This window comes from Hordeum vulgare, chromosome 6H (genome assembly GCF_904849725.1).
Source record: "Hordeum vulgare subsp. vulgare chromosome 6H, MorexV3_pseudomolecules_assembly, whole genome shotgun sequence".
NCBI lineage: Eukaryota > Viridiplantae > Streptophyta > Magnoliopsida > Poales > Poaceae > Hordeum > Hordeum vulgare.
In genome coordinates this window covers 32,563,945-32,636,033 of record NC_058523.1, presented here as the reverse complement: position 1 = coordinate 32,636,033, position 72,089 = coordinate 32,563,945, and the positions used below count along the sequence as shown (strand labels likewise).

At 43.7% G+C, this 72,089-nt stretch overlaps 1 protein-coding gene across 1 annotated transcript; it reads right to left on the bottom strand.

Moving 5' to 3' along the window:
* Window positions 1–54,953: 54,953 nt before the first annotated feature.
* Window positions 54,954–57,200, bottom strand: LOC123401278 (polyubiquitin). Its single transcript, XM_045095051.1, has 2 exons — window positions 57,057–57,200; window positions 54,954–56,306 (listed from the first exon to the last, which is right to left on the bottom strand). Exon 2 carries the CDS (start codon window positions 56,304–56,306, stop codon window positions 55,161–55,163), a length of 1,146 nt encoding a protein of 381 aa, XP_044950986.1. The 5' UTR covers window positions 57,057–57,200; the 3' UTR covers window positions 54,954–55,160.
* Between the last annotated feature and the right edge of the window lie 14,889 nt (window positions 57,201–72,089).

Sequence of the window (72,089 nt, the reverse complement as noted above, 5' to 3'; positions counted from 1 at the left end):
TTTCGGAGTTACCGGGAATGTACCGGGAATGACGAATGGGTTCCGGGTGTTCACCGGGGGGGCAACCCACCCCGGGGAAGCCCATAGGCCTTGGGGGTAGCGCACCAGCCCTTAATGGGCTGGTGGGACAGCCCAAGAAGGACCTATGCGCCATAGGAAGAAAATCAAAGAGAAAAGAAAAAAAGAGGAGGTGGGAAAAGGGGGAAGGACTCATCCTTCCAAACCTAGTTGGACTCGGTTTGGAAGGGGAGGGTTGCCCCCCTTGGCTCGGCCGACACCCTTGGGAGTCCTTGGACCCCAAGGCAAGGCTCCCCCTCCTCCCCCTATATATACGGAGGTTTTAGGGCTGATTTGAGACAACTTTGCCACGGCAGCCCGACCACATATCTCCACGGTTTCACCTCTAGACCGCGTTTTTGCGGAGCTCGGGCGGAGCCCTGCTGAGATAAGATCACCACCAACCTCCGGAGAGCCGTCACGCTGCCGGAGAACTCATCTACCTCTCCGTCTCTCTTGCTGGATCAAGAAGGCCGAGATCATCGTCGAGCTGTACGTGTGCTGAACGCGAAGGTGTCGTCCGTTCGGCACTAGATCGTGAGACTGATCGCGGGACGGTTCGCGGGGCGGATCCAGGGACGTGAGGACGTTCCACTACATCAACCGTGTTCACTGACGTTCTGCTGTGCGGTCTACAAGGGTACGTAGATCAAACATCCCCTCTCGTAGATGGACATCACCATGATAGGTCTTCGTGCGCGTAGGAAAATTTTTGTTTCCCATGCAACGTTCTCCAACAGTGGCATCATGAGCTAGGTTCATGCGTAGATGTCTTCTCGAGTAGAACACAAAAGTTTTGATGGGCGGTGATGTGCGTTTTGCTGCCCTCCTTAGTCTTTTCTTGATTCCGCGGTATTGTTGGATCGAAGTGGCTCGGACCGACATTACTCGTACGCTTACGAGAGACTGGTTTCATCGCTACGAGTAACTCCGTTGCTCAAAGATGACTGGCGGGTGTCAGTTTCTCCAACTTTAGTTGAATCGGAATTGACCGAGGAGGTCCTTGGATGAGGTTAAATATCAATTCATATATATCCGTTGTGGTGTTTACGTAAGTAAGATGCGATCCAACTAGATACCCATGGTCACCACGTAAAACATGCAACAACAAAATTAGAGGACGTCTAACTTGTTTTTGCAGGGTATGCTTGTGATGTGATATGACCAACGATGTGATGTGATATATTGGATGTATGAGATGATCATGTTGTAATAGTTAATATCTACTTGCACGTCGATGGTACGGCAACCGGCAGGAGCCATAGGGTTGTCTTTAAACTAACGTTTGTGCTTGCAGATGCATTTACTATATTGCTAGGACGTAGCTTTAGTAGTAATAGCATGAGTAGCACGACAACCCCGATGGCGACACGTTGATGGAGATCATGGTGTGACGCCGGTGACAAGAAGATCGTGCCGGTGCTTTGGTGATGGAGATCAAGAAGCGCATGATGATGGCCATATCATGTCACTTATGAATTGCATGTGATGTTAATCCTTTTTGCACCTTATCTTGCTTAGAACGACGGTAGCATTATGAGGTGATCTCTCACTAAAATTTCAAGACGAAATTGTGTTCTCCCCGACTGTGCACCGTTGCGACGGTTCTTCGTTTCGAGACACCACGTGATGATCGGGTGTGATAGACTCAACGTTCACATACAACGGGTGCAAAACAATTGCACACGCAGAACACTCGGGTTAAGCTTGACGAGCCTAGCATGTGCAGACATGGCCTCGGAACACATGAGACCGAAAGGTCGAGCATGAATCGTATAGTTGATATGATTAGCATAGAGATGCTTACCACTGAAACTATTCTCGACTCACGTGATGATCGGACTTGAGATAGTGGATTTGGATCATGTACCACTCAAATGACTAGAGAGATGTACTTTTTGAGTGGGAGTTCTTAAGTAATATGATTAATTGAACTAATTGTCATGAACATAGTCTAATGGTCTTTGCGAATTACGATGTAGCTTGCGCTATAGCTCTACTGTTTTTATATGTTCCTAGAGAAAATTTAATTGAAAGTTGATAGTAGCAAACTTTGAAGAGGATTGTCCTCGTTGCTGCGCAGAAGGCTTATGTCCTTAATGCACCACTCGGTGTGCTGCACCTTGAGCGTCGTCTGTGGATGCTGTGAACATCCGACATACACGTTTCTGATGACTACACGATAGTTCAGTGCAAAATACTTAATGACTTAGAAGCAAGGCACCGAAGACGTTTTCAAACGTCACGGAACATAAGTGATGTTCTAAAGAGATGAAATTGTGATTTCATGCTCGTGCCCTTGTTGAGAGGTACGAGACCTCCGACAAGATTCTTTGTCCACAAAGTAAAGGAGAAAAGCTCAACCGTTGAGCGTGTGCTCAGATTGTCTGAGTACGACAATCACTTGAATCAAGTGGGAGTTAATCTTCCAGATGAGATAGTGATGGTTCTCCAAAGTCACTGCCACCAAGCTGTGAGAGCTTCGTGATGAACTATAACATATCAAGGATAGATACAATGATCCTTGAGCGATTCGCGATGTTTGACACTGCGAATGTAGAAATCAAGAAGGAGCATCAATAGTTGATGGTTTGTAAAACCACTAAGTTTCAAGAAAGGCAAGGGCTAGAAGGGATACTTCGTGAAACGGCAAAACAGTTGCTGCACTAATGAAGAGACCCAAGATTAAACCCAAACCCGAGACTAAGTGCTTCTGTAATGAGGGGAATAGTCACTGAGGCGGAGCAACTCTAGATACTTGGTAGATAAGAAGGCTCGCAAAAGTCGAAAGAAGTATATTTGATATACATGATGTTGATGTATACTTTACTAGTACTCCTAGTAGCATGAGGGTATTGGATACCGGTTCGGTTGCTAAGTGATTACCAACATGACTCAAGCGGCAGTGCCACAAGTAAGTGGTACTATCATCATTACCTCGTATCTTTTGGCACCAATATCATGAACATGTGTAACACTACGATCAAGATTCAATAAACCATTGAAGGTGATTATTCAAGAAAATAGAGTAACCATTATTCTCTTTAAATGAATAATCGTATTGCAATAAACACGATCCAATCACGTTCATGCTTAACGCAAGCACCAAATAACAATTATTTAGGTTTAACACCAATCCCGATGGTAGAGGGAGCATGCGACGTTTGATCATATCAACCTTGGAAACACTTCCAACACGTAGCTTTCATTTCGTGTTACTAATCACTTAGCAACCGAACCGGTATCCAATACCCTCATGCTACTAGGAGTACTAGTAAAGATAAATCAACATCATGTCAAATATACTTCTTTCGACTTTTGCCAGCCTTCTTATCTACCAAGTATCTAGAGTTGCTCCGCCTCAGTGACTGTTCCCCTCATTACAGAAGCACTTAGTCTCAGGTTTGGGTTTAATCTTGGGTCTCTTCATTAGTGCAGCAACTGTTTTGCCGTTTCACGAAGTATCCCTTCTAGCCCTTGCCTTTCTTGAAACTTAGTGGTTTTACAAACCATCAACTATTGATGCTCCTTCTTGATTTCTACTTTCGCAGTGTCAAACATCGCGAATCGCTCAAGGATCATTGTATCATCCTTGATATGTTATAGTTCATCAGGAAGCTCTCACAGCTTGGTGGCAGTGACTTTGGAGAACCATCACTATCTCATCTGGAAGATTAACTCCCACTTGATTCAAGTGATTGTCGTACTCAGACAATCTAAGCACACGCTCAACGATTGAGCTTTTCTCCTTTACTTTGTGGACAAAGAATCTTGTCGGAGGTCTCGTACCTCTCAACAAGGGTACGAGCATGAAATCACAATTTCATCTCTTTAGAACATCACATATGTTTCGTGACATTTCAAAATGTCTTCGGTGCCTTGCTTCTAAGCCATTAAGTATTTTGCACTGAACTATCATGTAGTCATCAGAAACGTGTATGTCGGATGTTCACAACATCCACAGACGACGCTCGAGGTGCAGCACACCGAGTGGTGAATTAAGGACATAAGCCTTTTGCGCAGCAACGAGGACAATCCTCTTCAAAGTTTGCTACTATCAAAATTCAACTAAATTTTCTCTAGGAACATATAAAAACAGTAGAGCTATAACGCAAGCTACATCGTAATTCGCAAAGACCATTAGACTATGTTCATGACAATTAGTTCAATTAATCATATTACTTAAGAACTCCCACTCAAAAAGTACATCTCTCTAGTCATTTGAGTGGTACATGATCCAAATCCACTATCTCAAGTCCGATCATCATGTGAGCCGAGAATTGTTTCAGTGGTAAGCATCTCTATGCTAATCATATCAACTATACGATTCATGCTCGACCTTTCGGTCTCATGTGTTTTGAGGCCATGTCTGCACATGCTAGGCTCGTCAAGCTTAACCCGAGTGTTCTGCGTGTGCAACTCTTTTGCACCCGTTGTATGTGAACATTGAGTCTATCACACCCGATCATCACGTGGTGTCTCGAAACGAAGAACTGTCGCAACGGTGCACTGTCGGGGAGAACACAATTTCGTCTTGAAATTTTAGTGAGAGATCACCTCATAATGCTACCGTCGTTCTAAGCAAGATAAGGTGCAAAAAGGATTAACATCACATGCAATTCATAAGTGACATGATATGGCCATCATCATGTGCTTCTTGATCTCCATCACCAAAGCACCGGCACGATCTTCTTGTCACCGGCGTCACACCATGATCTCCATCATCATGATCTCCATCAACGTGTCGCCATCGGGGTTGTCGTGCTACTCATGCTATTACTACTAAAGCTACGTCCTAGCAATATAGTAAACGCATTTGCAAGCACAAACGTTAGTTTAAAGACAACCCTATGGCTCCTGCCGGTTGCCGTACCATCGACGTGCAAGTCGATATAAACTATTACAACATGATCATCTCATACATCCAATATATCACATCACATCGTTGGCCATATCACATCACAAGCATACCCTGCAAAAACAAGTTAGACGTCCTCTAATTTTGTTGTTGCATGTTTTACGTGGTGACCATGGGTATCTAGTAGGATCTCATCTTACTTACGTAAACACCACAACGGAAATATATGAATTGCTATTTAACCTCATCCAAGGACCTCCTCGGTCAATTTCGATTCAACTAAAGTTGGAGAAACTGACACCCGCCAGTCATCTTTGAGCAACGGAGTTACTCGTAGCGATGAAACCAGTCTCTCGTAAGCGTACGAGTAATGTCGGTCCGAGCCGCTTCGATCCAACAATAGCGCGGAATCAAGAAAAGACTAAGGAGGGCAGCAAAACGCACATCACCGCCCACAAAAACTTTTGTGTTCTACTCGAGAAGACATCTACGCATGAACCTAGCTCATGATGCCACTGTTGGGGAATGTCGCATGGGAAACAAAAAATTTCCTACGCGCACGAAGACCTATCATGGTGATGTCCATCTACGAGAGGGGATGTACGATTTACGTACCCTTGTAGACCGCACAGCAGAAGCGTTAGTGAACGCAGTTGATGTAGTGTAACGTCCTCACGTCCCTCGATCCGCCCCGCGAACCGTCCCGCGATCAGTCTCACGATCTAGTGCCGAACGGACGGCACCTCCGCGTTCAGCACACGTACAGCTCGACGATGATCTCGGCCTTCTTGATCCAGCAAGAGAGACGGAGAGGTAGATGAGTTCTCCGGCAGCGTGACGGCGCTCCGGAGGTTGGTGGTGATCTTATCTCAGCAGGGCTCCGCCCGAGCTCCGCAGAAATGCGATCTAGAGGTGAAACCGTGGAGATATGTGGTCGGGCTGCCGTGGCAAAGTTGTCTCAAATCAGCCCTAAAACCTCCGTATATATAGGGGGAGGAGGGGGAGCCTTGCCTTGGGGTCCAAGGACTCCCAAGGGGGTCCGCCGAGCCAAGGGGGGCAACCCTCCCCTTCCAAACCGAGTCCAACTAGGTTTGGAAGGAGGAGTCCTTCCCCCTTTTCCCACCTCCTCTTTTTTTCTTTTCTCTTTGATTTTCTTCCTATGGCGCATAGGGCCTTCTTGGGCTGTCCCACCAGCCCACTAAGGGCTGGTGCGCCACCCCCAAGGCCTATGGGCTTCCCCGGGGTGGGTTGCCCCCCCCCCCCCCCCCCCCCCCCCCCCGGTGAACACCCGGAACCCATTCGTCATTCCCGGTACATTCCAGGTAACTCCGAAAACCTTCCGGTAATCAAATGAGGTCATCCTATATATCAATCTTCATTTCTGGACCATTCCGGAAACCCTCGTGACGTCCGTGATCTCATATGGGACTCCGAACAACATTCGGTAACCAACCATATAACTCAAATACGCATAAAACAACGTCGAACCTTAAGTGTGCAGACCCTACGGGTTCGAGAACTATGTAGACATGACCCGAGAGACTCCTCGGTCAATATCCAATAGCGGGACCTGGATGCCCATATTGGATCCTACATATTCTACGAAGATCTTATCGTTTGAACCTCAGTGCCAAGGATTCATATAATCTCGTATGTCATTCCCTTTGTCCTTCGGTATGTTACTTGCCCGAGATCCGATCGTCAGTATCCGCATACCTATTTCAATCTCGTTTACCGGCAAGTCTCTTTACTCGTTCCATAATACAAGATCCCGCAACTTACACTAAGTTACATTGCTTGCAAGGCTTGTGTGTGATGTTGTATTACCAAGTGGGCCCCGAGATACCTCTCCGTCACACGGAGTGACAAATCCCAGTCTCGATCCATACTAACTCAACTAACACCTTCGGAGATACCTGTAGAGCATCTTTATAGTCACCCAGTTACGTTGCGACGTTTGATACACACAAAGCATTCCTCCGGTGTCAGTGAGTTATATGATCTCATGGTCATAGGAACAAATACTTGACACGCAGAAAACAGTAGCAACAAAATGACACGATCAACATGCTACGTCTATTAGTTTGGGTCTAGTCCATCACATGATTCTCCTAATGATGTGATCCCGTTATCAAGTAACAACACTTTCCTATGGCCAAGAAACCTTGTCCATCTTTGATCAACGAGCTAGTCAACTAGAGGCTTACTAGGGACAGTGTTTTGTCTATGTATCCACACAAGTATTGTGTTTCCAATCAATACAATTATAGCATGGATAATAAACGATTATCATGAACAAACAAATATAATAATAACTAATTTATTATTGCCTCTAGGGCATATTTCCAACAGTTGACACCCACACAAGGATTAGAGTGATGGATCTGGTAGTTGAGACATTCAGGAGGACATTTGCTAATCATAATAGATCATGTCGATATGCTCTGTATATTCAGATGCTCATCAATGCCAAGATTGGGAAGCATGCGTATCATATTGATCATCCAGACCTGTCACTTCAGCCAGAGTTCGAAGATAACGAGTTAGTGATAGACCGCAGCCATCCCATCTCGGCTACAACTCGTCAATAAGCAGAGGCAACAGCAGAGGAAGAGGCAGCCAGAGCAGCTCCAGCACCATAGCTTGGAACTAGAGAGGAGCATATGTCATTTCTAGTCAGCACCATCCAGGGGATAAAGAAGAATATCTATGAAATTTTGCTGAACCATAAGATCCTTGAGAGGATCGTGGAGACTAAATTCCATGACCTGTATATTAAAGTAACGGAGTTGACTACCACTATTGAGTAGCTAAAGCATGAAGCTGATGCAGTGCACACACCTTGTACCAGCAGTGATGATGATGATTCGTCTCTTCCTACAACTACACAGATCACGACTCACACTAGGTCTGCAGGTATGCCAATTTTGGAAGCTAGACCATCTTCATCAGCTCAAGCACCAGCACCTTCAGCTCCAACAGCTCCACCAGCTCCTGCACCTCCAACAACACATCCACCTGAGAGGACATCCACTAAAACCTTTGCCGACACTCTCCTGTCAACTCCATCAACTCCTACCAAAGGAGATCGAGCCCAGAGTGATGCTTAGCTCTAGACCTTTGAACTTTTTGGTAACTTGTTGCCAAAGGGGGGAAGTGTATAGATCACTAGGGCTTTGAAAGAGAGAGAGTTTTTCCTTTTTATTGCTCTCTTTTAGGTTTTGAAAACATTTCGTCTTTTGGATATCTTAAACTTCATTGTGTTTGATCATACCCTTTGATTGTTGATGCTACTACTTTATATATTTCAGCTATCTACATGATGATCATTCACTCATTTGTTTGGTGTTATGTGCATTACTATTCATTCATATCATTTATGTGCACCACCAAGATGTATGTGACATGGAAGAGTGACCCATGATCCTAATCGATTGTGCATCAACATTCAAACACAAATTTAAAATAATGCACAAATTTAGGGGGAGCTCTTGCTTTTCACATACTTCTCAAAGCGATAATCCAAATCATTGATTATATCTTTTGTTGAAGCTTTGATCCATATATATGTTGTCATCAATTACCAAAAAAGGGGAGATTGAAAGCACAGTTGATCCCTAAGGTGGTTTTGGTAATTAATAATAACATATGTGTCATTGAACTAACGATTCTATCCAAGTATATTTCAGAAAAGTTCAAAGATGCATTGGCTAAAGGATTGTGAGGAGAAACCCCTTAATGCAAGGAAAGGAATAGGATTGGCCAAGCTTCAAATTACAAAACTCTGCATTTTATATTTGTGGAAAATTGCATTTGAGTCCATAGGAAAGACAATACTATTAAAAGGGGTGAGGTGTCAATGATGAATTGGTTGCTCAAATGATTAGAGATAGCCACCAAAAATACTCAGCCTTCTCCCACAAAATTCTCTGTCCAAAAGCCTAAACATCAAAATTGGTGCCACCAATATTTTCCACTCGGACCTACCGATTTTCTAGAGACAGAACCTATGCCAAATCCTAGAATCTCGGAACCACCAACTTCCACTTCAGTGCCATCAAAAATCAGTGACCAACTTTCTGGTCTACCATTTTCAAGAATCGGAATTTCCATGTCTTGGAATCGGTCTCACAGAAATTTGGAAACTGCCCTATGTCGCCATATCGGTAACACCGAGATTTCTATATCAGTCTCACCGAGAATTCAAAAGTTTCCACATTCTATGCAAATTAGTGCCACCGAAATTCACTCTGGTTTCACAGAGTTGGGAAATAATGTTGTAACGGTTGGATTTTTTTGAGGTGCCTATATATACCCATCCACTACCTCTCACTCGCAGAGGAAGCACTCAAAACACACACACAAACTTGCCATATCCATTTTTCTAAGAGAGAGCCACCTACTCATGTGTTGAGATCAAGATATTCCAATCCATCCATTTGAAACTTGATCTCTAGCCTCCCCAGGTTGCTTTCCACCCACTCAATCTCTTCTATCCATGCAAAATATGTGAGAGAGTGATCGAGTGTTGAGGAGACTATCTTTTGAAGCACAAGATCAAGGAGTTCATTGTTCTACCGCATCTATTACCTTTTGGAGGGTGGTGCCTCCTAGATTGGTTAGGTGTCGCTTGGGAGCCTCCTACTTCATGTTGTGGAGTTGAACCAAGAACTCTGTAAGGGCAAGGAGATCGCCTACTGCGTGAACATATACCCCGAGTGAGGCTAGTGCTTTGTGGACGTAAGCCATGGTGGAATAGACAAGGTTGCTTCTCCATGGAACCTCCGTGGGTTGAGCTCTCCCTTGACTCGCGTGACCATTACCCTCCATGGGTTGAAGTCTCCACTAATGTGGACGTATGATAGCACCACCTATCAGAACCACGCCAAAAATCACTGCATCAACCTTTGCATTTGATATTTCTATTCCTACCCCCTACTTACATTTGTATGTCATTAATTTCCGCTGCAATACTCTTAGATATGTATGTGTAGGGTGTGCTTGACTAGTTACAACTGCTAAAACTGGCCAACAACTAAAATTGGGAAAAATGCTAAGTTTTTATTTGGTCAAGTAGTCTAATCACCCCGCCCCCTGTGGACACACTTCAGATCCTACCAAAGGCAGTAGCTTCATTGGCGAGATCAACCTAATGGAAGCGACCACATGACTCCGACAACAAACAGGTATCCTCCTCTAGTCTTCTCGTATCCTTCCATTTACATGTTAGTTGGAATTGGAAACTTGAAATGTTGAATAATAAATTGGTGCCATTTGATATATCAGCAGTAACATGACACTCATTTTTGGTGCCATTTGATTTTGTAGGGCATTCCCCCGTCATTTAATTTAGCCGATGTGGATTCTAATCCTGGCACGGATAAGCAAATTGAAGAGTATTTGACTCGAGAAATTATAGATGAAATGAGAAGGCTATATTTGTTAAAAAGTGTGGGGCGTTTGTATGATCATGATTTTCCTCATACTCGTTTTTAGAAAGATTGGCGGAACTTCAAAGAAGCATGGTATAAAGATTATGACTGGCTAGAGTACAGTAAAGAGAAAAAATCTGCCTATTGTTTCCAATGTTTTCTTCTCAAGCCTCAAACCATTGGTAACAAATTTGGCCATGATATCTTCACAAAGAAAGGGTTCAAAAATTGGAAGAAGGCAGTGGAATTTCAATGCTCATGTAGGTGGACCAAACAATGCTCACAACAATCCTAGAACACGGTGTAAAGATTTGAAAAAAGAAAAACAAAGTGTGTCGTATGCAATCCCTTGTCATGTTGAGAAATCACATATTGAACATGAAAAGTGTTTGAGGGCTATTGTAGGTTTGGTAAGGTTTCTTGTGTGTCAAGGTCTAGATTTTCGTGGGCACGATGAGAGTACCACTTCATTGAAGAGGGGTAATTTCCTTGAGATGTTGGATTGGTATGCGGAAAGATGCAAAAATGTAGCCGATGTGGTCCATAAAAATGCTCCTGGGAATCATCAATTGACTTCTCATAAAATCCAAAAAAAGTAGTACAAGAATGTGTTGAAACTACTACAAAAGTGATCATGAATGAGCTTGGTGATAGTAATTTTTCTCTACTTTTTGATGAGTCTCGTGATGTATCGATTAAAGAGCAAATGGATGTGATTATAAGGTTAGTTATTTGTCCTGATTGTTCTAATTATGAACGTAACACTCTACTCTCACATGCTTGATATAATTTTATATTTTGTTGCTTGCAAGTTCATGGAACCAAAATTAGGACTCTTTGGAAAGATTGTCTGGTGTTGAACATGTTCCTGATACTACATCTGCTTCTTTGAAAAATTCTTTGGATGGAATGTTTGTTAAACATAATTTGTCCATGTCTAGATTGACAGGACAAAGATATGATGGGGCCTCAAATATAAGTGGATAACTTAATGGTTTGAAGAAATTGGTGCTAGATGCCAACCCGTATGCTTTTTATGTGCATTGTTTTGCCCACCAACTTCAATTGGTGGTTGTTGTTGTTGTCAAGAGAGTTCTAGCTGTTAGTGATTTCTTTGGCCATACAAATAAGATTGTCAACATGGTTACTATTTCTTAGTTCTTATAGCTTATGCAAATTTGTAAAGCCAAATATTATTTATCTAGCCATTATAAAATTCTAACCACACTTACTCTTTTCTTGTAGGTAAGTGCCTCGTGTAAAAGGAAAGATGCATTGTTGCAGAAGCATCATGACAACCTGGTTGTACAGTTAGAGCAAGGGGGATTTAGTCATGAAATGGCCAACAACAAGAGACAAGTTTAGCAAGGCCCGGTGATACACGATGAGGGTCACACCACAAGACTCTAATCCGGATCTATCAAATGTGGGATTTGGGGGTTGAAGTGCTACATGGTATTTCTTTTGACGGAGCAGATGCACATGATAGAGGTTTGTCTTCTAGCTTTATGATAAACATGGAATCTTTTTAATTTGTTCTTATCTTGCATTTGATGCTTTGAGTGCTTGGTTTAACCAATGATTTACCACAATCTTTGGAACAAAAATATCATAATATAGTCTGTGCTATGAATATGATTGTGTGAGTGAAAAGTCTATTACACAAGTTAAGAGCTGATGGATGGGAGCCTCTCTTGATATCTACTACTAACTTTTTTCTTCAAAGAATATAATAGTGCCTAATATGGATGATAACATATCAGCAAGGGCTTACCCAGGAAGGTCATGCAAAATGGTTACTTGTCTCCATCATTACAAGGTAACTATATTCAATGAGGTGTTGGATAGAAACATAGTTGAGATGAATAATTGTTTTAGTGAAACTTCTACACGCTTGTTGAAGTGCATTGCATGCCTTGATCCTAGAGACTCATTTAGCAACTTTGATACTGATAAGCTAGTTGAGCTTGCGAATATTTACTTTATTGATTTCTCTTCACAAGAGCAATATTTGTTGACTGATCAACTCAACATATATATTGATGTGATGAAAAGAAGTGATGGTTTCTTGGCTTGCGATAGTTTGAGTTCTCTTGCTCTCAAGTTGGTTCAAAGTAGACAACAACTGGTATTTCCTTTGGTTTATCGGCTCATCGGACCTGCTTGACATTACCGATGGCAACTGCATTAGTTGAGAGCGTTTTCTCAGCCATGAATATTATAAAAGACGGATCTTCGAAACAAGATTGGTGATGATTGGCTTAATGATTTGATGGTTTTCTTTGTTGAGCGTGAGATATTTGCTAAAATTAGTGATAAACAAATTATGGTTCATTTTCATGCCTTGAAGAGCGGACAAGGTCATCTACCACCACAAGCACGTGTTCATTATGCAATTACATCTTAAAGGTATTACTAACACCAATTTATTACCATCATCTGGCCATATCAAGATATACAACTCCCATCACACTTGTGCTAGTGCATTCATAATTTTCTAGGTCTCGTTTAGAAATTGGTATTATGGGATCATATTTTTTCATAAGTGAGCATTTCAAGCGACAAGAGTCCATGTTGGTAGTTTACTAGTTTTTAATAGCTTTTTAATTCTTTTCTTGTTGAATGCTATGAGTTTTGTTTGAATAGAGTTGCATTTGTACCGAAAAAAATTAGACATTAAATGTTCGCCCCAGCTAACTTCAATTCATGGGTCCGCCACTTCTTGTGTTTAACCGTATTTGGGAGGGGAGTGATGGTGTATGATGATTAGTTTGTATGCAAGGAGGATTCTCTTGGAATGGTTGGCTTCTCCTCTTATTAGAAATGCACTACTTCTATTCGGATGCTTGCATACGGAATTCTCGGCGGTCTTGTTGATGAGTATGTCCGCATGAGTTAGTCTACATACCTTGCATCAAAGTACAAGCTCTGCAAGGTTGTGGTAGATGTGTTAATCCCATAGTACCAGAGAGAGCTAAATGATGTGGATACAACCCGTTTGTAGCATATAGGGGCTTTCTGGGGATGTCTGGTAGCATGGATTGTATGCACTGAAAGTGGAAGAACTATCTAGCAGGGCAATATAGGGGGCATATCAATGGTTGCACCGTTATACTTGAAGTTGTGGCCTGCTACGTCAGCAAAAGTTCTTCCCCAGCAGTGGTGCCAGAAATCCTTCTGTCGTCTCTTGGGCTTGCGTTGGTTTTTCCCTTGAAGAGGAAAGGGCGATGCAGCACAGGAGCAGTAAGAATTTCCCTCAGTTTGAGAACCAAGGTATCAATCCACTAGGAGAATCTCGTTAAGTCCAGAGTACCTGCGCAAACACAAAAGAGCTTGCACCCAACGCTATAAAGGGGTTGTCAATCCCTTCAAGATTGATTGCAAGGTGAGATCTGAAGGCGGAAAGTGCAACGAAGAAAAAGTGTAAGGCTGAAAATATGGTGTGGAGTAGACCTGGGGGCCATAGTGTTCACTAGAGGCTTCTCTCAAAACAGAAAATAACATGGTGGGTAAACAAATTACTGTCGAGCAATAGATAGAACCGCGCAAAGTCATGACGATATCTAAGGCAATGATCATACATATGGCATCACGTCCGAGACAAGTAGACCGATACTTTCTGCATCTACTACTATTACTCCACACATCGACCGCTATCCAGCATGCATCTAGTGTATTGAGTTCATGACGAACAGAGCAACGCCTTAAGCAAGATGACATGATGTAGAGGGATAATCTCAAACCAATGATGAAAACCCCATCTTTTTACCCTTGATGGCAACAACACGATGCGTGCCTCGCTACCCCTTCTGTCACTGGGTGAGGTCACCGCACGGTATGAACCCAAAACCAAGAACTTCTCCCATTGCAAGAATCATATATCTAGTTGGCCTAACAAAACCCACATCTCGAAGAGAATTACAAGGATATGAAATCATGCATAAGAGAGATCAGAAGAAACTCAAATAAGATTTATAGATAATCTGATCATAAATCCACAATTCATCGGATCTCGACAAATTCACCGCAAAGAAGATTACATCGGATAGATCTCCATGAAGATCATGGAGAACATTGTATTGAAGATCCAAGAGAGAGAAGAAGCCATCTAGCTACTAGCTATGGACCCGTAGGTCTATGGTGAACTACTCACGCATCATCGGAGAGGTCATGGTGTTGATGAAGAAGCCCTCCGTATCTGAATCCCCCCTCCGGCAGGGAACCAAAATTTTGCCCCAGATGGGATCTTGCGGAGACACAAGCTTGCGGCGGCAGAAAAGTAGTTTCGATGATCTCTTGATTTTTTCTGGGATTTTAGGGAATATATAGGCACAAAACCTAGGGCAAAGGAGGTCCAGGGGACCCACAAGCCTGGGAAGCCCGACCTCCCCCCCCCCTGTCGGGGCTAGAGGGCTTGTGGGGTCCCTGGGGACCCCCTGCCTTGGTTCTCACGTCTCCCGGTCTTCTTTTGTTTTGGAAAAAATCTTTTCGGGGATTTTATTCCGTTTGGACTCCGTTTCAAATCTTCCTGTGAAAAGGGTCAAAAACACGGAAAAAACAGGAACTGGCACTTGGCAGTAAGTTAATAAGTTAGTCCCAAAAAAGATATATAAGGCATACAAAACATCCAAAGTTTGACAAGATAATAGCATGAAACCATCAAAAATTATAGATACGTTAGAGACGTATCAAGCATCCCCAAGCTTAACTCCTGCTCGTTCTCGAGTAGGGAAGTGATAAATACTGAATTTTTGATGTGGAATGCTACCTAGCATAGTTTTCCTTTGCAACTTCTTTCATGTGACATGAATGTTCAGATCCGTAAGATTCAAAACAATAGTTTGCTATTGACATGAAAACAATAATACTTCAAGCAAACTAGCAAGGTAATCATGAACTTTCAAAATAACAAGGCCAAAGAAAGTTATCCCTACAAAATCATATAGTCTGGCTATGCTCCATCATCCTCACACAACTAATGTAAATCATGCACAACCCCGGTATTGGCCAAGTAATTGTTTTTGCACTCTTACTTTCTCAAACTTTTTATAACTATCACGCAATACATGAGTGTGAGCCATGCATATAGCACTATAGGTGGAATAGAGTGTGGTGGTGGTTGTGAGACAAAAAGGAGGAGATGGTCACATTGACTCGGCGTATCAAAGGGCTATGGAGATGCCCATTAATAGATATCAATGTGAATGAGTAGGGATTGCCATACAAGGGATGCACTAGAACTATAAGTATGTGAAAGCTCAAAAGGAGAACTAGTGGGTGTGCATCCACCTTGCTTGCTCACGAAGACCTAGGGCAATTTTGAGGAAGAACATCATTGGAATATACAAGCCAAGTTATATAATAAAGATTCCCACTAGCATATGGTAGTGACAAAGCAAGAAGCTCTCAATCCTGAAGAACATGGTGCTTTTATGAAGCACAAGTATGGAAAAAGATAGTATCATTGTCCCTTCTCTCTTTTTCTCTCTTCTTTTTTTTATTTGGGCTCTTGGCCTCTTCTTTTTTTGTGCTCTTTGGCCTCTTTTTTTATTTCCTCACATGGGACAATGCTCTAATAATGATTATCATCACACTCTTATTTACTCACAACTCAAAGCTCAAAATGATGATGACTCTATAGGAAATGCCTCCGGCAGTGTACCGGGATGTGCAACGATCTAGCTTGGCGTATGTAACATCCCAAAATTATAAATTTTGGAATGTTAATATAATTATTAGATTGATTGTTTGTTTGTTTAAGTGATTAAAACATGAGTGAAATTTATAACTTTTTAAAACTTTTGAATGAGAGGGAATAAAATAACTTTCCCATTTTTCTTTTGAATTCAAATTCATCCATTTAAAATCAGTGAGAGAAGATAACATGACTTCTTCAACTATAAAGAATTTGGATGAATGTGGCACTTGAATTTTCCTTTGGTTTTTGATTTGAATTTTTATTTTATTTTTGGCACAAGATTTCAACCACAAAATATTTCCTCACAATATACTTGCCAAGCAAGAAAGAGAGGAGGTAACATGACACCCCAAAAAAATAAAAGTCAGAAGCAAAATAGTGTGAAAAATTTTAAAGACAAAATTTGGATTTTATTGGATTTTAAAAAAATAAATTTTTATAAAGTTTTTATTTTGTGAAAAATAAAATGTTCATGTTGTAGGAAATTTTATTATGAAAATGTTGATATATAATATGTCTATATAAAATATTTTATTGTTTCTTATTTTTTTTCAAAAAAACAAATTTAAAAAAAAGGCTCACGATGCCAAATAGCCCAGCCAGCACGTGTGCATGCGCTGTGTGCGCGGCCGGCCGATTCATTTGACCCATGCGGCATCTTTTTATTTTTTTTTCTAGTTTCCCTACATTGCGTATATGTTTAGTCCCACATCGCCTACCTATAAATATAGACCCATAGGAGCATCCAAAAATCATATATTTCGGGTTAAATCAATCTTTTGATTTGACTAGGTTTATTAAATAAAAATATTCTTTTCTCTTCGGCGTGATTTCTCGAAGTCGTCTCCTCATTGGAATTAATTCTTACTCTGCATTTTAAAGATATTTCTCTTCGTATTTTTTTACTCCCGTAGTTTATTATTTCTAGACTAGTATTCCTACACTAGTATACGGTAGAATAATTACATATATTAATTAGTCTTCGTATTTACACATTAGTACTAGAATTCTTTTAGACATAGCACTTTTCTTTCGTAAAACAGCTTGGCCCTCATTTTTCAAATAGCCATAACTTTTTACTCGTTTATCCAAATTAGATGAAACCAACGCCTAGAGTTCCTTCTTGATCCCACCTATCCGGTGAACCTATCATATCAACTTTTTGAAATTTTCAAATTTCGAAATTTGTTCAGACTGATATTCAAACTTCTTTTGATCATATCTTTTTATCCGTAGCTCCGTTTTAGATGAATCCAATTGCGTCGGATTCGTATCAAAGTAACCTTCCTATTTGTATCATTAGTTTTAACTTTTCAACTTATAATTTTGATCAAATCAGATTTATCATTAGTGCCCAAAAGCGTTCACATCGTTCTAAGCCGATTCAATGTTATATTGAAGTATTTGTATCTTTTGATCCGCTATTTCAAATCTAGTAATTCTTTTTTCTACATGTTCATGTTGACCTCCTATATCCAGTAGCATCATTAGTTTCGAGCTTTGAACCTTACAAATTTGAGCGATTCAAATTTGTATTCAAACATTCATTTGATCTTACCTTGCAAACAGTAGCACCGTTTTCATTGATTTCTTTTGCCCCTAAACACTTGTGTTATGTACTTTCTATTCATAACAACCATTCTCCAATTCAAATACTTTTGAATTTTATGGAATTCAAATTATATTCATACTTCAATTCGCTATTACTTGCATTGTAGTGCTCCGTTTCAATAAATTCTTTCTACAAATAAATTCTTATGTCTTATACTATTTGTCAAACAACATTCATGTTGTTCTCCCAATATTTTTGATCATCTCCCATAGTGTATGCAAGTCGAGCTTATATAGCGATAGTTGATCATCTTTTGACTCTTTTGAGTTGACCCCTTTCACCGTTCCTTTTACAACACCATAAGGCCCTATCTTTTTTTATTAAACCTTAGTACGTTGTTATTTTGCACCAAGACATGCTTTGTTCTTATGTTCTCTTGGTTCTTCCTTTTTGGCATGAATGTTTATTGAATGCTATTCGTTTACGATAGATTTCTCGGATTGTGGCGAGTAGAATTATCAGGATTTTGAGAGCGGCTATCTTCATCAAGTAATACCAGGCAAGTCATTTGATCATGTATCACCTATGTTTTATGCATCGTAGTTCTACCATCCTATACCCATTTGCATGCTGACTAGGTACTTGGAAATTATGGTTACATATTGTAGTATCATGTGGTAGGCACCCAACAACCCTGTTACTTGGCCCGGGACGACAAATTTCATATTGCTATGCTTGAGTAGACGGGATTCTGGTTGAGTGCATAACACGAGTGATGCGAGAATAATTTAATAACCAAGACCGGTTAAGTCAAGACTTTTCAAGACCTCATGATGCAATGCAACTCTGGGTGCAGGACGGTTGATCGGCTCCCTGGAGAAACCAGTGGATGACCCGGGATGCTGGAGAAGTGCCATGACATCTTGCGGAAAGCTTCACCCAGGCTCAAAGAGACGGACGGATATTTTCAAGACCCAAGGCTTACCTGCACAGCCACAAGTCATTATGGGCTCTGGCTTGGTTGGACAACGCGGCGACTCTGGACAGGCGGTGCCAGCAGATGTAGAAGAACGGTAGGATTGGATGAGCACCGACAGGGATTCAGAGGGACCCGTTGAAAGACCATGTTTTGATCATCCGGTCTTCAAACACCCTGAAGTGCGAGGACATACACAGAGGCGATCAAATCTGTTGGGGAACGTTGCATGGGAAACAAAAAATTTCCTACGCGCACGAAGACCTATCATGGTGATGTCCATCTACGAGAGGGGATGAGTGATCTACGTACCCTTGTAGACCGTACAGCAGAAGCGTTAGAGAACGCGGTTGATGTAGTGGAACGTCCTCACGTCCCTCGATCCGCCCCGCGAACAATCCCGCGATCAGTTCCACGATCTAGTACCGAACGGACGGCACCTCCGCGTTCAGCACACGTACAGCTCGACGATGATCTCGGCCTTCTTGATCCAGCAAGAGAGACGGAGAGGTAGAAGAGTTCTCCGGTAGCGTGACGGCGCTCCGGAGGTTGGTGATGACCTTGTCTCAGCAGGGCTCCGCCCGAGCTCCGCAGAAACGCAATCTAGAGGAAAAACCGTGGAGGTATGTGGTCGGGCTGCCGTGGAAAAGTCGTCTCAAATCAGCCCTAAAACCTCCGTATATATAGGTGGGAGGGAGTCCCCCTCCCTTCCCACCTCCTCTTTTTTTTTCTTTTCCTCTTGATTTTTCTTCTCTTGGCGCATAGAGCACTTGTGGGCTGTCCCACCAGCCCACTAAGGGCTGGTGTGTCTCCCCCAATGCCTATGGGCTTCCCCGGGGTGGGTTGCCCCCCCCCCCCCCCCGGTGAACTCCCGGAACCCATTCGTCATTCCCGGTACATTCCCGGTAACTCCGAAAAACCTTCCGGTAATCAAATGAGGTCATCCTATATATCGATCTTCGTTTCCGGACCATTCCGGAAACCCTCGAGACGTCCGTGATCTTATCCGGGACTCCGAACAACATTCGGTAACCAACCATATAACTCATATACGCATAAAACAACATCGAACCTTAAGTATGCAGACCCTGCGGGTTCGAGAACTATGTAGACATGACCCGAGAGACTCCTCAGTCAATATCCAATAGCGGGAACTGGATGCCCATATTGGATCCTACATATTCTACGATGATCTTATCGTTTGAACCTCAGTGCCAAGGATTCGTATAATCCCGTATGCCATTCCCTTTGTCCTTCGGTATGTTACTTGCCCGAGATTCGATCGTCAGTATCCGCATACCTATTTCAATATCGTTTACCGGCAAGTCTCTTTACTCGTTCCGTAATACAAGATCCCGCAACTTACACTAAGTTACATTGCTTGCAAGGCTTGTGTGTGATGTTGTATTACTGAGTGGGCCCCCAGATACCTCTCCGTCACACGGAGTGAAAAATCCCAGTCTTGATCCATACTAACTCAACTAACACCTTCGGAGATACCTGTAGAGCATCTTTATAGTCACCCAGTTACGTTGCGACGTTTGATACACACAAAGCATTCCTCCGGTGTCAGTGAGTTATATGATCTCATGGTCATAGGAATAAATACTTGACACGCAGAAAACAGTAGCAATAAAATGACACGATCAACATGCTACGTCTATTAGTTTGGGTCTAGTCCATCACGTGATTCTCCCAATGACGTGATCCAGTTATCAAGCAACAACACCTTGTTCATAGTCAGAAGACACTGACTATCATCGATCAACTGGCTAGCCAACTAGAGGCATGCTAGGGACGGTGTTTTGTCTATGTATCCACACATGTAAATGAGTCTTCATTCAATACAATTATAGCATGGATAATAAACTATTATCTTGATACAGGAATTATAATAATAACTATATATTTATTATTGCCTCTAGGGCATAATTCCAACAGTCTCCCACTTGCACTAGAGTCAATAATCTAGCCCTCACATCACCATGTGAATTACATTGTAATAAATCTAACACCCATACAGTTCTGGTGTCGATCATGTTTTGGCCGTGGAAGAGGTTTAGTCAGCGGGTCTACTACATTCAGATCCGTGTGCACTTTGCATATATTTACGTCCTCATCCTCGACGTAGTCGCGGATGAGGTTGAAGCGTCGTTTGATGTGTCTGGTCTTCTTGTGAAACCGTGGTTCCTTTGCTAAGGCAATGGCACCAGTGTTGTCACAGAACAAGGTTATTGGATTCAGTGCGCTTGGCACCACTCCAAGATCCGTCATGAACTGCTTCATCCAGACACCCTCCTTAGCCGCCTCCGAGGCAGCCATGTACTCCGCTTCACATGTAGAATCTGCTACGACGCTTTGCTTGGAACTGCACCAGCTTACTGCACCCCCATTAAGAATAAATACGTATCCGGTTTGCGACTTAGAGTCGTCCGGATCTGTGTCAAAGCTTGCATCGACGTAACCTTTTACGGCGAGCTCTTCATCACCTCCATACACGAGAAACATCTCCTTAGTCCTTTTCAGGTACTTCAGGATATTCTTAACCGCTGTCCAGTGATCCGCTCCTGGATTACTCTGGAACCTACCTGCCATACTTATGGCCAGGCTAACATCCGGTCTAGTGCACAGCATTGCATACATGATAGAACCTATGGCCGAAGCATAGGGGACGGAGTGCATATGCTCTCAATCTTCATCAGTTGCTGGGCACTGAGTCTTACTCAATCTCGTACCTTGTAAAACTGGCAAGAACCCTTTCAGGGACTGTTCCATTTTGAACCTCTTCAAAACTTTATCAAGGTATGTGCTTTGTGAAAGTCCTATCAGGCGTTTTGATCTATCCCTATAGATCTTAATGCCTAGAATGTAAGCAGCTTCTCCTAGGTCCTTCATAGAGAAACTTTTATTCAAAGTAACCTTTTATTCTCTCCAAAAGCTCTACGTTGTTTCCAATCAGTAATATGTCATCCACATATAATATTAGAAATGCCACAGAGCTCCCACTCACTTTCTTGTAAATACAAGATTCTCCAACCACTTGTATAAACCCAAATGCTTTGATCACCTCATCAAAGCGTTTGTTCCAACTCCGAGATGCTTGCACCAGTCCATAAATGGATCGCTGGAGCTTGCACACTTTATTAGCATTCTTAGGATCGACAAAACCTTCGGGTTGCATCATATACAACTCTTCCTTAAGGAAACCGTTAAGGAACGCCGTTTTGACATCCATCTGCCAGATTTCATAATCGAAAAATGCAGCTATTGCTAACATTATTCTGACGGACTTAAGCATCGCTACGGGTGAGAAAGTCTCATCGTAGTCAACTCCTGGAACTTGTGAAAAACCCTTTGCCACAAGTCGAGCTTTATAAACGGTCACATTACCGTCAGCGTCCGTCTTCTTCTTAAAGATCCATTTATTCTGAATAGCCTTGCGGCCCTCAGGTAGTATCTCCAAAGTCCACACTTTGTTCTCATACATGGATCCTATCTCGGATTTCATGGCTTCTAGCCATTTGTTGGAATCTGGGCCCACCATTGCTTCTTCATAACTTGCAGGTTCATTGTTGTCTAACAACATGATTGATAAGACGGGATTACCGTACCACTCTGGAGCAGCACGTGATCTCGTCGACCTGCGTGGTTCAACAGAAACTTGAACTGGAGTTTCATGATCATCATCATTAACTTCCTCCTCAACCGGTGTCGCAATGACAGAGGTTTCCCCTTGCCCTGCGCCAACATCCAGAGGGATGAGAGGTTCGACAACCTCGTCAAGTTCTATCTTCCTCCCACTTAATTCTCTCGAGAGAAACTCCTTCTCGAGAAAAGCTCCGTTCTTAGCAACAAACACTTTGCCCTCGGATTTGAGATAGAAGGTGTACCCAACTGTCTCTTTTGGGTAACCTATGAAGACGCATTTTTCCGCTTTGGGTTCCAGCTTTTCAGGCTGAAGCTTTTGACATAAGCATCACATCCCCAAACTTTAAGAAACGACAATTTTGGCCTCTTGCCATACCACAGTTCGTATGGTGTCGTCTCAACGGATTTTGATGGTGCCCTATTTAAAGTGAATGCAGCTGTTTCTAATGCATAACCCCAAAAAGATAACGGCAAATCAGTAAGAGACATCATAGATCGCACCATCTCTAACAAAGTACGATTACGACGTTCGGACACACCATTACGCTGTGGTGTTCCAGGCGGTGTTAACTGCGAAACAATTCCACATTGTCTTAAGTGAGCACCAAACTCGAAACTCAGATATTCACCCCCACGATCAGACCGTAGGAACTTGATCTTCTTGTTACGATGATTTTCCACTTCACTCTGAAATTGTTTGAACTTTTCAAATGTTTCAGACTTGTGCTTCATCAAGTAGACATAACCATATCTACTTAAATCGTCAGTGAAGGTGAGAAAATAACGATATACGCCGCGTGCCTCTACGCTCATTGGACCACACACATCGGTATGTATGATTTCCAACAAGTCACTTGCACGCTCCATTGTTCCGGAGAACGGAGTCTTAGTCATCTTGCCCATGAGGCATGGTTCGCACGTGTCAAGTGAATCAAAGTCAAGTGACTCCAAAAGTCCATCAGCATGGAGTTACTTCATGCGCTTTACACCAATATGACCCAAGCGGCAGTGCCACAAAAATATGGCGCTATCATTGTTTACTCTAACTCTTTTGGTCTCAATGTTATGTATATGCGTATCGCTATCAAGATTCAATATGAACAATCCTCTCACATTCGGTGCATGACCATAAAAGATGTTACTCATAGAAATAGAACAACCATTATTCTCAGACTTAAAAGAATAACCGTCTCGCAATAAACAAGATCTAGATATAATGTTCATGCTCAACGCAGGCACTAAATAACAATGATTTAAGTTCATCACTAATCCCGATGGTAGCTGAAGTGACACTGTGCCGACGGCGATTGCATCAACCTTGGAACCATTTCCTACGCGCATCGTCACTTCGTCTTTCGCCAGCCTTCGTCTATTCCGCAGTTCCTGCTTCGAGTTGCAAATGTGAGCAACAGAACCGGTATCGAATACCCAGGCACTACTACGAGAGCCGGTTAAGTACACATCAATAACATGTATATCAAATATACCTGATTTTTCTTTGCCCGCCTTCTTATCTGCCAGATACTTGGGGCAATTGCGCTTCCAGTGACCCATACCCTTGCAATAGTAACACTCCGTTTCCGGCTTAGGTCCAGCTTTGGGTTTCTTCTTTGGATTGGCAACAGGCTTTCCGCTCTTCTTCGAATTGCCCTTCTTGCCTTTGCCGTTTCTCTTGAAACTAGTGGTCTTATTCACCATCAACACTTGATGCTCTTTACGGAGTTCAGACTCTACGACTTTCAGCATCGCAAACAACTCGCCGGGAGACTTGTTCATCCCTTGCATGTTGTAGTTCAACACAAAGCCTTTATAGCTTGGCGGCAGTGATTGAAGGATTCTGTCAGTGATAGCTTCTTGCGGGAGTTCAATCCCCAGCTCAGCTAGACGGTTTGAGTACCCAGACATTTTGAGTACATGTTCACTGACAGATGAGTTTTCCTCCATCTTGCAGGCATAGAATTTATTGGAGGTCTCATACCTCTCGATCCGGGCGTTCTTCTGAAAGATAAACTCCAACTCCTGGAACATCTCAGATGCTCCATGACGCTCAAAGAGATGTTCAAGTCCCGGTTCTAAGCCATACAAGACTGCACATTGAACTATTGAGTGGTCCTCCTTACGTGCTAACCAAGCGTTCTTAACATCCTGATCAGCCGCAGCGGGTGGTTCATCTCCTAGCGCAGCATTAAGGACATAATCCTTCTTCCCAGCTTGTAAGATTAGCTTAAGATTACGAGCCCAGTCTACAAAGTTGCTTCCATCATCTTTCAACTTAGCTTTCTCTAGGAACGTATTAAAATTCAGGATGACTGTCGCGTGAGCCATGATCTACAACACAAATATATTCAAAGTAGACTTAGACTATGTTCAAGATAATTAGAGTTCAACTTAATCAAATTATATACTAAACTCCCACTCAAAAAGTACATCTCTCTAGTCATTTGAGTGGTTCATGATCCACTTACACTATCCCAAGTCCGATCATCACGTGAGTTGGGTATAGTTTCAGTGGTAAGCATCCCTATGCTAATCATATCAACTATATGATTCCCGATCGACCTTTCGGTCTCATGTGTTCCGAGGCCATGTCTGCACATGCTAGGCTCGTCAAGCTTAACCCGAGTGTTCCGCATGCGCAACTGTTTTGCACCCGTTGTATGTGAACGTTGAGTCTATCACACCCGATCATCACGTGGTGTCTCGAAACGACGAACTGTAGCAACGGTGCACAGTCGGGGAGAACACAATTTCGTCTTGAAATTTTAGTGAGAGATCACCTCATAATGCTACCGTCGTTCTAAGCAAAATAAGGTGCATAAAAGGATTAAAATCACATGCAATTCATAAGTGACATGATATGGCCATCATCACGTGCTTCTTGATCTTCATCACCAAAGCACCGGCACGATCTTCTTGTCACCTGCGCCACACCATGATCATCCATCAACGTGTTGCCATCGGGGTTGTCGTGCTACTTATGCTATTACTACTAAAGCTACATCCTAGCAAAATAGTAAACGCATCTGCAAGCACAAACGTTAGTATAAAGACAACCCTATGGCTCCTGCCGGTTGCCGTACCATCGACGTGCAAGTCGATATTATCTATTACAACATGATCATCTCATACATCCAATATATCACATCACATCGTTGGCCATATCACATCACAAGCATACCCTGCAAAAACAAGTTAGACGTCCTCTAATTTTGTTGTTGCATGTTTTACGTGGTGACCATGGGTATCTAGTAGGATCCCATCTTACTTACGCAAGCACCACAACGGAAATATATGAGTTGCTATTTAACCTCATCCAAGGACCTCCTCGGTCAAATCCGATTCAACTAAAGTTGGAGAAACTGACACCCGCCAGTCATCTTTGAGCAACGGAGTTACTCGTAGCGATGAAACCAGTCTCTCGTAAGCGTACGAGTAATGTCGGTCCGAGCCGCTTCGATCCAACAATACCGCAGAATCAAGAAAAGACTAAGGAGTGCAGCAAAACGCACATCACCTCCCACAAAAACTTTTGTGTTCTACTCAAGAAGACATCTACGCATGAACCTAGCTCATGATGCCACTGTTGGGGAACGTCGCATGGGAAACAAAAATTTCCCTACGCGCACGAAGACCTCTCATGGTGATGTCCATCTACGAGAGGGGATGAGTGATCTACGTACCCTTGTAGACCGTACAGCAGAAGCGTTAGAGAACGCGGTTGATGTAGTGGAACATCCTCACGTCCCTCGATCTGCCCCGCGAACAATCCCGCGATCAGTTCCACGATCTAGTACCAAACGGACGGCACCTCCGCGTTCAGCACACGTACAGCTCGACGATGATCTCGGCCTTCTTGATCCAGCAAGAGAGACGGAGAGGTAGAAGAGTTCTCCGGCAGCGTGACGGCGCTCCGGAGGTTGGTGATGACCTTGTCTCAGCAGGGCTCCGCCCGAGCTCCGCAGAAACGCGATCTAGAGGAAAAACCGTGGAGGTATGTGGTCGGGCTGCCGTGGAAAAGTCGTCTCAAATCAGCCCTAAAACCTCCGTATATATAGGTGGGAGGGAGTCCCCCTCCCTTCCCACCTCCTCCTTTTTTTTTCTTCTCCTCTTGATTTTTCTTCTGTTGGCGCATAGAGCACTTGTGGACTGTCCCACCAGCCCACTAAGGGCTGGTGTGTCTCCCCCAAGGCCTATGGGCTTCCCCGGGGTGGGTTGCCCCCCCCCCCCCCCGGTGAACTCCCGGAACCCATTCGTCATTCCCGGACCATTCCGGAAACCCTCGTGACGTCCGTGATCTCATCCGGGACTCCGAACAACATTCGGTAACCAACCATATAACTCATATACGCATAAAACAACGTCGAACCATAAGTGTGCAGACCCTGCGGGTTCGAGAACTATGTAGACATGACCTGAGAGACTCCTCGGTCAATATCCAATAGCGGGACCTGGATGCCCATATTGGATCCTACATATTCTACGAAGATCTTATCGTTTGAACCTCAGTGCCAAGGATTCGTATAATCCCGTATGCCATTCCCTTTGTCCTTCGGTATGTTACTTGCCCGAGATTCGATCGTCAGTATCCGCATACCTATTTCAATCTCGTTTACCGGCAAGTCTCTTTACTCGTTCCGTAATACAAGATCCCGCAACTTACACTAAGTTACATTGCTTGCAAGGCTTGTGTGTGATGTTGTATTACCGAGTGGGCCCCGAGATACCTCTCCGTCACACGGAGTGACAAATCCCAGTCTTGATCCATACTAACTCAACTAACACCTTCGGAGATACCTGCAGAGCATCTTTATAGTCACCCAGTTACGTTGCGACGCTTGATACACACAAAGCATTCCTCCGGTGTCAGTGAGTTATATGATCTCATGGTCATAGGAATAAATACTTGACACGCAGAAAACAGTAGCAACAAAATGACACGATCAACATGCTACGTCTATTAGTTTGGGTCTAGTCCATCACGTGATTCTCCCAATGACGTGATCCAGTTATCAAGCAACAACACCTTGTTCATAGTCAGAAGACACTAACTATCTTCGATCAACTGGCTAGCCAACTAGAGGCATGCTAGGGACGGTGTTTTGTCTATGTATCCACACATGTAAATGAGTCTTCATTCAATACAATTATAGCATGGATAATAAACTATTATCTTGATACAGGAATTATAATAATAACTATATATTTATTATTGCCTCTAGGGCATAATTCCAACAAAATCTTGTGGGGAACGTGTGCAAAACTCTGCAGAGTACTCAAACCTAATCGATTAGCCATGTCCACGGTCATGGACAACTTGAGCCGAAGGAACTGAAGTTATCTGAAATTCTCAACACCATTATATATATTTGATGTGGGTAATATTGTTAACTTGGGTATGAGAACTAGTTGGCGGAACCATCTCATTAACAACCAACAGCGTAGTAATATTTTGCTTTTTAGCCCCTCTCTTGTTGTAGGAGAAAACTTTGCTTTCCGCTAAAAAACTTACAACCCCACCTGCCATATATGCATATAGTATAGATGATATTTTACCCCCTCTCATATGTGACTTGCCGACATATTCAATATGCTGACCTACACGGCTGCAACGTTTTATGTTGCAGATATTTTCTTCGACGAGTAAGAGTACGATTCAGGGTTACGGTCTACACTCAACCTGCCGTTGGTGTTTATTGGGACTCCACCCCCTTTGACAGTTTACGCTGAGATTTTGAGGTATATATCAGTTTTACGTTATTTACATGTGATTGCACTCTGATATATACATTGATATACTGTGCATGCCAGCATACTGATCCAGGGATGGCACAGATACACACAGGCTTGACTCGTTTTGAGTCGGGTCGCTACAGCGTATGACGTTGAAACATCTCTCTAGCTATCTTACGATCATGCAATGGCAATATGAGAGTGACGGCACAAGTTATGAGACGGAACGGTGGGAGTTTCATGGCAATATATCTCGGAATGGCTATGAAAATGCCATAGTAGGTAGGTATGGTGTCTGTTTTGAGAAAGGCATATGGTGGGTTTGTGTACCGGCGAAAGTTGCGCGGTACTAGAGAGGATAGCAATGGTGGAAGGTGAAAGTGCATCTATACCATGGACTCACATTAGTCATGAAAAACTCACATACTTGTTGCGAAAGTTTTTATTAGTAATCAAAACAAAGTGCTAAACGCATACTCCTAGGGGAAGGGTTGGTAGGTGTTAACCATCGCGTGACCCGACCTCAACACAAAGGATGACAATCAATAGATTAATTATGCTCCGACTTCCTAACATAGCGGTTCACCATACGTGCATGCTACGGAAATCACTAACTTCAACACAAGTATTTCTATATTCACAACACCCTACTAACATAACTCTTAATATTACCAAATCCATGTCTCAAAACTAATTGAGAGGAATCAAGACTTCTCTTTCTACTCAATGCACATGAAGATGGAGGTTCTTGTATCCTCTTTGGGTACCTGTCACCTTTGGGACTACTTTCATAGCATAAGCCAACTACCAAGTCACGCACCGCCGTGCTCTAAAAGATCTAAGTGCAACACATAGAGCAAAATATCTAGCTCAAAAGATATAAGTGAAGCGCGATGAGCATTCTAGCAAAATCACGATGAGTGCATGTCTCTCTCTAAAGGTGTGCAGCAAGGATGATTGTGAAACAAAAAAAAAGACTCCTAATATACAAGACGCTCCAAGCAAAACACATATCATGTGGTGAATTGAAATATAGCTCCAAGTAATGTTACCGATGGATTGAAGACGAAAGAGGGGATGCCTTCCCGGGGCATCCCCAAGCTTAGGATTTTTGGTGTCCTTGAATTTGTCTTGGGATGCCTTGGGCATCCCCAAGCTTGAGCTCTTTCCACTCTTTATCTCTTTGTCCATGAGAACATCACCCAAAACTTGAAAACTTCACAACACAAAACTTAAACAGAAACTCGTGATAACATCAGCACAAGAAGACAAACTACCACCTCTTTAGGTACTGTAGCAAACTTGAATTCTATTTATATTGGTGTTAGGCTATTGTATTATCACTTTTCCATGGCTAGTACCCCCCCCCCCCCGATACTATCCATAGTTTCATCAAAACAAGCAACCAACTCAACAAAAACAGAATCTGTCAAAAACAGACCAGTCTGTAGCAATCTGTATACTTCGTATACTTCTGGTACCTCAAAAATTCTGAAACATTTCGAATACCTGGCAAAAAGGCATATCAACCAGAAGCAAAAAGAATCAACTCAAAATCTCTTTCTGAATAAAAATTAAAAATCATCTCGTGAGCGAAAAGTTTCTGTCTTTTTCCAGCAGGATCAAACAACCCTCACAAAGACTAGTCATAAAGGTTTTGCTTGGTTCAAACACAAAAAGAAACACAGAAAACACAATCACAACAGAATTATGATGGTGCGGACGCAACAAAACAGAAAGAAAAGGACAAATTCATTGGGTTGCCTCCCAACAAGCGCTATTGTTTAACGCCCTTAGCTAGGCATAAAAGCGATAGAATCACGTATCGTCGTCTTTGGTGCTCAAACCATAAGTAGCGTGATCACTTATCATCTTAATGTTTTCATCTTTCTTGCTAGATGATTCACCACCATTTTTGGGAACAAAAACAGACTTGGTGACCTTATTGTGGGCAAAAATTGGAGTATTCTGCACAGCGGCAAAAGCGGAACCCAAGTTGGTTATAACATCCTCTAGTTTGCCAATCCTAGCAGAATCATGACCTAGTTTTTCATTAATTGTGGGTTCCTTCTCCTTTAAATTTTTCAAAACCATTCCTACCTTGGATCCGTACTGAGTGATTTGATTGTGGATCTTTTTATCCAAATTCTCAATCAGCTCGATCGTAGCAACTTTATTTTCAATGACATCCAGCCTACGCATCACATGTTCCACAGTTAAGGTAGTTCCATTAACCATGAGTGGGGGTGAGCCTACCAAATTTATTACAGCTCCATAAGAATCAACAGTATGGCTACCCAAGAAATTTCCACCTACGATGGTGTCAAGAATATACCTATTCCAAGGAGAAATACCCACATAAAAGCTGCGAAGAGGGACGGTAGTAGATTGCTTATGAGTAGATCTACTATGAGCATTGCAAATCCTATACCAAGCGTCATTTAAGTTTTCTCCCTCAATTTGTTTGAAATTGAGAACTTCGTTCTCGGGAGAATCGTTCGAAATGGTGGATCTAGCCATGAGGACAGGTAGACTATCCCACAGAAACGAACAGAAAGCAAGCGGGAGAAAAAGGCGAACGAAAAAGGCAAATGAAAAAGGCAAAGATTTTTTTGTAAATTTTTATTTTTCATAAGTGGGGGAGAGGAAAACGAGAGGCAAAAAAGTAAATGCAAGAGATGACTTTGCGACACTTACTTGGATGAGTTCTTGACTTGATCCTCCCCGGCAACGGCGCCAGAAATTCTTCTGCTACGGCAACAAAAGTTCTTCCCCGGCAGTGGTGCTAGAAATCCTTCTGTCGTCTCTTGGGATTGCGTTGGTTTTTCCCTTGAAGAGGAAAGGGCGATGCAGCACAGGAGCAGTAAGTATTTCCCTCAGTTTGAGAACCAAGGTATCAATCCAGTAGGAGAATCTTGTCAAGTCCAGAGTACCTGCGCAAACACAAAAGAGCTTGCACCCAACGCTATAAAGGGGTTGTCAATCCCTTCAAGATTGATTGCAAAGTGAGATCTGAATGCGGAAAGTGCAACGAAGAAAAAGTGTAAGGCTGAAAATTGTTGGGGAACGTCGCATGGGAAACAAAAAATTTCCTACGCGCACGAAGACCTATCATGGTAATGTCCATCTACGAGACGGGATGTGTGATCTACGTACCCTTGTAGATCGTACAGCAGAAGCGTTAGTGAACGCGGTTGATGTAGTGGAACGTCCTCACGTCCCTCGATCCGTCCCGCGATCAGTCCCACGATCTAGTGCCGAATGGACGGCACCTCTTACACTAGCTCAAGTCCGATCATCACGTGAGTTGAGCATATTTCAGTGGTAAGCATCCCCATGCTAATCATATCATCTATATGATTCAAGATCGACCTTTCGGTCTCATGTGTTCCGAGGCCATGTCTGCACATGCTAGGCTCGTCAAGCTTAACCCGAGTGTTCCGCATGGGCAACTGTTTTGCACCCGTTGTATGTGAACGTTGAGTCTATCACACCCGATCATCACGTGGTGTCTCGAAACGACGAACTATAGCAACGGTGCACAGTCGGGGAGAACACAATTTCGTCTTGAAATTTTAGTGAGAGATCACCTCATAATGCTACCGTCGTTCTAGGCAAAATAAGGTGCATAAAAGGATTAACATCACATGCAATTCATAAGTGACATGATATGGCCATCATCACGTGCTCCTTGATCTCCATCACCAAGCACCGGCACGATCTTCTTGTCACCGGTGCCACACCATGATCTCCATCAACGTGTTGCCATCGGGGTTGTCGTGCTACTCATGCTATTACTACTAAAGCTACATCCTAGAAAAATAGTAAACGCATCTGCAAGCACAAACGTTAGTATAAAGACAACCCTATGGCTCCTGCCGGTTGCCGTACCATCGACGTGCAAGTCGATATTATCTATTACAACATGATCATCTCATACATCCAATATATCACATCACATCGTTGGCCATATCACATCACAAGCATACCCTGCAAAAACAAGTTAGACGTCCTCTAATTTTGTTGTTGCATCTTTTACGTGGTGACCATGGGTATCTAGTAGGATCGCATCTTACTTACGCAAACACCACAACGGAGATATATGAGTTGCTATTTAACCTCATCCAAGGACCTCCTCGGTCAAATCCGATTCAACTAAAGTTGGAGAAACTTACACCCGCCAGCCATCTTTCAGCAACGGAGTTACTCGTAGCGATGAAACCAGTCTCTCGTAAGCGTACGAGTAATGTCGGTCCGAGCCGCTTCGATCCAACAATACCGCAGAATCAAGAAAAGACTAAGGAGTGCAGCAAAACGCACATCACCTCCCACAAAAACTTTTGTGTTCTACTCGAGAAGACATCTACGCATGAACCTAGATCATGATGCCACTGTTGGGGAACGTCGCATGGGAAACAAAAAATTTCCTACGCGCACGAAGACCTATCATGGTGATGTCCATCTACGAGAGGGGATGTGTGATCTACGTACCCTTGTAGACCGTACAGCAGAAGCGTTAGTGAACGCGGTTGATGTAGTGGAACGTCCTCACGTCCCTGGATCCGCCCCGCGAACCGTCCCGCGATCAGTCCCACGATCTAGTGCCGAACGGACGGCACCTCCTTGTTCAGCACACGTACAGCTCGACGATGATCTCGGCCTTCTTGATCTAGCAAGAGAGACGGAGAGGTAGAAGAGTTCTCCGGCAGCGTGACGGCGCTTCTGAGGTTGGTGGTGATCTTATCTCAGCAGGGCTCTGCCCGAGCTCCGCAGAAACGCGATCTAGAGGAAAAACCGTGGAGGTATGTGGTCGGGCTGCCGTGGAAAAGTCGTCTCAAATCAGCCCTAAAACCTCCGTATATATAGGGGGGAGAGGGGGAGCCTTGCCTTGGGGTCCAAGGACCCCTAAGGGTTTCGGCCGAGCCAAGGGGGGCAGCCCTCCCCTTCCAAACCGAGTCCAACTAGGTTTGGAAGGAGGAGTCCTTCCCCCTTTTCCCACCTCCTCTTTTTATTTTCTTTTCTCTTTGATTTTCTTCCTATGGCGCATAGGGCCTTCTTGGGCTGTCCCACCAGCCCACTAAGGGCTGGTGTGCCACCCCCAAGGCCTATGGGCTTCCCCGGGGTGGGTTCCCCCCCCCCCCCCCCCCCCGGTGAACTCCCGGAACCCATTCGTCATTCCCGGTACATTCCCGGTAACTCCGAGAACCTTCCGGTAATCAAATGAGGTCATCCTATATATCAATCTTCGTTTGCGGACCATTCCGGAAACCCTCGTGACGTCCGTGATCTCATCCGGGTCTCTGAACAACATTCGGTAACCAACCATATAACTCAAATACGCATAAAACAACGTCGAACCTTAAGTGTGCAGACCAGGCGGGTTCGAGAACTATGTAGACATGACCCGAGAGACTCCTCGGTCAATATCCAATAGCGGGACCTGGATGCCCATATTGGATCCTACATATTCTACGAAGATCTTATCGTTTGAACCTCAGTGCCAAGGATTCATATAATCCCGTATGTCATTCCCTTTGTCCTTCGGTATGTTACTTGCCCGAGATTCGATCGTCAGTATCCGTATACCTATTTCAATATCGTTTACCGGCAAGTCTCTTTACTCGTTCCGTAATACAAGATCCCGCAACTTACACTAAGTCACATTGCTTGCAAGGCTTGTGTGTGATGTTGTATTACCGAGTGGGCCCCGAGATACCTCTCCGTCACACGGAGTGACAAATCCCAGTCTCGATCCAAAATAACTCAACGAACACCTTCGGAGATACCTGTAGAGCATCTTTATAGTCACCCAGTTACGTTGCGACGTTTGATACACACAAAGTATTCCTCCGGTGTCAGAGAGTTATATGATCTCATGGTCATAGGAACAAATACTTTACACGCAGAAAACAGTAGCAACAAAATGACACGATCAACATGCTACGTCTATTAGTTTGGGTCTAGTCCATCACGTGATTCTCCTAATGACGTGATCCAGTTATCAAGCAACAACACCTTGTTTATAATCAGAAGACACTGACTATCTTTGATCAACTGGCTAGCCAACTAGAGGCTTGCTAGGGATAGTGTTTTGTCTATGTATCCACACATGTATATAAGTCTTCATTCAATACAATTATAGCATGGATAATAAACGATTATCTTGATACAGGAATTAGAATAATAACTATATTATTATTGCCTTTAGGGCATAATTCCAACAGTCTCCCACTTGCACTAGAGTCAATAATCTAGCCCTCACATCATCATGCGAATTACATTGTAATAAATCTAACACCCATACAGTTCTGGTGTTGATCATGCTTTGCCCGTGGAAGAGGTTTAGTCAGCGGGTCTGCTACATTCAGATCCATGTGCACTTTGCATATATTCACGTCCTCCCCTTCGACGTAGTCGCGGATGAGGTTGAAGCGTCGTTTGATGTGTCTGGACTTCTTGTGAAACCTTGGTTCCTTTGCTAAGGCAATGGCACCCGTGTTGTCACACAACAAGGTTATTGGATTCAGTGCACTTGGCACCACTCCAAGATCCGTCATGAACTGCTTCATCCAGGCACCCTCCTTAGCTGCCTCCGAGGCAGCCATGTACTCCGCTTCACATGTAGAATCTGCTACGACGCTTTGCTTGGAACTGCACCAGCTTACCGCACCCCCATTAAGAATAAATACGTATCCGGTCTGCGACTTAGAGTCGTCCGAATCTGTGTCGAAGCTTGCATCGACGTAACATTTTAGGGCGAGCTCTTCGTCACCTCCATACACGAGAAACATCTCCTTAATCCTTTTCAGGTACTTCAGGATATTCTTGACCGCCGTCCAGTGATCCACACCTGGATTACTCTGGAACCTACCTGCCATACTTATGGCCAGGCTAACGTCCGGTCTAGTGCACAACACTGCATACATGATAGAACCTATGGCTGAAGCATAGGGGATGGTGCTCATATGCTCTCTATCCTCATCAGTTGCTGGGCACTGAGTCTTACTCAATCTCGTACCTTGTAAAACTGACAAGAACCCTTTCTTGGACTGTTCCATTTTGAACCTCTTCAAAACTTTATCAAGGTATGTGCTTTGTGAAAGTCCTATCAGGCGTTTTGATCTATCCCTGTAGATCTTAATGCCTAGAATGTAAGCAGCTTCTCCTAGGTCCTTCATAGAGAAACTTTTATTCAAGTAATCCTTTATGCTCTCCAAAAACTCTACGTTGTTCCCAATCAGCAATATGTCATCCACATATAATATAAGAAACGCCACAGAGTTCCCACTCACTTTCTTGTAAATACAAGATTCTACAACCACTTGTATAAACCCAAATGCTTTGATCACCTCATCAAAGCGTTTGTTCGAACTCCGAGATGCTTGCACCAGTCCATAAATGGATCGCTGGAGCTTGCACACCTTGTTAGCATTCTTAGGATCGACAAAACCTTCGGGTTGCATCATATACAACTCTTCCTTAAGGAAACCGTTAAGGAACGCCGTTTTGACATCCATTTGCCAGATTTCATAATCGAAAAATGCAGCTATTGCTAACATGATTCTGACAGACTTAAGCATCGCTACGGGTGAGAATGTCTCATCGTAGTCAACTCCTTGAACTTGTGAAAAACCCTTTGCCACAAGTCGAGCTTTATAAACGGTCACATTGCCGTCAGCGTCCGTCTTCCTCTTAAAGATCCGTTTGTTCTGAATAGCCTTGCGGCCCTCAGGCAGTACTTCCAAAGTCCACACTTCGTTCTCATACATGGATCCTATCTCGGACTTCATGGCTTCTAGCCATTTGTTGGAATCTGGGCCCACCATTGCTTCTTCATAATTTGCAGGTTCATTGTTGTCCAACAACATGATTGATAAGACGGGATTACCGTACCACTCTGGAGCAGCATGTGGCCTCGTCAACCTGTGTGGTTCGACAGAAACTTTAACCGGAGTTTCATGATCATCATCATTAACTTCCTCCTCAACCGGCGTCGCAACTACAGAGGTTTCCCCTTGCCCTGTGCACCATCCAGAGGGATGAGAGGTTCAACAACCTCGTCAAGTGCTATCTTCCTCCCACTCAATTCTCTCGAGAGAAACTCCTTCTCGAGAAAAGCTCCGTTTTTAGAAACAAACACTTTGCCCTCGGATTTGAGATAGAAGGTGTACCCAACTGTCTCTTTTGGGTAACCTATGAAGATGCACTTTTCCGCTTTGGGTTCCAGCTTTTCAGGCTGAAGCTTTTTGACATAAGCATCACATCTCCAAACTTTAAGAAACGACAACTTTGGCCTTTTGCCATACCACAGTTCGTATGGTGTCGTCTCAACGGATTTTGATGGTGCCCTATTTAAAGTGAATGCAACTGTTTCTAATGCATAACCCCAAAATGATAACGGCAAATCGGTAAGAGACATCATAGATCACACCATCTCTAATAAAGTACGATTACGACGTTCGGACACACCATTACGCTGTGGTGTTCCAGGCGGTGTCAACTGTGAAACAATTCCACATTGTCTTAAGTGAGCACCAAACTCGAAACTCAGATATTCACCCCCACGATCAGACCGTGGGAACTTGATCTTCTTGTTACGATGATTTTCAACTTCACTCTGAAATTGCTTGAACTTTTCAAATGTTTCAGACTTGTGCTTCATTAAGTAGACATAACCATATCTACTCAAATCGTCAGTGAAGGTGAGAAAATAACGATATCCGCCGCGTGCCTCTACGCTCATCGAACCACACACATCGGTATGTATGATTTCCAACAAGTCACTTGCACGCTCCATTGTTCCGGAGAACGGAGTTTTAGTTATCTTGCCCATGAGGCATGGTTCGCACGTGTCAAGTGAATCAAAGTCAAGTGACTCCAAAAGTCCATTGGCATGGAGTTTCTTCATGTGCTTTACACCAATATGACCTAAGCGGCAGTGCCACAAAAATATGGCGCTATCATTGTTAACTCTAACTCTTTTGGTCTCAATGTTATGTATGTGTGTATCGCTATCAAGATTCAATATGAACAATCCTCTCACATTGGGTGCATGACCATAAAAGATGTTACTCATAGAAATAGAACAACCATTATTCTCTGGCTTAAAAGAGTAACCGTCTCGCAATAAACAAGATCTAGATATAATGTTCATGCTCAACGCACGCACTAAATAACAATGATTCAAGTTCATAACTAATCCTGATGGTAACTGAAGTGAAACTGTGCCGACGGCGATTGCATCAACCATGGAACCATTTCCTACGCGCATCGTCACTTCATCTTTCGCCAGCCTTCGTCTATTCCGCAGTTCCTGTTTCGAGTTGCAAATATGAGCAACAGAACCGGTATCGAATACCCAGGCACTACTACGAGAGTCGGTTAAGTACACATCAATAACATGTATATCAAATATACCTGATTTTTCTTTGGCCGCCTTCTTATCGGCCAGATACTTGGGGCAATTGCGCTTCCAGTGACCCATACCCTTGCAATAGTAACACTCTGTTTCAGGCTTAGGTCCAGCTTTGGGTTTCTTCGTCGGATTGGCAACAGGCTTGCCGATCTTCTTTGATTTACCCTTCTTGCCTTTGCCATTTCTCTTGAAACTAGTGGTCTTATTCACCATCAACACTTGATGTTCTTTATGGAGTTCAGACTCTGCGACTTTCAGCATCGCAAACAACTCGCCGGGTGACTTGTTCATCCCTTGCATGTTGTAGTTCAACACAAAGCCTTTATAGCTTGGCGGCAGTGATTGAAGGATTCTATCAGTGATAGCCTCTTGCGGGAGTTCAATCCCCAGCTCAGCTAAACGGTTTGAGTACCCAGACATTTTGAGCACATGTTCACTGACAAACGAGTTCTCCTCCATCTTGCAAGCATAGAATTCATCGGAGGTCTCATACCTCTCGATCCGGGCGTTCTTCTGAAAGATAAACTTCAACTCTTGGAACATCTCAAATGCTCCATGACGCTCAAAGCGACGTTGAAGTCACGGTTCTAAGCCATACAAGACTGCACATTGAACTACCGAGTAGTCCTCCTTACGTGCTAACCAAGCGTTCTTAACATCCTGATCAGCCGTAGCGGGTGGTTCATCTCCTAGCGCAGAATTAAGGACATAATCCTTCTTCCCAGCTTGTAAGATTAGCTTAAGATTACGAGCCCAGTCTACAAAGTTGCTTCCATCATCTTTCAACTTAGCTTTCTCTAGGAACGTATTAAAATTCAGGGTGACTGTCGCGTGAGCCATGATCTACAACACAAATATATTCAAAGTGGACTTAGACTATGTTCAAGATAATTAGAGTTTAACTTAATCAAATTACTCGCTAAACTCCCACTCAAAAAGTACATCTCTCTAGTCATTTGAGTGGTTCATGATCCACTTACACTAGCTCAAGTCCGATCATCACGTGAGTTGAGCATAGTTTCAGTGGTAAGCATCCCCATGCTAATCATATCATCTATATGATTCAAGATTGACCTTTCGGTCTCATGTGTTCCGAGGCCATGTCTACACATGCTAGGCTCGTCAAGCTTAACCCGAGTGTTCCGCGTGCGCAACTGTTTTGCACCCGTTGTATGTGAACGTTGAGTCTATCACACCCGATCATCACGTGGTGTCTCGAAACGACGAACTGTAGCAACGGTGCACAGTCGGGGAGAACACAATTTCGTCTTGAAATTTTAGTGAGAGATCACCTCATAATGCTACCGTCGTTCTAGGCAAAATAAGGTGCATAAAAGGACTAACATCACATGCAATTCATAAGTGACATGATATGGCCATCATCACGTGCTCCTTGATCTCCATCACCAAGCACCGGCACGATCTTCTTGTCACCGGTGCCACACCATGATCTCCATCAATGTGTCGCCATCGGGGTTGTCGTGCTACTCATGCTATTACTACTAAAGCTACATCCTAGCAAAATAGTAAACGCATCTGCAAGCACAAACGTTAGTATAAAGACAACCCTATGGCTCCTGCCGGTTGCCGTACCATCGACGTGCAAGTCGATATTATCTATTACAACATGATCATCTCATACATCCAATATATCACATCACATCGTTGGCCATATCACATCACAAGCATACCCTGCAAAAACAAGTTAGACGTCCTCTAATTTTGTTGTTGCATGTTTTACGTGGTGACCATGGGTATCTAGTAGGATCCCATCTTACTTACGCAAACACCACAACGGAGATATATGAGTTGCTATTTAACCTCATCCAAGGACCTCCTCGGTCAAATCCGATTCAACTAAAGTTAGAGAAACTGACACCCGCCAGTCATCTTTGAGCAACGGAGTTACTCGTAGCGATGAAACCAGTCTCTCGTAAGCGTACGAGTAATGTCGGTCCGAGCCGCTTCGATCCAACAATACCGCAGAATCAAGAAAAGACTAAGGAGGGCAGCAAAACGCACATCACCGCCCACAAAAACTTTTGTGTTCTACTCGAGAATACATCTACGCATGAACCTAGCTCATGATGCCACTGTTGGGGAACGTCGCATGGGAAACAAAAATTTTCCTACGCGCACGAAGACCTATCATGGTGATGTCCATCTACGAGAGGGGATGTGTGATCTACGTACCCTTGTATACCGTACAGCAGAAGCGTTAGTGAACGCGGTTGATGTAGTGGAACGTCCTCACGTCCCGCGAACCGTCCCGCGATCAGTCCCACGATCTAGTGCCGAACGGACGGCACCTCCGCGTTCAGCACACGTACAGCTCGACAATGATCTCGGCCTTCTTGATCCAGCAAGAGAGACGGAGAGGTAGAATAGTTCTCCGGCAGCGTGACGACGCTCCGGAGGTTGGTGGTGATCTTATCTCAGCAGGGCTCCGCCCGAGCTCCGCAGAAACGCGATCTAGAGGAAAAACCGTGGAGGTATGTGGTCGGGCTGCCGTGGAAAAGTCTTCTCAAATCAGCCCTAAAACCTCCGTATATATAGGGGGAAGGGGGGAGCCTTGCCTTGGGGTCCAAGGACCCCTAAGGGTTTCGGCCGAGCCAAGGGGGGCAGCCCTCCCCTTCCAAACCGAGTCCAACTAGGTTTGGAAGGAGGAGTCCTTCCCCCTTTTCCCACCTCCTCTTTTTTTTCTCTTTGATTTTCTTCCTATGGCGCATAGGGCCTTCTTGGGCTGTCCCACCAGCCCACTAAGCGCTGGTGTGCCACCCCCAAGGCCTATGGGCTTCCCTGGGGTGGGTTGCCCCCCCCCCCCCCCCGGTGAACTCCCGGAACCCATTCGTCATTCCCGGTACATTCCCGGTAACTCCGAAAACCTTCCGGTAATCAAATGAGGTCATCCTATATATCAATCTTCGTTTTCGGACCATTCCGGAAACCCTCGTGACGTCCGTGATCTCATCCGGGAGTCCGAACAACATTCGGTAACCAACCATATAACTCAAATACGCATAAAACAACGTCGAACCTTAAGTGTGCAGACCCTGCGGGTTCAAGAACTATGTAGACATGACCCGAGAGACTCCTCGGTCAATATCCAATAGCGGGACCTGGATGCCCATATTGGATCCTACATATTCTACGAAGATCTTATCGTTTGAACCTCAGTGCCAAGGATTCATATAATCCCGTATGTCATTCCCTTTGTCCTTCGATATGTTACTTGCTCGAGATTCGATCGTCAGTATCCGTATACCTATTTCAATCTCGTTTACCGGCAAGTCTCTTTACTCATTCCGTAATACAAGATCCCACAACTTACACTAAGTCACATTGCTTGCAAGGCTTGTGTGTGATGTTGTATTACCGAGTGGGCCCCGAGATACCTCTCCGTCACACGGAGTGACAAATCCCAATCTCGATCCATACTAACTCAACAAACACCTTCGGAGATACATGTAGAGCATCTTTATAGTCACCCAATTACGTTGCGACGTTTGATACACACAAAGTATTCCTCCGGTGTTAGTGAGTTATATGATCTCATGGTCATAGGAACAAATACTTGACAGGCAGAAAATAATAGCAACAAAATGACACGATCAACATGCTACGTCTATTAGTTTGGGTCTAGTCCATCACGTGATTCTCCTAATGACGTGATCCAGTTATCAAGCAACAACACCTTGTTTATAATCAGAAGACACTGACTATCTTTGATCAACTGGCTAGCCAACTAGAGGCTTGCTAGGGACAGTGTTTTGTCTATGTATCCACACATGTATATAAGTCTTCATTCAATACAATTATAGCATGGATAATAAACGATTATCCTGATCTAGGAATTATAATAATAACTATATTATTATTGCCTCTAGGGCATAATTCCAACAAAAATATGGTGTGGAGTAGACCCGGGGGCCATAGTGTTCACTAGAGGCTTCTGTCAAAATAGCAAATATCACGGTGGGTAAACAAATTACTGTCGAGCAATTGATAGAACCGCGCAAAGTCATGACAATATCTAAGGCAATGATCATACATATAGGCATCACGTCCGAGACAAGTAGGCTGATAATTTCTGCATCTACTACTATTACTCCACACATCGACCGCTATCCAGCATGAATCTAGTGTATTGAGTTCATGACGAACAGAGTAACGCCTTAAGCAAGATGACATGATGTAGAGGGATAATCTCAAACCAATGATGAAAACTCCATCTTTTTACCCTTGATGGCAACAACACGATGTGTGCCTCGCTACCCCTTCTGTCACTGAGTGAGGTCATCGCACTGTATAAACCCAAAACCAAGCACTTCTCCCATTGCAATGATCATAGATCTAGTTGGCCAAACAAAACCCACAACTCGAAGAGAATTACAAGGATATGAAATCATGCATAAGAGAGATCAGAAGAAACTCAAATAAGATTCATAGATAATCTGATCATAAATCCACCATTCATCGGATCTCGACAAACACACCGCAAAGAAGATTACATCGGATAGATCTCCATGAAGATCATGGAGAACTTTGTATTGAAGATCTAAGAGAGAGAAGAAGCCATCTAGCTACTAGCTATGGACCCGTAGGTCTATGGTGAACTACTCACGCATCATCGGAGAGGTCATGGTGTTGATGAAGAAGCCCTCCGTATCTGAATCCCCCTTCCGGCAGGGCACCAGAACGTGCCCCAGATGGGATCTTGCGGAGATAGAATCTTGCGGCGGCGGAAAAGTATTTTCGATGATCTCTTGATTTTTTCTAGGATTTTGGGGAATATATAGGCGCAAAACCTAGGGCAGAGGTGGTCCAGGGGACCCACAAGCCTGGGAGGCCCGTCCTCCCCCTGGTCGGGGCTAGAGGGCTTGTGGGGTCCCTGGGGACCCCCTGCCTTGGTGCTCACGTCTCCCGATCTTCTTTTGTTTCGGAAAAATCTTTTCAGGGATTTTATTCCGTTTGGACTCCGTTTCAAATCTTCCTCTCAAAGGGTCAAAAACAAATAAAAAACAGGAACTGGCACTTGGCACTGAGTTAATAAGTTAGTCCCAAAAAATATATAAAAGGCATACAAAACATCCAAAGTTTGACAAGATAATAGCATGAAACCATCAAAAATTATAGATACGTTGGAGACGCATCATGGCCTCACAAGATCTCTGGATTTGGCACTCTTTTTTGACATGGATGGTGCTCACACTTACATCAATGTACTTCGGCGCTCTCCGGTCTTTGGAAGGCTGGCAGAAGGAAACTGCTAAGAGGTTAACTTTGAGATCAATGACCACCATTACAACAAGGGATACAACCTAACCGATGTTATCTACCCTCTATGTACAACTCATGTGAAGGCAATCTCCAATCCGATAGGCACCCTCGAGGGGCCAGTGGTAGCCTAGGTGTTGCTGGAGAAGCGCCAGTATTCACGCGAAAAGTCACACCCATGCACGAAAAGATGGATGAATACTTCAAAACCCGAGGCTTAGCTGCACAGCCACAAGCCATTATGGGCTCTGGCTTGGTTGCACGTAGTGGCGACTCGAGATGGGCAGTGGTATGAGATGTAGAAGAACGGTAGGAATGGATGGGCACCAATAGTGGATCAGAGGAACCCATTGGAAGACCATGTTTTGATCATCCGATTCTCAAACACCCTGGACTACGAGGACTTCAACGGAGGTGATCAAATCTTGTAGAGAACGTGTGCAAAAATCTGCAGAGTGCCAAACCTAATCGATTAGTTGTGTCCCCGGTTACGAACAACTTGAGCCGAAGGAACTAAAACTATCAGGAATTCTCAACACAAATAAATTTAATGATGTGGGTTTTATTGTTAACTTGGGTATGAGAAATGGTTGGTGAAACCTTGTCATGAAACAACCAACATGTAGTAATAATTTTTCTTTTGCCCCCTCTCTTGTTCTAGGAAAAAATTACTTTCCACTAAAACTTACAACCCTACCTGCCATAAATGCATATAGTATAAATGATATTTTCACCCCCTCTCTTTTGTGACTTGCTGGCATATTCAATATGCTGACCTACACTGCTGCAACATGTCATGTTGCACAGTACTTTTCCGACCAGAAGTGAGGACATGCTCTACGCTTGGTGATATGCCCTCGAGTCAGATGGACTCAACTACCTTTGAAGCTTCCGCTAGTTTTCGATTAGTTTTCTCTGATGAGTTGGCCTTTGGGCACTTTATGGTAATCTTTATTGTAATAAAGGACTCAATATGATATTTCGATTAATAAAGCAGTTGTGATTGAACCCTCGATATATACATTGATGTACTATGTGTGTATCAGCATTATCTTGAGATGGTACAGAAACACAAGAGACTTGACCTTTTCAGGTCGGGTCGCTACAGATATGGTATCAGAGCCCACGCTCACCATAGGACGTAACCTCTTGGATTGGAAAGCCTTAGGACGAAAACCATTTTACTTATGTCCTTAAAATTTCTATATTCTCACGTGCTCATTTCTGACTTCTCTTCGATTTCCAATATTTATAGATTGCCTCCTTCAACCCATTTTTTGTCACGGAGTTTTGCCAGCCCGACACAACAATGCCCTTTGGCCAAGAGCTGGTGCGGATCGTCGAGGACTTAAGAATTGCTCTGCCAACCATCACCGAGAAACCTATCATGTCTTTCCTGGCACACGCTCGCTACAGGATTGAGGTGAACATCGCCGAAAGGACTTCCGGGAATCACATAGAGCCCATTGACTTCAAGTTCATTGCACCCAGCTGGATTCTCGGGAGGGACATGGCAATTCACTGTGCACTCGGACGTATTAAGGAGGTATACAGAGGCTGGCCCATTTTGTCGGACCTCTACATGGTCTCCCGCAGAGGAGAAAATGTATAAATCTTAAGTACCAAGACTGAAGACTCTATCCTTTCTATGTCCAAACAATGGAGACACACGTCGGGACTCTGGAGCTCCGTGTAAGCAAAGAGATGAAGAAGATCAAGCAACTGATGCTCTGTGAACTTGACCTCGAAGTAGAAGAACAAGAAGCCAACTACAAGCACGAAGATGAATTGAAGGACTTCCAGGAGAGGATCGAGAAGACGAAGACTCGCGTTGCATACCTGGAGGAGCAATTGGACATGGGAGAAAATCTTCACCCACAAGGCGACATGGCCCCATTGATTAGCAACAATGTTGACTACGAAGAGAGCTCTACTGACGGACCCAGGAGGACACATAGTCAAGACCACCAAGTTATCTTTACTTTATCATTAAACATTTAGGCCGATGTTTAGGTTATCGCAAGACTTCTATCTCGATGTTTGAACCTTTTGAGTTGATTAATGGATGAATGTTTGGCGTGATGATGTTTGTTGCATTTCATATGGGTAGTGTATTTTCTCTTTACACCCTTATTCTATTCTAATTCCCATCCCTCTAAAACACCAGATGCCTCCGAGACGTGACCCTGCCTCCAGCTTCCCGCTGAAACTCACTCAGATGATCCAGCAGCGGAATAACCTGATGTAGTTGCTAATTCAAAACCATGCCAATAATAACAACAACCACCCTCCACCCCAGGCCGACAACCTCACCCGCTTTTTGAGGATGAATCCCCCGACCATCTCCAGCAGCACCGAGCCCATTGTGGCACATGACTGGCTCTGCAAGATGGAGAGGGAACTGATCACTGTTGGATGCACCGACGCAGGGAAGGTGCGCTTTGTCGCACATCAACTGGAAGGACCAGCAACTTCATGGTGGGAGAACTACACCACCACATACCCCATTGTCGGAGTGACTTGGGAGCAGTTCAAGCAGGCTTTTCCACGCCACTCATGTCTCAGCTGGAGCCATGAGTCTGAAGAAGCGTGAGTTTTGTAGCTTACGCCAGGGAAATTGCTCTATGGCCCAGTATGTTGATGAATTCAGCATGTTGGCCCGGTATGCACCTGGAGATGTGGCCGGTGATGCTGCCAAGAAGGAAATGTTCATGGAAGGACTCAACAATGAGTTGAGCATTCAGCTGACCGTGGCTACCTTAAACAACTACGGCCCTCATCTTGGAGGGAAAGGAGCAGCAGATCGAGAACCGCAAGAGGAAATATGGACATGTGAAGTACGGCTTTGGAGCTCAGCAGAAGCCCTGTTACTCCCTTATTCAGGGAACACTGGATCAGGATCCGGTAAGTTTGGAGGACACACTCACCACACCCATGTTGTGCACAACCAAGGAGGCCATAACCATGGAGGAAATGGGAATAACTGCAACAACAACAACTTCAAGAATGGAAATGGAGGTAATGGCAGTCAGCAACATCTCGCTCCAGCTCAGAAGGATCTGAGCCATATCACCTTCTTCAAGTGCCACAAGACGGGGCACTATGCCACTGAATGTCCCTAGAACAAGTAGGGAAATGGAAACAGGAACGGCTCCAGCAACTCATTCCACGTGCTCAGGTGAACCACATTGATGTGGAGGAAGTCTATGATTAGCCCGAGATTGTGGTTGTAAGTTTTTGTCAAATTCACGTCTAGTACTGGTACTTTTTTATTTTGGTGCAACACATTCATTCATATCAAGGGTAGTTGTGGAAAAGTAAAGTTTGCCCACTAGAACCCTTATTCGGCCCATTAAGGTCAGTTCCGGGGAGGCATGATGACGGCAGGGATAGGATGCCACGCATTGAACCTCAAAATTGGAAATCATGTATTTCCCACCGACCTCATCGTCTCAGATTCACAGGGATTAGACGTAATCACAGGCATAGATTGGATGACCAACTATGAAGTAAACGTTGATTGTGCCTGTAAGTCTATTTTTCTCACCACCACTGAACAGAAGCGGATTAAGTATGTATCCCAACACACACCGAAGAGTACTCGGGTGAATTCCCTCACGGGAGTTGTTCAGGAGGAAGTGCCCATTGTACAAGACCTCCCATATGTATTCCGGAGGAATTGCCAGGCATGCCACCGGATAGAGAGATTGAATTTCTGATCGAGTTATTGCCAGGGACAGCCCCAATATCCAAGAGACCCTATCGGATGCCCGCAAACGATTTGGAGGAAATCAAGAAGCAGATCAAGGAATTATTAGACAAAGGCTATATTCGCCCAAGTTCGTCACCTAGGGGAGCCCCAGTTCTCTTGGTGGATAAGAAGGATAAAACCTTGAGGATGGTAGTTGATTATCGTGCACTAAACGAGTTGACTATCAAGAACAAGTACCCTCTGCCGATGATTAATAATTTGTTTGATCAGCTAGTTAGAGCCAGAGTATTCTCCAAGATTGATCTTCAGTGAGGGTATCTTCAGTTGAAAATTCATGAATAGGATATACCCAAGACAGCCTTCACCACAAGGTGTGGTCCATATGAGTATACAGTCATGTCATTTGGTTTGACTAATACTCTTGCATATTTTATGAGTATGATGAACAAGGTATTTATGGAATATCTGGAAAAGTTTATCGTGGTGTTCATCATTGATATACTGATATTCTCCAAGAACGAGGAAGAACACAAGGAATAGTTGCGTTTAGTTTTAGAGAAGCTTCGAGAGCATCAGTTATATGCCAAGTTCAGCAAATGTGAATTTTTGTTGAAGGAAGTCGGATTCCTCGGACACACTATTTCCGGAGACAAAATAGCAGCGGATCCCGACAAGGTTGAAGGAGTCACCGAATGGAAGGCACCCACCTCAGTTAAGGAGATCCGCAGTTTTCTTGGACTTGCCCGATATTGTCGGAAGTTTATCGAGAACTTCTGGAAGATTGCCAAGCCCATGACAGAGTTATTGAAGAAGGAATCCAAGTATATTTGGACCGAGGAATGTGAAGCCAGTTTCCATGAGTTGAAGAAACGTTTGGTTACAGCCCGAGTGTTGATTTTGCCTAACATTCGGAAGGACTTCCAAGTTTACTGTGACGCTTCACGTCAAGGACTCGGAGGAGTGCTCATGCAAGAAGGAAAAGTTGTAGCGTATGCATCTAGACAGCTTCGACCTCATGAACTGAACTATGCCACACATGATTTGGACTTAGCAGCCGTAATGCATGCACTCAATACCTGAAGACATTTCCTTATTGGAAATAGTTGTGACATTTACACGGATCATAAGAGCCTGAAGTATATCTTCACGCAGAAAGAGTTGAACCTCAGACAGAGGAGATGGCTAGAGTTGATCAAGTATTATGACATGAGATTGCATTATCACCGAGGGAAGGCAAATGTCGTAGCTGATGCTTTGAGTCGTAAGAGTTATGTGAACACACTTATAGCGGGGGAATTACCCCAGGAGTTAGCCGACGATCTCAGAGAGCTCAAATTGGAAATAGTTCCAAGAGGATATGTTGCCACATTGGAGGTTCAGTCCACCTTGACCAGGAAAATCCATGAAGACTAGAAGGCAGACAAGGAAATAGCTGAGATAAAGCAAAGAATGAAGGACGGGAAAGCTAAAGGTTTCCGTGAGGATGAACATGGAACTCTATGGTTTGAGGACCATATCTACGTGCCCAATGACCGAGAGCTCGGGAAGTTGATACTTCAAGAGGCCCATGACTCATCATACTCGATACACTCAGGCAACACCAAGATGTATCTGGACTTGAAATAAAGTTTTTGGTGGATAGATATGAAGAAGGATATTGCCGAGCATGTTTCAATATGCGATGTTTGTCAACGAGTAAAGGCAGAACATCAGAAGCCAGCAAGATTACTTCAACCTTTGTCGGTACCTGAGTGGAAATGGGAGAATCTTGGTATGGACTTCATCACGGGATTACCCAGGACCCGTTGAGGTTATGATTCCATCTGGGTAGTGGTCGATTGCTTGACCAAAGTAGCTCACTTCATCCCAGTGAAGACCACCTACACCAGCGCTAAGTTGGCCAAGATATATATGACCAGGATCGTATTTCCAGATGGAGTTCCGAGGAGTATCGTGTCAGATAGAGGAACACAATTTACCTCAAAGTTTTGGCAACAGTTACATGAAACTTTGGGTACGAGGCTGGAGTTCAGTACAACTTTTCATCCGCACACGAATGGACAGACTGAGAGAGTCAACCAGATTCTGGAGGACATGTTGAGAGCTTGTGCGCTAGACTATGGGTCTAGCTAGGACGATAACTCGCCTTACGCAAAGTTCTCATACAACAACAGCTATTAGACCAGTCTGAAGATGGCCCCTTTCGGAGCTCTATACAGAATGAGGTGCAGAACACCATTGATGTGGGATGGTGTTGGAGACCGAAAACTTTTTGGTCCCGATCTCATCCGTGATTCTGTAGATAAGGTCAAGCTAATTCGTGACCAACTCAAGATAGCCCAGTCCAAGCAGAAGACTTATGCTGATAGTAAACGCAAGGAGGTAACATACGAAGTGGGAGACCGAGCATATCTCTGTGTGTCTCCACTTCCAGGAATCAAGAGGTTTCGTGTTAAAGGAAAGTTAGCACCCAGATTCATATGCCCTTACAAAATTCTTGAACGTAGAGGTGAAGTTGCATATAAGATGGAATTGCCGGAAGAATTGTCTGAAGTTCACGATGTCTTCCACGTTTCCCAGTTGAAGAAATACCATGCTGAGATTGTTGATATTCCTTTGAGAGACACAGTGCCCCTAGAGGCCATACAGCTTGACAGTAATCAGACTTATGAGGAGAAGCCTGTCAAAATTCTCGAGACCGCCAATAGAGTAACCGCAGCAAGATCATCAAGTTTTCAAGCTTTTGTGGAGTCATCACACAGAGGAAGAAGCCACGTGGGAACGAGAAGAAGATCTTCGTTCAGACCACCCGCACTTATTTCCTAGCCAACCCGAATCTCGAGGACGAGATTCATCTTAAGATGGGTAGGTTTGTACCAACCCAAAAAATTTAATTTGAAATGTTTTATAATTATAATTAACCATCCGTGCATTTTGATTGAAATAAATGTCGCAATTGAATTCTCTTTTTTGATTTTGGCTTCATCTCAATTGCCATTTGATTTTTGTTTACAAATCCATGAAAAAAATGCTTTGATCAAAAAGTATGATAGGAGGTAACATGACACCCCAAAATTTAGAAGAAAATAGTGCGAATTATTTTTTTTAAGTCAAAATTGGTTTTATTTGAAAAATAAATTATAAATTTCTATTTCTCTTCCTAATAATAAAGCAAATTCGGTTTCTGGTCCTCCGTCATGGAGATTACCCTTAAAGTTTGCATTTATTACCCACCATGCCACCGGTAAGTAATAGAAAACGTTTCAGAAAGCAAAAAAATCTTGAACTGGGTCGGCCCATGTAAAAATCTCCTATATTACGCTCTGCACGCTGGGAGAATATCCACCACAACGTATGTGCCGGCCCATGCACACGCGCCTGCTTTTAGTTCCGTTTATTTATTTATTTTCAGTTCCGTATTATTTTTCTTATTTTCAATAATTTAGAACTTCAAATAATCTTTAAAAATTTAATAAACTGAAAATTATAAATCAACATATTTTAAAAAATAAAATGTTTGTGACTTCAAAAACTGCTCGGAGTTTCATAAAAATTTATCGCATATACAATAAAATGTTTGTACAATAAGAAAAGTCCATGATTTCAAATACAATTCCATGTATTAAAAATTATTAAAGGCATTTAAGAAAATGCTTTCTAATTCAAAATATGTTAATGCATTTAAAAAAATGTCCTAAAATTTTAAAAATAGCTAATGCCTGATTTCAAAGTTTCTTTTTTTTATTTAAAATTTTCCGTTCAATTTTTGTTTATTTCTAATTTAAATAATTTGGAATTACAAAAACTTTTGCATATTAAAAAAGAGGAATTTTGAATTAAATGCTCATGAAAACATAAAATGTTTGTGGATTCAAAAAAGCGCCAGATTTTTATATTTTTTTTGCAAATTCCAAAACAATGACCATGAATTTAATAAATATATTACTGATTTATAAAAATGTTTGTTTATTCAGAAAAACTTCATGCGTTTCAAAAAATGTTTGTGAATTTAAAATAAAATCCTCCAACATAAAAAATTATGTTCGTCTTTTCTTGAACCGGTCGCCAATTCAAAAGAAAATATTTAAACCCGTTCAAAATATAAAAAATATTCACGATTTTTAGTAAATGTTTGTAAATTGTAAAAAATGTTCTCGATTTTAAAATTGTTTCCATATTTTTAAAATTCTTCACGAAAGATCTAATGTATGTAGTTAAACATTAATACTTCTAAGTCTTTGTGACAATATACCTGTGTGAATTTTGAAGAATTAATTGTTGGATGGATCAAATTATTATCGTATGCTTTTTAAAAAAAATATTGAAATTCAGAATAAATCTTTGAGTTACCAAGATTTTTGACAACCATGATATATATTTTTTGACAATGTAAAGATTGCTTCAACTTGTGAATAAATTTAAAAGAAGAAATAATTTCTTGCATTTGTGCATAAAAATTTAAAATCAAGCGATGATATATAAACATAATGTGGTCACCATCATTGAAGATTATGTTTTTATCTTCCGTGGCAACGCACGGGCCATTTTGCTATTGCTTCTAAAATATGTTCACATTGTAGGATTTATTTTTATGATCGTTTTGATATATAATACTCTATATTTATTTTTTGTATTTAGTATATGTTTTTACTCTAGTTATTTTTCTATAAAAAAACAAACTTAAAAAAATCTGCTGGGCAGTCCAACGAACCGGCAATAATGCATTAGTTCAGTTGCAATAATGCAATAAAATCGTAGATAATTTATGATCAATGTGAACTTGTCTTGCTCACCGTCTTCAAACTCGAGTGACTCTAAATAGCAAGCCTCGCACTCCGGATGATCTAACGAGACAAACAATTCACACAATAAGCATAACATAAACACAACAGCAAGTAAAAACTAATAATACTAAAGAAGTCAATAACACAAATGAAGACAAAGAGTAAAAGCAAAAAAAAAAAAGAATTCATCCAAAGTTCCATTGCCAAAGCTTTTACTAAAACAAAACAAACTATAAGTAGTTTCCTGTAGCTAATAACATCTTAACAGAAAGAATAGCTAAGTTTAATGAAATTAACAGAAAGTATTTCACCTAAACCTTTTTACACAAAAAGGATCAAATAAAAATGTGTTATAAAACAAAAGTTATGGCCTATTTAAAATAAATCTTGAATCTTCTTAGATCAAATTTTTATAAAAAAGATTATTCTTATTAGTTCTCTGGAAAGATATAACATATAGAAATCAGCAGCAAAAAGAATTACTCAAAAAATAATTTTTAAATAAAAGTTATACCTAAATTAGTGTTTAACATAAATCTGTTTGAACTTGTAATTTAAAAGGCTCAAAAATATTTTTCGTTGGTTCCAAGGGTAGAGAGGATTTTTGTGAATCAATACCAAAAAGAATCACTAGAATCGAAGTTGTAAAACTATAGATACAAAAAAAATCGTATCTAAGCTGAAACGGGAATTTTGTGAAAACATTATATTGTGGACTAGTACGAGGTGGCGCGTTACGGGTGGCTATAAAGTGTTTGCTGCTGGTTGACGAAGTGAACAACCTAACATTAGCACTTTCGGGAGTGTGTCTAAGAAATAAATAAACCGCGAACCGGTTCGAACTAAAACGAAAACAAACTTAAAACTTCTGTCTATGAAAAAAAAACCTAAAACTTCTGTCTATGAAAAAAAAAACTTAACGAACGGAGGGGTGCTTTGAAGCCGGTCTTGAACAGGGAAGAAGATGGTGGGGTGGCGGCGGGTTTCGATCATCTGTGGCGTCGGAGATGATGTCCAGGGGATGCAGGACGTCGGGGCGACCGATTTTTGTCGAAGGTGGAGGTTGGTGGTGACCGAAGCTACGGAGCGTTAAGGTGAACTTCGGCGGCGTTGCGAGCTCGAGGTGGCCGCCGTAGACGGAGAGATCTCACAAGATCATGTCAAAAAGAATCTAAGAATCGAGATTAATCGAATTACAGAAGATAGAGTCTCTGCATGGCTCATGGGGGTCGGAATCCGGCGATGAACCGCAGCTTATGCGGCGAGATCCAAACGATCAGAACTTCGCGTAGAGGTGGTTTCGGCCGTTGGGGTTTAATGAAATCGGTCGAGGAAGATCCCGGGTATTTATAGGACATCTTGCTTGGACGAGGGGAAGACTAAAAATAGGATTTCCACAAAGTTTGAAACGAAATCGGTGTCGATTCATACGCGTACTTCTGTTTCTTGGAAAGAAGAAGATAGAGGTGGGTCCCTTTGTCAGAGAAAAAAAAGAGAAATAGACACGAGAGGAAGGAGGCAATCTGAGGAGAAGCTCGTACGCTGGTGGCGGCGAGCGACCGCGAACGCTAGGGTTGGCCTCCCCTTGCTAGCGTGGGCTGGCTGGCTGGGCCGGCCGGTGCGCTGGCCTGGGGCCAGCAGACTTTTTTTTTTAAATCGTTTTTTATATAAAAATAAATGGTGCAAAAACATATACTAAATACAAAATTAAATATAGAGTATTATATATCAAAACGATCGGAAAAATAATAAATCCTATAATGTGAATATATTTTTAGAAGCAAAACGAAAACTTTATAAAATAAAATATTTTTAAAAAGTCCAAACAAAACCAAATTTGATTTAAAAAAATAATTGGCACTATTTTTTCTTCTGACTTTTGGGGTGTCATGTTACCTCCTATCATACTTTTTGATCAAACTATTTTGTCAGAGATTTGTAAGTAAAAATCAAATGCCAATTGAGATGAAGCCAAAATAAAAAATGAGAATTTAATTGTCACATTTATTTCAATCAAAATGCATGGATGCTTAACTATAACTATAAAACATTCAAACTTAAAAAAAATTGGGATGTTACAAATCCGATAGGAGAGAAGAGGGCTAGGTTTGCTCAAGCACAAGAGAGTGCTAGGAACGATGTGGAGCGTACTTTTGTTATGATTCAATCTCGATGGACCATCGTTCTGTATCCTCCTATAATTTGTAGCACCAAGAAATTTTGAAAGGTGATGACTGCTTGTGTGATCAATGATGAGCGTGAGGACCAAATCTTCGACCAAGGGTTTCAATTTAGGAGTGAAAATATTGTACTTGTGCATGGAGGACCGGCAATGTTTATACAGTTCATTTTATCATGAAATGTGTGATTGAGCAACTCACATTCAACTTTAAAATAATTTGATTAAGTATATGTGGACTCATCTTGGCAATCAACAGGTATGTTAGCTCTTTCTTTTCAATGTGTTTATGGCAATTTAAATTTCATTTCGTTTATAAGATTTTTATTTGATTGTAATAAACTATGTGATTTATGAGCTTTGGGCAATGTTAGATTTCTATGTAAAATATGGCCACACGACAAAATGTGACCAGCAAAACTCGACCGCGGCCAGATGCGCCCCTACGGCCAACGCAAATGGACAAAAACGGGATCAAATCAACTTCTTCTCAGCTTCGTTCTGCACATGAACTCCTCTTCGAAGGCATCGATCTTCCTAATTAATTAAGCCATCAAAGTATCAGAAGAAAAGCAGGCTACTTGCAAATCATCTGTGTTAAGAGAAAAGAGACATACACCATGTTCCCTCAAAAGAGACATACACCATGAATACATGAATTGTCACAGGAATTGGCAGATCTGTTCGGGACAACATCAAAGTTATTATCAATCTGAGTTACTCAAGGATAATATGCTTAGGTTCACATCAACCAGAACAACAAACTAGATCAGTAAGAAAATGTTAATGTAGTACTAGCACTGCAGATCAACAAACTAGAATGCATGTCCTCGGGCCTTGAGTCAAGTGAAAAATTATCATGCTATATAAAATAACATTGTTCTTAAAAATATGCTATTAACGTGCTATAAGCTATAAACAAGGAATTGTACACTAATCAATTTAACGAGACAATACTCTATACGTTATAGCGTGCTATCAGCGAAGGAATAGCACGCTATTTTTTTAAGTCGTTGGAGTTGCCCTAGTTAGCTGTTTTGTAGGCAAATGGCAGTAAGGCAGACTGCCAGATTGACAGATTGTATCAGCAGAATTGTCCTTTACATCGCGAACAATCATCTTTTCTGCTAAGTTTTGCAAGATGGCTTAACCTGGTTTATCAAGCAACTAAATTTTCCTCGCAGAAGAAAAAAACAAATAACTACAATTTGATCATGGGAGGACATCAGAGTTTTCCTTCTACAAGGACAATGCAGCTCTTATCAGTCATTGTATAGTATCATTACAGCTTTGAAAGATTTTTGAATGTTCAGTAACAGCTCTGATTTATATCTCCAACCAATTGTTTCTGTATGCGTTGATCAGTACAACTTGTTTCAGGAACTACAAACCAATACGGCAGATGCTTCAGGATCAGAAGAGAAGATGGCCTCTCCATTAACTGAGAGAGACACACTTTGTCGATGAACGAACATGATAGTTCCACGATTCTTCCAGAACATGATAGTTCCGCGATTCTTCCGGTCAAGAGAAGATAAACCAGTTCTTCCTAATTCTTCAGGAGAAGATAACCCAGAACACAAGACCAGTTCAATGCAACGATCTGCAGACAAATAGTAACACTGGCACGAAAGATACAATAACACACGATATTAAGGGTTCACTTATTCATCACGTTTCATCATCCGAACTTCAAACCACATACATCATAAGTTTGTAAACACAAACAAACATAAAAGAGATAGAAACACGACCAGAGCACATGCTCAAAACTCCATTGGAGTACACCGTCGACACCAGACCTGTGAACCCAGAGACAGAAGCAGCGCCATGAGCAGGCACTTACTGGCCACCACGCAGGCGGAGCACCAGGTGAAGGGTAGACTCCTTCTGGATGTTGTAATCTGCCAGGGTGCGGCCATCCTCAAGCTGCTTGCCGGCAAAGATAAGTCGCTGCTGGTCCGGGGGGATGCCCTCCTTGTCCTGGATCTTCGCCTTCACATTGTCGATGGTGTCCGAGGACTCCACCTCCAAGGTGATGGTCTTGCCGGTGAGGGTCTTCACGAAAATCTGCATGCCTCCACGAAGCCTGAGCACCAGGTGGAGAGTGGACTCCTTCTGGATGTTATAGTCAGCCAGGGTGCGGCCATCCTCGAGCTGCTTGCCGGCAAAGATGAGGCGCTGCTGGTCCGGGGGGATGCCTTCCTTATCCTGGATCTTTGCCTTCACGTTGTCGATGGTGTCCGAGGACTCCACCTCCAGTGTGATGGTCTTGCCCGTCAGGGTCTTGACGAAGATCTGCATACCACCACGAAGGCGGAGCACCAGGTGGAGGGTGGACTCCTTCTGGATGTTGTAGTCTGCCAGGGTGCGGCCATCCTCAAGCTGCTTGCCAGCGAAGATGAGGCGCTGCTGGTCCGGAGGGATACCCTCCTTGTCCTGGATCTTGGCCTTCACGTTGTCAATGGTGTCCGAGGACTCCACCTCCAATGTGATGGTCTTGCCCGTCAGGGTCTTCACAAAGATCTGCATACCACCGCGAAGGCGGAGCACCAGGTGGAGGGTGGACTCCTTCTGGATGTTGTAGTCAGCAAGTGTACGGCCATCCTCAAGCTGCTTGCCGGCAAAGATGAGACGCTGCTGGTCCGGGGGAATGCCCTCCTTGTCCTGGATCTTCGCCTTGACGTTGTCGATGGTGTCAGAGGACTCCACCTCAAGGGTGATGGTCTTGCCGGTGAGGGTCTTCACGAAGATCTGCATACCACCACGAAGGCGGAGCACCAGGTGGAGGGTGGACTCCTTCTGGATGTTGTAGTCAGCCAGGGTGCGGCCATCCTCGAGCTGCTTGCCAGCGAAGATGAGGCGCTGCTGGTCCGGAGGGATGCCCTCCTTGTCCTGGATCTTCGCCTTGACGTTGTCAATGGTGTCAGAGGACTCCACCTCAAGGGTGATGGTCTTGCCGGTGAGGGTCTTGACGAAGATCTGCATCTGTAAATACAAAATAAGCCTAGAGTGAGGAGCAGTTGAAAGGAAACATGCAAGATATAAACAATACAGGTACAGAGAGAGGAAATCCTAGATCAATTATGAAGTTGAACCAACAAACTCTGGGAACCATGTTAACAGACTACTGCACGCTCAAGTGGGACAGAGCAATCTGGACAAGTGCAACAATAATGACACGAATTTCAGAGTAGAAACAACAGACAACTATGAGGCTAAACCATGTTAAGCACGCATAAACTTGGCGGCAATCGTATAGACTATCCAGCAGAAACGGAAATAAAGAGAGCAAACAGATCACACTAGCAAAAGTTAACAAATCTTTGGACTGGTGAGAAGGCTATATAGTCTAAATTCTAGCAGATCTGAAAAAGTGCACATGAATCAACAATAATAACATCCAAGAATTTCAGAGTAGAACCGACAGGCAACTGCGAGGCTGAAGCATGACCAAGTTAAGTAGTACAAAAAAAATCAGAATCTGGAACTAACTGAATCAACCAGCTAGGCACACCTAGATGGAGCAAGCCAACGACAGCCACCAGGTCTACTCGATAACCGACGCATAATCGCGGGGGATAATCTATGTATGTAGAATCAATTGAACTACGACAAGCGACAGCGATCCATCTACAAGCAATATAGGGCCTCCTCGGCCAGCAGATCTACTCCAAACGACGACGACTAACAGAACGGAAATCGAGCGGAGCGGGGATCGATCGGAAACTCGCGTACCTTGGTGAGGAGGATGAGAGAGCCTGGCTTCGATCGGTGGTGTGGATCAGAGGAGGTCGGGTTGGATTTGGTGGAGAGGGGAGGAGAGGATTTTATAGTCGGGGAGGGGAGGCCGGGTCAGACGGGAGAGAGGGAGGGAGGGGAGGAAGACGAGTCCCGCAAGCCTACGGCACCGGTGACGACGACGTGTGGCGTGGGGAGATCGATACGAACTTTAACTGATCGATACGATCTTCTTCCGTTGAGATTTTCCTTCCATAGCCTTCTGATTTTGTTTTACGCCTCCGATAACCTTTTACTGTAAGGCCTACGCGTCCGCCGGTCGATGTATCTCCCCTAGTAACGAAGGACCGATCCGTCGCATACCTGGCCAAACGGGCCGGCCCAGCCCGCCGTAATCGTATCAGGCACGGCACGGCACGGCCCAGGCGGGCCTGATTAATATACGGGCCGTGTCATGTCGGCCCGTGTGCCAGCCTTTCAGGCCCAAACACGACACGTGGTCTAATCGTGCCGGTCCGTGGCCCGTGACACGTTTGCTGTTTTGTTTCTTTAATCAAAAATCACGTCCAGATTCCGCGCCCTGGCCCGCGCTACTCCCATGCAAACATGCGAAACGGCGGCTATTCCGGCGCCTCCCAGCCAGCTGCCGCCCTGGCCCGCAGCGTCCGCTCCCTCGGTCTCCCAGCGCCGCCCTCCTTCCTGGCTTCCCTCGCCCGCTTTTGAATCGTCCAGGCCGCTGGTCTCTCACCTCGATGTGAGCTCCTTCGCAACCGAAACTATTCATGTTGAACACCTCCTCGGCGGCTCCGTGCTCCGTGTCATAGGCGTCCACCTTGTGCCGGCTCGTCGCCAGCAGGATCTTCTTCTTCACACTGCAGAGCGGTACGATCTCCCGCTCCCCGCTGAGCTCGTCCCGGATCGGCCGGGGCAGGCTGCCCACGTCGATGCGACAGCGTGCAGACCACGACGGTGACGATGGACTCCACGTGACGAGCAGGAGCACGTCGTCGACGAGGCGGTCATGGACGACCGCGCAGAGGGAGCAGTCGAAAACGAGGCGGTCGTGGGCGTGCGCACCAACCTGAACCGCTCGACGCCGACGAAGAGCGACAGGATGGGTCGTCGTGCTGCGGGTCGCCGTCGCTGCTGCTCCGCCGGTGCAGCAGCCAGTAGAGGGATCCGTCGAGGGCCACGGGAGGCCTTCCGTCGACGTAGCACGCGAATCTTGGCGGCGCGTTGCCGCCGGCGCAACGCCACCACCGCCACTCGCCGGACGCCGTAGGCGAGCACATCTCGCACTTCTGCTGCCCGACGATGTTCCTGAAGAGCCTGACCAGCTTGTCCTGGCCGGTCGTCGGGTCGAATCCGAGGCCGGTGCTGGAAATCTCCAGAGGAAATCGTCTGAGCAGCATCAGATTTGGAACCAGCGGTGCTATCTCCTCCGCCGTCTCGCACGGCGGCAGGGATACATGCTCGCCGGTGGAAAGGTTGAGGAGGTGGTACTTTAATCGGGTTAGTTCAATCGGGTGTGGAGTTTTATATTTTTCTCCGCGGTGAAGCACGGTCAGTCAATGCAAAATATTAAGTGCACACAGAGAATGGATTAGGTTAAGGCTAGCCGTTAGATTGAATTTAGTGGGCCTAATCATGCGGTGATAATAGATCCATGTACGTTTTATTAGATGTACATAAAAAGTTTTTATTTACTTATTTATTAGTCTTCCCGTAATAATCAAGTGTGGATTGCTTCTGTCATACGTCATTGAAATAACCCTCAATGTTTTATTAATTTACCCACTATGTCATCAGGAAAACGATTCGGTTTATTTTCTGTCAAAGTCATCGTTGAGAGGTACTTAAAAGCTGAGACCTAAACAAACATCGATGCATTAGGCGTTGTACTGGCTAGAGCGTAGCTCCTTCGCCTGGGGAGTCCCAGGTTCTATCCCTGAACATACACCTTTTTCTGTTTCAACCTTTTTCTGTTTATTTTTTGCCTTCTTTAGTGTAATTCGGAATTTTTCAAAATGTTCATTAAATGTTCACGGATTCAAAAAAATGATGATGACCTTTTTCTGTTTCATTATTTCAATTTCCTTTTTGCCTTCTTTAGTGTAATTCGGAATTTTTCAAAATGTTCATTAAATGTTCACGGATTCAAAAAATGATGATGATTTTAAAAAGCTTTTGAATTTCGAAAAAAAAATCCTCATGAAATCATAAAAAGTTGGGGGTTTCTACCTATCTAGGCATTTTAAATGAGGTCGGAAATGACATATAGCATTTTAAATGTTGATTTACAATTCTGTCCAGATCTGAACTAACACATTTAATTAGTTGTTAAACAGCAAAACAAGTAGGTTCACGTGATTCTACGCATCGTTACAAGAAATTTATACATAGAGATCATCTCCAACGCAGCTACGGGTCAAAAGATACGGACGCCGCAAGATATGATGGCATGAATGCAAAATGTGTGCTACAACGGTCACGAGCACTTCAAAACATACAACCAGCAAAATAAAATAAAACTACACGAGATTCTAAGCAAGTTTCATGTAGGACACGATCAAACGGAGCTATGGTTCAACATCTACGAGCAAAACAAGAAAACACTACAATCTGCCAAAATCAGCCACATAGCATTTTCTACGCCGCACAACTACGGGCTACACTACTCCGATAAGCTCAAGCAAGGCATGACACGAAAGAGGGCAAGAAGCACTACTACAAACAACTAACAACAACTAGCATGGCAGCAAGGAACACTAGGACAAGAAGTCACAAAATGGCTTCCCACACACTATTTCAGACTTAGAAATATTTCAGCTCTTCCAAATCAGCACTATTCTAGCAACTCGAGAGCAAGCAAACCACACCTAAATATGCATTTCTATTGCAACCAAAAATACCAAGGGCTAGAGAAAACATCCAAGATCAACTCTCTAGTTGACAACTCCTTCAAACGAAGCACGAAATAAATCCTACGAAAATGACAAGAGGGCAGCATGGCAAAATATCGCGCGAACTAACTTGTTCAAAAGCTAAAACTAATTGCACAGAAAAATCATCTGGATTTTTCTACCCCGAAAACATATAAAATATGCGGGGTTGCGCAACAAAATTTATTGCCACACGTAAATGCAAGATAAAAACCTAAGCACAGAAAAATAAACTAGCGGCAATCCCTACACGCAAAAATACAATTGTCCGCTCTAAAATACAGGGAAAATGGTTCCTAAAACATGGGCATTTAACCTACGGCATACGAGCAATCCGGACTTGCGTGAAAATAAATACGGGACGTATCCTATAGAAACAACACGTTAACCTATGCATATGGCACGCTAATCTACATCAAACAATTATGCATGTTGTGAAACCGTATTCTACGCGAGAAACTACATGAAAACCGTATACTACATGTTCCGATCCGACTAACGGAATAAAAGTTACGGGCGTTTTAATATACAGTTATTTTCTGGAATTTAATTATAATTCCGAAAATCCTACTAACCTATTGGGCCGAAACCTGAGGCGCATTATAGCAGAAAAATGCTCTAGGCGGGGAATTACCTTGGGGGAGGCCACCTGGCCGGTTGGAGGGGCTGGTGGAGCAGGCCGGCTCGAGCCTGTTGGCAGGCCGGGGCGCCTGGGCCTGGGGAGACCGAAGCTGGGCCGGCCCACGACCTACTGGCCGCTGGAGGCATCGTCCTCCTCCTCCTCGCTCCTGACCGAGAGGAGAGGAGGCCCCAGCGAGGCGGCTGGCGGCGGGCTCGCAGGGCTATGGCGGGGATCTGGGCTCGCCGACGCTTGGGCAGCGGATCGGCCGGACTCCGTCGGATCGGCCGCCGGCAGGCTGCAAGCGAGAGAACAAGGCGGCGGGGCGAGGCGCGTGGACCTGACTTGGGGGCGCGCGCGAGCAGGGCGCGCGAAGCGGACCGGCGGTGGCGGAGCTGCGGGCTCAGCTCTCCGTGAGCTCAGGCCGGCGGGCACGGAAGCGAGCGAGCGGCAGGCGGGCGGCGGCTCGCCACTAGGGGCTCGGGAGCACGGGAGGAGCTGTCGGGCGAGGCTCGGGAGCGAACGGCGGCGGCGCTCGAGGCCGGGCGGGCCTCGGATGGGCTCGACGGGCCCGCGGTGGCTGGCGAGAGGAGAGAGGCTGCGGGAGAGGCTAGGGTTTCGGGGGTAGGTGGCGCGGATCTCGAGGTGGAAGGGGGGCTGTCTAAAAATGCACACGGGGACTATTTATAGACAAATGGGGGGGGGGCTAGGTTAGCCGGAATTTCGTTCCGGATCCAATCGTGCGGTCGGATTCGGACGATTCCGAACGCGGGAACGGTTACGAGGCCGTGTAGGGTGGATATCCGGAGACGAGAGGGAGATCGGGCGGCGCGGCAACGAATTTCAAAACACCGACAACCGTCCGACGGTAGACAGAATACGGTGCCGCTACGGTCGACCGTTCGGGTACGAGACGAACTCCGATCGCGACGAAACTTGACAGGCGTCCTACCTATATTAAAATAACACCAGACGTCAAATTTCACCCCAATGAGAGAAAGTTTTGCGCACACTTTTAAAACAGGGTTTCGAATGATGCCGCGGGCGCGTGCGAGTGCGGTTGGGCTTAGAACGGACAACGACGAGAACCGGCAACTAACAACGGATGCAAGTTTTGAAAACTGGCAGCAACGGGATGGCGATGGAATGCTGATGATGCGCATGATGCGATGAAGATGCGACAAAAGAAAATAAACACACGACGAAAACAGAAAGAAAAGGGGAATCTTCTGGAACGTCGGCATCGGGCTTTCACAACTCTCCTACACTACAAGAGGATCTCGCCCCGAGATCCAAGAATGAAAGGGGGGAGAGGATGAGAAAGAACAAGAGGTAAGAACTTAGTTGCTTCTTTTACAAACGAGTGACACCAACAATCCTTGAAGGTTGCAAAGAGATGAGGAATGATATGAGAAAGAAGCAAGAATTCACGGAAAATTTCGGCAGCACTTCGGTAGGTAAATGGGACAAAAAATTCGACAAGAAGAGAGAATTAGACAATATTCATAACAAACAACTAAATAGAACAAGGGAACACCATGACCTTGATAGAACAACAAGATTGACCCAAAAGAGCAACATCACAATGCCTCCGGAACAAAAGAATAGGAACTAGCTCATACAGAAGAAGAGAATGAAGAGAAGAATGACAACTATCATTACAAAAGAATTGAAGAGCCTCCAGACAGAGAATTGATGTAGTAGTTGGAAAATCAACATCGACGAACAAGATAGTAGTGGGCTTATGAAAATCATCTCACATTTATGAGGTGACAACCCCCCACTAAAAGAAACAATGAATGATTGGGAGAAACAAGATATGAACAATTCCTTACACCAAGAGGATACATTGAGAACTTGGATTAATGACAAGCACCATGATAGCAACAATCCATAGGAAAAGCTTTAAGTGAAATCCAAACCAAGATAGCTCAATGAAGAAATCATGGGTTGAAATATCTCATGATCATAGAATTGTTGGGTTTAATTATCTCATTCTTGAAAGGAAATCTCTCCGAGGCTCCTACACTAACAAGAATGCTATAATACCACCTCAAAGGATAAAGGAAGAACAATGCACTGAAAATGGAAGAGAAAGAATACTTGAGGTATTCCAACAGGAATCTTGAAGAACACTTCAGAATGAAAGAAATCTTGACGAACCACCAAGAAGGACCTCCGTATACTAATGAGTGATGCAAAGATATGAAGGATGAAAGAATAAGATTGAAGCCTTGCAAAGTCTTCGATGAAGCTTCACGAAGAGATACTTGAGAAAACTTGGAACTCCGGAAAAGAAAAGATAAGAACACTTGAGAAAAAGGAATTGATATCGTGAGTCACTCCGGAAGAAGAATTGAAATCATTATGAAACAGGAATAAGAATTATGTTATGCTTATCCTTCATCAAGTTTAATTGATGACAAGCAACGGATTTAGCATACAACTTATTCCTCTTGTAAAGATTAAAGAGAGATAGATAAAGCACAACCTAGAAGAAATGTTGCAAGAAACACCGGTAATAATTCACAATTGAATGGGAACACCACGAATTAATGGAGAAACATGAGAATTAAGAGCTCATGAGCCACCTGAGAGAAAACTTGAACAAGGCACCAGATAATCGAGAGACGAACGAAGAGACAACAATGGAGAAGAATTGAGGATCAAAGATGAAAGCTGAGAACGAAGAATCTTCTAAAATGATGGCCTTCGGAGGAACGAGAAATAAAAACAACTCAGAACTGCACCGTATAGCAAGAAAGGGATACACATGATTGACAACAATTAAGATGATGGCATAAAGCTGAAGTGAAGAATCTGCAAGAGAATGGACCAAGATTCGAGAGAAACACTCCTTCGGTCTTCAATGGAGAGAATGACGAGAAGGACACCACCAAGAACTACTAAGATACTCCGGAAGAATGAATAATGACAGGTTGAGCCAATGACGAAGATAAATTGAAGCGATATTGAAGAAGGAATATGACTGATGAAATTCATACTTACGTCATAGTTGAAAAGATTTAGAGATCTCCGGGAAAAGATTAAAAGAGCCAGGAAAGATCCTGGGAAAGAACCTGTGGGTTACGGGCCCACTCAAAGAAACCACCGTTAGAAAAGATTGCTTAGAAGAGAGACATTGCACCGGTATGAAGAGAACTAAATGAGGTTGAGAACCTCGAAATAATTAAAAGAATTGAAAAGACGAAACTTCCGAGATATCTTCAATACTCCAGATAGAAAAGAGAGGAATGAATAACCAAGATAGGCTGAAAAGAATCTCCAACATGAAACGAATTACAAGGATAATTAGGATATGATGAACATGGATAGCTGAATTAAATTCACCGGTAAGGATGATAAGAATGAACAAATATGACACGAATCTCCTGAGAATCTTCACAATGAATCATCGGGTAAGAGAGAAAAGAACAGACAGCAGAAGCACAAAGAAGATAAAACTCTTGGATGAAAATTGAATCCTGAGAAAAAGGGTGGGAGGGTGGGGAAAAACAAAGACAACTTGAGACAGATGAGACAACTCCGGAAAGAATTGAGAGAATGATCTACAAAAATTTGAGAGGAATGAATTCACTGAAGAGAAGCACACCAGTTAAAAAGGAATTAACATGACGACTCCGGTTAACAATAATTGACAAGACAACTGATTAAGCAAAAGGATTAGCATTCACATAAAAATATGAGAAAACCTCTTGGAAAGGTCTGAAATCACCACTTGACATTGAAGCAACACAAATTTGTTGGAAGATCCTCCTATAAGTAACTACTTGAATTCCCACCTAAGAATTCCCGAAATATGGTCATGCAATCTGGTACACGGATACAAGGAGTAATATTCACACAACTCCTATACTAACCCGTCACCTGTATCACATCCGTCAACACACAACCAGAATCTCGGACCTTCATCTACAACAAACCCTCGTGATCACAATGATACAAAGTATGCAGTACTCCCGAACAATCTGCACCAGTACTGGGGACATCGGGGTTATCTCGCCACTACTAGTATTGAAGCAATTACGAACATCCTTCATTCTGAGATACTAAGAAATCTGAATGATAACGATGTGCTCAAGAATCCCCTGGAGCTCAACTCCCCTGAAACTCAAAGCAGATAGGAGGCACCAAGACAGAACTCCGTCACATCGGCATCATATAGATTCCAAAAATATCCGCGTGATCCTAATTTTTTTTGAGTGAGAAGAGGAGTAGAATTAAATTATTACGTCAAGATTCCTCACCAGAGCATAGAAGAGGAGAAAAAAGAATCCTACTCTCCGATATATAACTAGACTCAAAGTAGTTATTCACTAGACTCGACTTGGCCAAGTTCGATCAATCAAGGGGGCTCCTAGGTCGGTACTGCTCTGGTACCAACTTGTCACGCCCAAGATGCGACCCTATCCTCAATTTGGCATGGGGGCCTCGTCAGGGATAGAAGCGCATCTCGTCGTGTCGCAAGAATGGATATCGTTACAAGTATATGTACTGAAAAGAAGAGATATAAAAATAGAATTGGCTTACACTCGCCACAAGCTACATTAGAGTCACATCAGTACATTACATATTCATCAAGAGTAATAGCAGGGTCCGACTACGGACGGAAACAAACGAGAAAAATAGGAACGACGTCCATCCTTGCTATCCCAGGCTGCCGGCCTCGAACCCATCCTAGATCGATGAAGAAGGAGAGTAAGAAGCAACTCCAAATGAACAATCAACACGCTCGCGTCAAATAACCTTTACCTGTACCTGCAACTGGTGTTGTAGTAATCTGTAAGCCACAGGGGACTCAACAATCTCATTTCAAAAGGTATCAAGACTAGCAAAGCTTAATGGTGAGGCACGGTTAAGTGGTGAGGTTGCAGCAGCGGCTAAGCATATATTTGGTGGCCAAACTTACGAGTACAAGAAATAAGAGAGGGAAGATCTACGCATAACGGACGTGTACTAATCATGATCAAATGAATGATCCTGAACACCTACCTACGTCAGACATAACCCCACCGTGTCCTCGATCGGAGAAGGAACTCACGAAAGAGATAGTCACGGTTACGCACACAGTTGGCATATTTTAATTAAGTTAACTTCAAGTTATCTAGAACCAGTGTTAAACAAAGCTTCCACGTTGCCACATAACTGCGGGCACGACTTTCCGAAAAGATTTAACCCTGCAGGGGTGCTCTAACTAGTCCATCACAAATTACCACAAGCCGCATAGAAATCCTCAATCACGAAGCTCGCGATCTCGTCGGATTCCCTAGTGGAAAACCTCAACTCTGAGATTACCCAAAGCATCACCGGAATCCCGATGCACAAGATATTTCGTCAAAGGTAAAACTAATCCAGCAAGGCCGCCCGACGTGTCGACGATCCCGATAGGAGTCGCGTACCTCGTTCTCAGGACACGACGGATGAGCGATGGTTACCACGCCAAACGCCGAGTTGCCCCGGGTAGCATTAATAAGCTGCTCTGTTTTGGACCAACACTCATGAGGAGCACTGGCCCGGGGGTTGATTAAATTATCTTCTGGTTAATTACTCCCTATGCAGTTCATTAGTTATTAGGCAAATATAGTACCAAAGTTGGGCCTTGCCAGACCAGCTTTAATCTAAAACGAATTATCAAGGGGGTCCCCATAACAACCCCGATTGTGTTAGGAGCGCTCATTTATGGAACATAACACCGGTAGCCGAAACTAAGGGGGCAAAGGTGGAAGAAAACACCAGGCTGGAAAGGCCGAGCCTTCCACCTTTTACCAAGTATATAGGTCCATTAAATTAAATAGCATTAATATATGGTGATATGACAAGGACCCATGTTATGACATGGAAGCAACTACTCCTGCAACTAGCAACGCTACAACATGGTTAAGCAAGCAGTAACATAGCCAAATAGTGGTTTGCTAGGTTGAACAGTTGAAGGTTATCATGGCATTGTTGAGAGGCTCATATATAACAAGTGGTAGGCAACGAGACGTAAACGGTAGAAATGATAAAACTAGCATGGCAATGATAGTAATGGTATCTGGAGAAATGGTCATCTTGCCTGAGATCCCGCTTGGAAGAAGAATGACTCCGTGAAGCAAACGAACCGACGTAGTCGAACGGGTCCTCACATCCAACACGCTGCGGAACTCTATTGAGACGAAGCAAACTGGAAACACAAATCAACACACGATGCACAACACAAATGATGCATGAGAAGATCAATTCATGCAAGTCACGGCATGTCAAATCACGACAAACAAACACTACACATTAATTGAAGTTCAATATGTAACGAGTTGCATATTGACGAAACTCCACGTTTATTTATTTCTATCCTGATTAGATACACGGCAATATTAAATGTCGTTAAACATGGCAAAAGGTGAAGCGTAATTAAACTACCTATCTAGGCATTTTAAATAAGATCGGAAATGACATATAGGACCTCCGAGACGACCTCACATGTTGATTTACAATTTTGTCCAGATCTGAACTAACATATTTAATTAGTTGTTAAACAGCAAAACAAATAGGTTCATGTGATTCTACGCGTCATTACAAGCAATTTATACAAGAGATCATCTCCAATGGAGCTACGGATAAAAAGATACGGACACCGCAATATATGATGGCATGAATGCAAAATGTGTGCTACAACGGTCACGGGTACTTCAAAACATACAACCAGCAAAAGAAAATGAAACTACACGAGACTCTAAGCAAGTATCATGTAGGACACGATCAAAACGGAGCTACGGTTCAACATCTACGAGCAAAACAAGAAAACACTAGAATCTGCCAAAATCAGCCACATAGCATTTTCTACGCCCCACAACTACGGGCTACACTACTCCGATAAACTCAAGCAAGGCATGACACGAAAGAGGGCAAGAATCACTACTACAAACAACTAACAACAACTAGCATGGCAGCAAGGAACACTAGGAAAAGAAGTCACAAAATGGCTTCCCACACACTATTTTAGACTTAGAAATATTTCAGCTCTTCCAAATCAGCACTATTCTAGCAACTTGAGAGCAAGCAAACAACACCTAAACATGCATTTCTATTGCAACCAGAAATACCAGGGGCTAGAGAAAACATCCAAGATCAACTCTCTAGTTGACAACTCCTTCAAACGAAGCACGTAATAAATTCTACGAAAATGACAAGAGGGCAACATGGCAAAATATCCGCGAACTAACTTGCTCAAAAGCTAAAACTAATTGCATCGAAAAATCATATGGATTTTTCTACCCCAAAGACATATAAAATATGTGGGGTTGCACAACAAAATTTATTACCACAGGTAAATGCAAGATAAAAACCTAAGCACGGAAAAATAAACAAGCGGCAATCCCTACACGCAAAAATACAATTGTCCGCTCTAAAATACATGGAAAAATGGTTCCTAAAACATGGGCATTTAACCTACGGCATACGAGCAATCCGGACTTGCGCAAAAATAAATACGGGACATATCCTATAGAAACAACACGTTAACCTATGCATATGGCATGCTAATCTACGTCAAACAATTATGCAAGTTGTGAAACCGTATTCTACGCGAGAAACTACATGAAAACCGTATACTACACGTTCCGATCCGACTAACGGAATAAAAGTTACGGGCGTTTTAATATACGGTTATTTTCTGGAATTTAATTATAATTCCGAAAGTCCTACTAACCTATTGGGCCGAAACCTGAGGCGCATTATAGCAGAAAAATGGCGATGTGGGGGCGTTTTAATATACGTGGACCTGACTTGGGGGCGGCGTTGCAGGCAGAGGGCGGCGCAGAACGGGACACGGCGGCGGCGAGGAGCTGCGGGCTCAGGTCTCCGGCGAGCTACAGCCGGCGGCGGACACGGGGGAAGCCCGGAGCGGCGCGTGCAGGCCGGCGACGACTCGACACTAGGGGCCTAGGAGCACGGGGAGGAGCCTGTTCGGGCAGGAGCTCGGGAGCCAGAACGGGGCGGCGACGGCTCGGGCCCGGGCGGGCCTCGGATGGGCTCGGCGGGCCCGCGGTGGCTGGCAGAGGAGAGAGAGGCTGCGGGAGAGGCTAGGGTTTCGGGGGTAGGTGGCGTGGATCCCGAGGTGGAAGGGGGGCTGTCTAAAAATGCACACGGGGACTATTTATAGACAAATGGGGGGCTAGGTTAGCCGGAATTTCGTTCCGGATCTAACCGTGCGGTCTAATTCGGACGATTCCGAACGCGGGAACAGTTATGAGGCCGTGTAGAGTGGATATCCAGAGACGAGAGGGAGATCGGGCGACGCGGAACAAATTTTAAAACACCGACAACCGTCCGACAGTAGACCGAATACGGTGCCGCTACGGTCGACCGTTCGGGTACCAGACAAACTCCGATCACGACGAAACTTGACAGGCGGCCTACCTATATTAAAATAACACCGCACGTAAAATTTCACCCCAATCAGAGAAAGTTTTGCGCACACTTTTAAAACAGGGTTTCGAACGATGCCGCGGGTGTGCGCGAGTGCGGTCGGGCTCAGAACAGACAACGACGAGAACCGGCAACTAACAACGGATGCAAGTTTTGAAAACTGGCGGCAACGGGATGCCGATGCAATGCTGATGATGCGCTTGATGCGATGAAGATGCGACAAAAGAAAATAAACACACGACGAAAATGGAAAGAAAAGGGGAATCTTCTGGAACGTCGGCATCGGGCTGTCACATTACACCTCTGATCATGATTATGATTATGCTTTGTGAGTGGTTACTTTTGTTCCTGAGGACATGGGATAAGTCATGCTGATAATAGTCATGTGAATTTGGTATTCGTTCGGTATTTTGATATGCTGTATGTTGTCTTTTCCTCTAGTGGTGTTATGTGAACGTCGACTACATAACACTTCACCATCTTTGGGCCTAGAGGAAGGCATTGGGGAGTAGTAACTAGATGATGGGTTGCTAGAGTGACAGAAGCTTAAACCCCAGTCTATGCGTTGCTTCGTAAGGGGCTGATTTGGATCCACTAGTTTAATGCTGCGGTTAGACGTTGTCTTAATTCTTTTGTCGTAGTTGCGGATGCTTGCGAGAGGGGTTAATCATAAGTGTGATGCTTGTCCAAGTAAGGGCAGTACCCAAGCGTCGGTCCACCCACATATCAAACTATCAAAGTAACGAACGCGAATCATATGAACATGATGAAACTAGCATGACAGAAATTCCCGTGTGTCCTCGGGAGCGTTTTTCCTCTTATAAGACTTTGTTCAGGCTTGTCTCTTGCTATAAAAGGGATTGGGCCACTTTGCTGCACCGTTGCTACTACTTGTTACTTGTTACTTTTCGGTTGCTACGTTTCACCTCACTACACCATCACTTGTTACCACTACTTTCAGTGCTTGCAGTTATTACCTTGCTGAAAACCGTTTATCAGAGCCTTCTTCTCCTCGTTGGGTTCGACGCTCTTACTTATCGAAAGGACTACAATTGATCCCCTATACTTGTGGGTCATCAAGGGTCATTAAGGAGGGGCCTTGGGAGGAAGGAGGTGATGGAGACAACATGTGGATGAAGATGGCGACTTGCATCTGTAAGGTGACCTCATAGGAGTTTGGAGTGTCGAGGGGAAGTAGAATATAAGCTAAAGATACGTGGTGGTGGAACGATGAGTCCAGAAGGCAATTAAGGAGAAGAAAGATTGTTTCAGACGCCTATATTTGGATAGGAGTGCACACAATATAGAGAAGTACAAGATGGCAAAGAAGGCCGCAAGGCGAGGTGTGAGTGAAGCAAGGGGTCGGACGTAGGAGTACCTTTATCAACGGTTAGACACAAAAGAAGGCAAAAGGGACATCTATAAGATGGCCAAGGTCAGAGAGGGGAATACGAGGGATGTTGACCAAATCAAGTGCATCAAGGATGGAGCAGACCAACTCCTGGTGAAGAACGAGGAGATTAAGCATAGACGGCGGCAGTACTTTGACAAGCTGTTCTATGGGGAGAGTGAGAGCTCTACCGTCAAACTGGATGACTTCTTTGATGATACTAACATGCATTTTGTGCGGCGAATCCAAGAGTCGGAGGTGAAGGAGGCTTAAAAGAGGATGAAAGGAGGCAAGGCAATGTGCCCTGATTGTATCCCCATTGAGGTGTGGAGGAGGCCTCTGGGACATAGCGATAGTATGGCTAACAAAACTTTTCAACCCCATTTTTCGGGCAAACAAGATGCCAGAAGAATGGATATGGAGTTAATTAGTACCAATCTTCAAGAACAAGGGGAATTTTTAGAATTGTACTAATTATAATGGAATTAAACTGATTAGTCATACAATGAAGCTATGTGAGAGAGAGTCATTGAGCACCACTTAAGAAGAATCACTAGCGTGACAAAAAATCGGTTTGGTTTCATGCATCGGAGGTCGGCCATGGAAGCTATTTTCTTGGTACAACAACTTATGAAGAGATATAGGAAGCAAAATAAGGACGTGCATATGGTGTTCATTGACTTGGGGAAGGCCTATGAAAAGATACCGCGGGATGTTATGTGGTGGACCTTGGAGAAATATAAAGTCCTAGCAAAGTACATTGCCCTCATCAAGGACAGGTACGATAATGTTGTGACAAGTATTTGAACAAGTGATGGCGACACTGATGACTTCCCGATCAAGATAGGACTGCATCAGGGGTTAGCTTTGATCCCTTGTATTTTTGCCTTGATGATGGATGAGGTCACAAGGGATATACAAGGAGATATCCTATGGTGTATGCTATTTGCGGATGATGTGGTGCTAATCGATGATAGTCGACGGGGGTCAACAGGAAGTTGGAGTTATGGAGACAAACCTTGGAATCGAAAGGTTTTAGACTTAGTAGGACAAAAACCGAGTACATGAGGTGCGCTTTCAGTACTACTAGGCACGAGGAGGAGGAGGAGGATGTTAGCCTCGATGGACAGGTGGTGCCTTAGAAGGACACCTTTAGATATTTGGGGTCAATGTTGCAGAAGGATGAGGATATCGATGAAGATGTGAATCATTGAATTAACGCCAGATAGATGAAGTGGCGTCAAGCTTCTGGCATTCTCTATGACAAGAGAGTGCCACAAAAGCTAAAAGGCAAGTTCTATCGAACGACGGTTTGACCCGCAATGTTGTATGGCGCTGAGTGTTGGCCGATGAAAAGGCGACATGTGCAACAGTTAGGTGTGGTGGAGCTGCGCATGTTGAGATGGATGTGTGGCCACACAAGGAAGGATCGAATCCGGAATGATGATATATGAAATAGAGTTAGGGTAGCGCCAATTAAAGAGAAGCTTGTCCAACATCGTCTGAGATGGTTTGGTCATATTCATCGCAGGCCTCCAGAAGCCCGAGTGCATAGCGGACAACTAAAGCGTGCTGATAATGTCAAAAGAGGCCGGGGTAGACCAAACTTTACATGGAAAGAGTTCGTAAAGAGAGATCTGAAGGATCGGGTT

What these genes read in the sequence shown, in the direction of transcription:
- LOC123401278 (XM_045095051.1), bottom strand. Translation starts at nt 56,306, where the DNA reads ATGCAGATCTTCGTCAAGACCCTCACCGGCAAGACCATCACCCTTGAG.